The 66,092-nt window shown below is 41.9% G+C and overlaps 2 protein-coding genes across 2 annotated transcripts; both read right to left on the bottom strand.

The window, feature by feature from the left end:
* Window positions 1-6,381: 6,381 nt before the first annotated feature.
* LOC309568918 (zona pellucida-like domain-containing protein 1) lies at window positions 6,382-31,787 on the bottom strand (the record flags this gene model as incomplete). Its single annotated transcript, XM_082274691.1, has 10 exons — window positions 6,382-6,485; window positions 7,475-7,510; window positions 9,574-9,664; window positions 9,745-9,904; window positions 11,508-11,594; window positions 15,397-15,494; window positions 16,583-16,655; window positions 23,700-23,887; window positions 30,382-30,608; window positions 31,700-31,787. The coding sequence occupies 10 exons, from the start codon at window positions 31,785-31,787 to the stop codon at window positions 6,382-6,384; spliced, it is 1,152 nt and encodes a 383-aa protein (XP_082130817.1).
* A 13,794-nt stretch (window positions 31,788-45,581) lies between these two features.
* BTG4 (BTG anti-proliferation factor 4) lies at window positions 45,582-52,867 on the bottom strand (the record flags this gene model as incomplete). The annotated part of the gene is made up of 4 exons (XM_082274424.1): window positions 52,663-52,867; window positions 52,080-52,217; window positions 47,786-47,981; window positions 45,582-45,812 (listed from the first exon to the last, which is right to left on the bottom strand). Exons 1-4 carry the CDS (start codon window positions 52,833-52,835, stop codon window positions 45,582-45,584), a joined length of 738 nt encoding a protein of 245 aa, XP_082130550.1. The 5' UTR covers window positions 52,836-52,867.
* Between the last annotated feature and the right edge of the window lie 13,225 nt (window positions 52,868-66,092).

The following is a 66,092-nucleotide window of genomic DNA, read 5'->3' as shown; positions in this document are numbered from 1 at the left end:
ATCCAACCTCAAACACTAAATGGAGAGCCCAGTACTTGTGATGGAAACAGGCTCAAGGTTCAGCTCCCCGGTTTCTTTTATTTGACAAAGAAGTCAGGAGCTTTGAAACGAGTTATCTGATTGGTCCCTCCCCTTCCTTTGGCACAGGCCACCAGAGTGGCCCCATCATCTTCCTTGCCCTGCCGCATTATTTTCTCCATCCTGTGAGTGGCCATCTTCTTGGTGGGTTCTAGCCTTACTGCACACCACACTGAAGTGTGCCTTCTCTTTGGAACACCAACAACTGATCCCAGAGAGCCTTTGGGCTAGTATGTGAACCTTGAGCCTGTTTACATCAAAAGTGCTGGTCCCTTGTGAGGTATTTCTGGAGTTAAGAATACATAGTTGCATATAATTATTTTTTTAAAACAGAATTTTAGTGTCACTTTAACAACTGTATTTAAACCTTGTGATGTAAATGGGCCATATAACCTGATTAGACAACTGAGTTTTGAAGTTCTGAAAAAAGCCACAGTTAAAAGTTTGTACAAATGTTATACAGCAATTGTGTGCAGGACCACAAACAATTTGTAATAATATAAATGTAACCTGGACTATAGCTGATAAGTGCTGTGGAATTCATTCCTTTGTTTCTGCTGTATTATCCTTCTGCAGTGTGGACAGGGTTACTCTACATATTTATTAATACAGAAGTTCAGCCGATGTCTTTAAGGAGACCACTTTGCAATGCTTGTCTATGGAGTGTCTCCAGTGCAGGGGGCAGCCTTCTTGGCTGGGTCTAGAGGATGGTGATTGGTTGATGCAATAGACCATTGGAAAGGTGAATGGGGCTCCTGAAGAAAGGGAGATCTGTTGTGCCACCAGCTTGCAGAATGCTGGGAGGAAGTCTCTGCAGGGAGCAGGTGCTGCAGCAAACATTTCCCTGTGTTTAGCAGCTGAGAGAGAGAGAGCACCAAAAGGTTGCAGTGAAGGGGAAACAGTGGTGTGTGGCCAGAGTTTGCTGGAGCTATCCTATGCTGTGCTGCCCAGGAGAAGATGATCAGAGACTCCTACTGCCATCATACTCTGTGCAATGCTAATGTGAGCGGACAGTCCTAGAAGCGAGCAGGTGTGTTGGAAAGAGACTTGGTTGCTGCTGCTGCTGCTGATGGATGAATGGATCCTTGCCATAGCTGACCACAATTAGGTAAGAACTCAGAGAAGCAAGGAGAATGAGAACTTTCTCCCTGGGAGTGTGTGATTTGGGTGCCTAGTGAAATCAGACTGTGTTAGAGAGCACTCCCTCTACTTGTAACAATGGAGAAGAAGGACTGTCTTAGCAGAATTGAAAGAGAGAAAGAGATCATCAGCGCCTTCTATCCCTGTCTAACTCGAATTGGACTTTTACAGATTTAGAGCACGTGTCAGGAGACTCAGGAGGTACCCTGGGACTGGTAAGACCCTAAAATCATAGATGTTCATGTGTTGTCTGCTGGGAACTGATCATTCCTGCTACAACTCTTTTTTTTTTCTATACATAGTTACTTATAATAAGTCAGGTTGAAAAAAAGACACAAGTCCATCTAGTAAAAACCAAAGGAAAGAAAAAAGAATAAAATCACATATACACACTCTTATACCTACAATTGATCCAGAGGAAGGCAAAAAACTCCAGCACAGCATGATCCAATTTGCTCTAGCAGGGGAGAAAATCCTTCCTAAACCCCCAAAAGGCAATCGGATATTCACTGGATCAATTTTACTTATAAATGTTACTGTCCAACTATATTATGTACATTTAGGAAAGAAGCCTTTTTTAAAGCAAGCTAATAAGCTAACCAGTACCAGCCCTTGAGAGAGTCTATTCCACATTTTCACAGCTCTTACTGTGAAGAAACCTTTATGTATTTAGAGATTAAATCTCTTTTCCTCCAGACGTAAAGAATGCCCTACTTGTCCTCTGTGATGATCTTACAGTGAATAACTCAGGATCAAGTTCACTACTGTATATAGACCACCTATGTATTTGTACATGTTGATCATATATACATCAGTTCTTCTAATCTTTTCTCAAAGCTGATCTCCTCCATGTCTCATATCAGTTTGGTTGCCCTTCTCTGCACTTTCTTCAGTTCCTCAATATCCTTTTTGAGAACTGGTGCCCAAAACTGAACTGCATATTCCAGATGAAGTCTTACTAATGATTTGTACTGGGACAAAATTATATCTTTCTCCCTGGACTCTCTCTCTATACCTCTCTGAATGCAAGAAAGGATTTTGCTTGCTTTGGAAATGGCAGAGTGGCATTGCATGCTATTATTAAGCTTATGATCTACCAAAACACCCAGATCCTTCTCCACTATTGATTTCCCCAGTTGTACTCCCCCTAGTATGTATGATGCATGCATATTCTTAGCCCCAAAGTGCATCACTTTATATTTCTCAACATTAAACCTCATTTGCCACATAGTTGCCCAATGAAACAGTGCATTGAGATCAGCTTGTAAGTTGGAGACATCCTGTAAGGAAGTTATTCCACTGCAAAGCTTGATGTCATCTGCAAAGACTGAAATGGTACTTTTAATCCCAGACCCTATATCATTTATAAAGATATTAAAAAGTAAGGGTCCCAACACTGAACCTTGGGGTACACCACTGATAACTTTAGACCATTACCAGTAAGAATAATTAGCCACTACTCTCTGAATTCTATCTTTTAGCTAATTTTATATCCAATTACAAACCGATCTTTCCAAGCCAGTAGACTTTACCTTACACATTAGCCGTGTGTGGGGAACGCCATGTGTGTGTGTGTGTGTGTGTCAAACGCTTTTGCAAAATCCAAGTATACTACATCCACAGCCACCCCTCCGTCCAAGGTTTTACTTACCTCCTCATAAAAAGAAATCAGGTTTGTTTGACAACTTCTGTCTTTCATGAATCCATGCGGTCTGTTGCTTAAAATATTTTTTTTTAGCTATGTGGTCCAACAATAGAAGTTAAACTAACGGTTCTAAAGTTGCTTGGTAAATACTTTGATCCCTTTTTAAATATAGGCACCATATTGGCCTTATTCCAATTCAATGTTACTATGCCAGTCAATAAAGAGTCCCTAAAAATGAGAAACAATGCTTTGAAATGACAGAGCTCAATTCTTTCAGGGTCCGTGGGTGTATGCCATCTGGTCCAAGTGCTTTATCCACCTTTATTCTGTCTAAATATGTCTGGACCATATCATTTTGAGCCATTGTGCATCATTTGGGAATGTGTCAATACCATCCCCCTCATGGACATGTTCCTTTGTATATTATTTGTATAAGGTATTTAATAAATTTGCATTTGTCCCAAGTCACCCACTCTAGATTATTTTGTAAAGGGTCTACATGCTCAGACCTAACCTTTTTACTATTAATATATTTGAAGTATCTTTTGAGCTCCGTCCTGCTGTCTTTTGCAATCTGACAGACTACTAGATAATGTTTTTTCCACCTTCCTCCTGGAACAGTTGAAGGAATCTGATATGCTGAAATAGACACAAGAGCTATTAAAGACAGAGTAGTAAGCAGGAAAATTCAGGTTAACTATAAACTCCCTGGACTGCTATATCCTCTATCTTTACAACGAATATCCACAGCACTGGCCTTTAAAGAGGTTGTAAACTGAAATGTTATTATTTTTTTTTTCACCCTGAAAGAGAAAGACATAATGAGCTAGTATTCATCGCATACTAGCTCATTATCAAATACTTACCTTAGAACGAGCCCCCGCCATGCCGCCCGCTTACCTCTATGATGGGCGACATGTCCAGTCGCCCGTCTTCCGGGATCGCGGCATCCGGCCATGTGATTGGCCGGAGCCACGGTGACGTCACTCCAGCGCACGTGCGCGGGAGCCGGTGGTCACGGCACGGGGCTCTGAAGGAACGGCATGAGCGGCCGTTCCTTCAGAGCGCATGCGCCAGTGACGTCACTGGCTGCATGTAAGGTAAATATCTCCTAAACGGTATATGTTTAGGAGATATTTACAGTACCTATAGGTAAGCCTTATCATAGGCTTACCTATAGGTACAACTTGCAGAGGAGGGTTTACTTCCTCTTTAACCGCTTGCCGACCGCCGCAAGTAAATTTACTGCGGCGGTCAGCCCCTGCCAGGCAGAGTGACGTTAATTAACGTCACTAGCCTGGGAGGGTCTGGGGAGCGAGCGCGCGCCCGCGGAGGCGCGCTCCCGCGGAGGCGCGCTCCCGCGCGGTCACGGACCCCCCCGCGCGTGTGACCGGCGGACCCGATGTCCGCCGGCCACTCTGCGATCGGCGGGGGAGAGGGAGAAAGTCAGGCAGCTTGTGTAAACAAGCTGCCTGTCATTCTCCTCGGTGTAAAGACACTGATCACACGGATCTACTATGTAGATCCGTTGATCAGTGTCCTTACAGCTCAAGCCACAGCCAATCACAGTAGAAAGCACGCCCCTAGGGACACAAACAGCCCCTCCCTCCCAAATAAAGTTAACCCCTTCACTACCAGTGTATTTTTACAGTAACAGTGCATATGTATAGCACTGATTACTGTAGAAATGTCACTGGTAACCCCAAAAGTGTCAAAAATGTCAGTCAAGGGTCCGATCTGTCCGCCCCAATGTCGCAGTACCGCAAAAAAAATCGCAGATCGCCGCCATTACGCGTAAAAAAAAAAAAACAACAAAAATGACAAAAATCTTTTCCTTTGTTAGTAAACGCGATAACTTTTGCGCAAACCAATCAAAATACGCTTTTTGCGATTTTTTTTACCAAACATAGGTAGCATAAAACAAATTGGCCGAAAATGTTAAAAAATTTTGATTTTTACATTTTTTTGGGGGGGAATTTCATATAAAAAAATGTGAAAAATATTGCTATTTTTGCAAAATTAACGCTCTTTTTTTGTTTATAGCGCGTGATCAAAAAATCGCACAGGTGATCAAATACCACCAAAAGAAAGCTCTGTTTGTGGGAAAAAAAGGACGTCAAATTCGTTAAGGTACAGCGTCGCACGACCGCGCAATTGCCCGTTAAAGTCACGCAGTGCCGAATCGCAAAATACCCCCTGGTCTTTTAGCAGGAAAATCCTCAGGGGCTTAAGTGGTTAATGCCATAGTAGTGTAGTTACAATGCTGACAGCTCTCCTGCTGCCTGTCCATGATTTAGACACACCTTAAATTAAGATTAGAAATGGTATTGTCACAGTTGGCACTGCCAGGTGCCACAAACAATAGTCACTAAGGGGCTATCAAAGTTTTCCTATGGGTCTTCATTATCTGTAGTTAATGTAACACAAAACAATATTCCTAATCTCCAAAAATAATCTATATACAGTTACTATTCAATGGCCCTTAAATCTATTTTTCATGATATTATTTCTTACTGAGTTTTTCTGCCCATAGTCCATCTCAGGAATGAGCAAAAAAAGGTAGCTACATTCCTATATGCTGTATAATAGGACCATGAAGAATGACCAAACATAGCTACCCTCCAACAGGAATTCAGATCACAGCACCCAAAAAAAAAAGAGCAAAAGAAGGGAGTTAAGAAAATATATAGATACTTTTTTTTCCAGTTCAGATCAGGGTTAAAATATATAGACACAGTAAACCACAACATACAGCTAAATAGTTTTATTTACAAATGTAAGATTTTGCTAGATAAAGTAGAGTGTACATTAGTCGTAAGCAAAGGTGCAGCATTTTAAAGTGTATGTTAACCTAAATATTTTTTTTTCTGTGTTTGTGTATTTTATCAATCATACTCTCTATCATTTTCATGTATTTCTTCCATCTGAAGTACCAGGTTGATCCTGCCAGTCACCTTTCTTCCTTATTCAAAACTGACCACCTAAAGCACAGAAGCTGATTTTTCTTAGTGTGTTCAGTTGTCATCCTTTGGCTGGCCATTCAGAGTACAGGACACTGTGTAGCCACATGGCATGCCTGTATTGGGTCATTTGTTAAGTCACCATGTCTTTTGTTAAGTCATGTCTAACCACAGCCTGTCCCTAGCACACAACCCCTCCCAATCATAGCCTGTCTCTTAAACATGCCCCTTGCTCAAGAAAAGCCTTTATCCTGCTGAACAGACTATGGAATACAGGCAAACTAGGAGTCCTGGACTCCCCCGCCAGAACTTTCTTTTAACCTTGTAAAGTCATAAAGATTATTTCTGAAACTAAGCAAAAGCACCTATGGTGCCTGCATAGTTATAAATGTATTAGAAAGTGTCTATAGCAAAGTATGTTCACAACTACTTTGACCAGTAATATATATATATATAGTGTTTATGATCATTCTATACAAAGTACCCTTATAGGCGATAATCAATATAATTAAGTTTAATTATTGCACTGATTACAGTTAACCCGCTTCATGAGTAGATTTAAAAACTGTTTAGGGAGATAATGGCAGCATTGAGTCCCATAGCCATTGCGATGATGAGCGTCATAAAAAGACCTGTCTGAGATTCAGATCCCTGATGTGTCCCTGTGTACAATAGAAAGGAAACACTTGTTAATACATACAAAGATCATGAGATATATTGTTGTTTTACAACAAAAGAAATGTCATGCAGGATTGCATTTGTATTTTTTTTTTTGGATGTTAAAACAAATTATATAACAAAAGTGATAAAACACAAAAATTATTAGTCCTGAAAAGCCAACAGTGTCAGTAATGTCTTTGTTGCTAAACATACCAGTTGATTCTAGCAGTTTTAGGCCAATACACATAGGCCAAATGTCTGGCGACATTCGGGCCGTGTGTATGGCAGCCAATCCAACAGAAGCTGGCAGTTTGGTTGGCTTCTGTCAGACGAGTGAGCTGGAAAACCAGCCGCCAATGGCTGAGAGAGCTGACTGGAGTGTTCTGGCAGGGGGGCCGTCCCACTGTCAGAACACAAAAGAACAGCAGGGGAGATTGCTGCACTAACGTCGGATCGTTAGTACAGTGACTAGAGCCGCTGGATTGACCAAAAAAAAAACTAGTGATGTGTACTTTACTGGAATAGGATGACAACTTTGTCATCTGTCCTTTCAAATACCCTCAGCATTGTCACACTTTTTTAAGCCCTGCTGCCACCATTTAAGTGCAGAAACAGACTCCCCTCACATAACAGCATTATGGACCTAGAGAAAGAAGCCGATCATCCCCACATGTGTGTGTGTCACCTCCAGCACTGTCCCTTCTCCCACATGATTGACAGCAGCTCCCTCGGTAGGCTGGGAATAGGAAGTGTGACCAGGCCCAGAATGGCCATAGGGTGACCAGGCATTTGGTGTCCAAGGTAGACAATATGCTGATATTACTCTCCACCCGTAACCCTTGACTAGAAGGTAGCAGTGGAACATGGCCTCAAAAACTGACTAAGGTTTTAAGAAGTTTTTGACCATACATTACTAACTCAATATCAGTTGTATGTTATTAAATGCCAATTTCATTATTGTTGATTTACTTTACCATATGGAAGTTCTTACCTCCACTGGAAACACTGGAAACTTGGCTTGCCTTGTCTGCAAAAAATAAAAAATTCAACAATATGGAAACTTGTATACAAAGGTCATTTTAAAAAAAGTATCAGCTCAGAGATCCCTCACAATGCCTTGTTGTGATTACCAAAAGCACACCAGCCATCAAATTGTGGCCATTATGTCTTGCAGCATACAGCAATATATTAACAAAAGTGGCTGCTGCTACTGCTACCAGATTCATGACAATATTCTATTGTGCATTGATAAATTACAAGGATGGTGTTTTTTATTTTCTACTCTTTTACCATAGATAACAAAATTTGTAATGCGTCTTGATAGCAGCTATAGGAAGTGTTTTCAATTACAAAGAGTTATGAGTTGTGTGTTAAAGCATTTGATATTATAAATTGTAGGTAACTGTCAGGAGAAGATAATTCTTTTCTTTTTATAACGACAAACATCCTAATGGGCCATTTAAAGCATGGCTATTTTATTCACTTTTTTACTATTCGCCTGCTTGGGATGCCTTGTAGATTTTAATTTAGTAGACTTCAGAGAATTTTACAGTAATGCTTTGTAAAAAGGAAAGCATACATTTATTTCTTGAGTCTATGCCAGTGGTAAACTAGAGCTTTAGTCTAAAAATAAAAGCACTTCGCTGCAGCAATTAGGCTGCGTGATAATAATCAGTTATATTGCATGTAACAAAGAAGAATACCATCACGAAGTATCCTTGTCCAAAAACAATAATGCATTTATAGTACACTGATACAGTTAAATCTCAAGATGTTCTATTTTCTTCTGAATAGAAGAATAAAAGAAAAAGAGCCTCTGAGTTTTAATTGCCATCTGTGCCCTTATTGGAGAGATTTTCCCTTCTTGCCCTGGCAGGAAGTAATAGAACACCTCCCCAGCTGGGACATAGACAAGGACAAAAACACATTTTCGTAGAGTGGAGAAAAGGTTAGAATTAACAATGTTGATATTGCTTTCCATGCCTGTCTCAGGGACATATCTACACCACAACTCTTCTATGGGCATCACAGAGACAAGAGATAAGTGAAAAGTCTAGCCCAATTCAAGGCTTAACAGAAAATATGATTCTTTCCCACTCTTTGCAAATTTAACCACTTTAAGACCAGGCCTATTTTGTACACTTGGTGTTTACAAGCTAAAATCAGTTTTTTTTTTTTGCTAGAAAACTACTTAGAACCCCAAAACATTATATATTTTTTTAGCAGAGAACCTAGAGAATAAAATGGAGATCATTGCAATATTTTTTATCACACCATATTTGCGCAGCGGCCTTCCAAACACAATTTTTTGGGAAAAAAATCCCCTTTTTTAATTGTAGGAATGTAAACATCCCTTGTAATAGAAACAGGCATGACAGGTCCTCTTTATTGTGAGATCTGGAGTCAAAAAGACCTCAGACCTCACAACTACACTAAAAAAGGAAAAAAAAGAACTGTTGAAAAAAAAATCGGACCTTTAAACCGGTAACTAGGCAACGACGTTTGACTTCACTCTGGTCCTCCACTCGACTTCCTGTCTTAGAGGATCTGGGACCGGATCGTTTTACCCGCTGCTGGCGGGTCTGGTAAGCGGGGAAAACAGCTGGGACACGGCGGGAGGGGGGAGCACCTCTTACGCCGCACCGTAAGGGTGATCCCGCGGCAAATCTGCCGCTGGGACCACCGTTATTTGAAAGCCAATCGCCTGCTGTTTTTAATAATACCGGGGTTATGGCAGCTATCTGCTGCCAAAACCCTGGTATTTAACGTCAAAGGACTGACGTGAATAGGTGGTGGGCGGTCGGTAAGTGGTTAAAGAAGAATACTTATCTAGAATTAGGCTTGAAGTGCTTCTAGTTTTGGACTATGAGTCCCCTTTGAATCAAAGACTGTATTTCAACATCAATTGATTTTTTTTTTATTTTATTTTACTTTTTTCATGGAAAAATATCAAACCAATGGGTATGCTTTTTATTATACTGTACATTTTTTAAACAAAATGATTTCCAGCACTTATTTTTTAACTGACATTAGAGCAAAAGTGAAAACTGATACACATAAATGTTTCACGGTTTCCAAACAAATCCTTACCAGAAACAAGTAAAGGTCCAAATGAAATGACAACTGAATCTGTGGTACTGTCCGTATTAGTCGCTCTCTTTCTTCTTGAACCTGAACATCTCTTTAAAAAAAAAAAAATACAATTTACAACATATTTCAGTTATAGCTTCAATTAATCTGTTTTATTAAAAAATAACTTACAGGACACTGGTCAGGTAGACAAAGTTTAGTAAAGCAGTGCAAGTATATTGTTGATGCCAGCTGTCCACTGTGCTGCACAAAACGGAAAGACTTGAAGCTGAACCGGGCAACCTTATCCACTCCACTGGCAATAATAGAAGTCTGTTCTGCTGGAAAGCAACTAAGGCAAAAAATAGTTGCTGTTGATATTGTCAGTAAAATAAAGCAAACACAAATATGAACATTTTTTTTTAAGTATTACAGGTATATGAAAAATTATGTTTATTTTACATCCTAAGCAATAATATACAAAAAAAAAAAAGAAAAATCACCCTAATAGTCTGTTAAAATTAAACTTTAGTGTAAAAAATGCTAGCAGAAAGATTTTGATTGCACAGGAGACCCTGCTCTGTAGGTCTCTTCTGCAAAAAAATGCTTCTTTCCTTCTTCTTTAGATTTTACATTGAGCTACACATGTAAGATTAAGTATATAATCTTAGCATATCTTGGTGCCAGGATGAATTAGCTCCCATGCGCATGCACAGGAGTTAAGTCATCCTAGACCAAACAATTAAGATGGACGATGACACCAACCCAAAAGAAGAAGTGAAGATGTCGGCAGTCTTAGACATTGCTGGGCTGGAGCGTTAGGTGCAGCCCACTTTAGTTCCAATTTAAATGTAACATCATTATAAATAGAAATTGTAAGTCCATTAAAATATTGTGCATTTATGTCTTTGAGAAAAAGTGCTGTAGGTTCATTCACAAATATCTGAAACACCAAAAAGATGAAGATAACAAAAATGTTATTCTGTTTCTGGCTGGTGTCAAAAAGAAAGATCAATTTATGCACAAATGCTGTAGTTATTAAAATTAAGTGGACTGATCGAAAAATTGGTTTTGCAGTAAAATTACTGAAATTTTGTTTAAATTAGCCTTAAATGTTACCAGTCAAAAAATTAAAAAAAACACGGGGCGGGGGGATTTACTAAAGCTGGTGCACACAGAATCTGGTGCAGCTGTGCCTAGTAACCAATCATCTTTTAGGTTTTATTGTCAAAGCATAATTTAACAATCTGAGCTTAGAAGCTGATTGGCTACGATGCACAGCTGCACCAGATTCTGAGTGTTCCGGTTTTAGTAAATCATCTCACATTGTTTTATGTTCTAACAAACCATATGACCATCATGTCAAAGCTGCAATGGTGATCTGTGCCTTTGTTAATAAACAAAGCCAACTCTACTGGTAGTTCAAACACTAACCCTAAATCTAACACTAACCATAAGCCTGACCCCAGCCCTAATGCTAGCCCTTCATTGATCAGCAAACAAAGCATTAACAAAATCATTGACACCAACAGCAGTTGCATCTCAGGAGTAACAACAGAGTCTTTCAAGTATGACTGGTTTCTTTGGCTTACTAACATCTGATTTACAGGACAATCCACAAATCAGAAACATATGTATGAAAAGAAAATGAAAGGAAGTATTTTTGGCCCGTGGCTAGTATAGGAAACCAATACTTTTTACATATAACTGATGAAATTGACATTAAACCTATATAATATTCAATTTATATCAAAGACTACTACTCAAGTGCTACATCTGCAACGTCAACACATTAAAAAAGTAGAATTCTTACTTGCTTTCTGAAAAACAATAATATTTCATTTTATTATTTTTTTTTATAGCCATATACTGTAGATATATTCTCATAAGTCCATGTTTCAGTGAAACTAGATGTGTTGCCTCTTTCTTACATAAGATATAATATGGACAATTACCCGGTGAAGAAATTGTAGCTGTCATTTTGTGCAGGTGAAACCAAAGGCGAAGGAGTTGCAAAGCATCGATCCAGAAATACATTGTAGCTGTGGAAAAAGGAGAAAGACAATTCTATAATACTGTGTATGGGCAAATGCTTTATATCTATGTTTGCAATCTCAAAGGAGCTATTCATACTCACATTTAACCTGGAAACATGATTAAAGCCCCGTACACACGTACTGATCGTCGGCCGAATGATCGGCCGTCTTTTGTCCAGGGCTGTCGTGTCTGTTGAAAACTGCAAAAGACTGCACACGAATTTTGTCGGCCAACAACAGCCGACTGCAGAAGTGATGTCATGTGATGGTTAACTTTCCTTGTCTTTTTTCTTTTCTGAGCATGCCCAGTCTTGCTAATCTGCTGTCTGTCGGCCGAAATCTGTACTGACTGGCGAATAATCGGCCGTTCTGGTGTTGGCCAACAAAAATTTTAATGCCTGCATGACAGATTCTGTTCGGCCGAAAATGCGCTGTCGGCTGTCGGAAGCATCATACTAACAAGCCTACAATCGGCCGATCAGTCGTCGGCCAAATATTCGGCCGACAATCGGTACATGTGTTCGGGGCTTAACTCTAAATACAATATGTAAGAAACTTTTACTGGATAACAAATGTAGAATTTGCAAAAGAGATCTGTAGAAAACATTTACTATGTTATAACAGGACAAGGGTGTGTTTCCCTTCGCACCAATAGCCACTGGAATAAAATGTAACATTTATTAATGATTTTAAATAAAATGTATATAGAAGACTGTATGTGCTTATTTGCTTATAGGGGGGAGCTGTAAAAAGCTCAAAAAATGTACAGAGAGGTTGGTGATCATAAATCAATTACTGCTCCATAAACAAAGTCTACACTATTAATTCTACCTCAATAGTCTTCCTGCAGAGCAACGGGACACAAAAAACATCCCAAAGGTCAATTTTAGATCCCTTGGTTAAAGGACAGAAAATAGAAATCTTATTGGTCCCAGATAAAAGAAAATCACCTGCACTAGTGATAACTGTCCTTTTGCACAATATTATAATATTATAACCCATTGTATGAAGTCATAACTTGGAGGTGCCAAATAGTTCATCTAAAATTCTGTGACTTCAGGGACAAAGGTAAATACCCTTTTTGTATTTGGCTCTATGCCTCCTCCAAAAAACAAATCTGGGTTATTTAAAGGACTACTATCACCTCAGCAAGAAGATGACCAGCCCCCCCCCCCCCCACACCAAAAAACCATATGTACCCCCAAAAAAGTAATTCAAATTCAAAGAGTGTTCCCAAAAGACCCAACATGTTTCACTTCAATGAACTAGAGCTTATTCAAACATAGAGTTATATTCTAGAGTCATTTAAAGGTGGTCGCCACGCTCATTGCACGGTGATGTCATATTCTATATACATATTGCGCATGCACAGATGGCATGACGCCGCATGCTTGATGATGTCATCGTGTGGCAAGTGTGATGATGTCAATGTACAATGAGCATGACAGCCATCTTTGAATAACTCTAGAAATAAGGGGAAAACAAACAGAGCCCCATTTTTTTTAAACTATGTGGGTTTAGTTTGCACCTCTTCTTAATTTCATTTGGTTTGCTTCTTTTGATACTTTTTGATTTGATACAGCACAAGCCGATCAGTGGGAACTGGTCAATGATTGATCACCAGGACCCGCATATCAGCTCTGTCATTCACGGGAGAAAGCTCTCTGTTGTAAATAACACAGGGCTCCGAACACTGACAGTTGATCTTGCTGTTTTTTTTATTTCCTGCAGGGAAAAATAACAAGATCGCTTAGTAAATGCAGCACATAACACATACATTATACATTGTTAGGCACACAGTTAACCCCTTAATTGCCCCTAAATGTTAACCCCTTCCCAGACATTGTCATCAGTACAGTGACAGTGTATAGTATTAGCACTCATCACTGTATCAGTGACACTATTGATGTCAGTGTCAGTTAGTCGGTTAGTATACCCTCCAGCCAGCATCAGCTAGTGAAAGAATGCCCGATTCACTATCAAAGTCCCATTATAAGTAACTGATCACCAGCATTACTCGTATAAAAACAAAATTTCTAGTATCTATACCATAGTTTGTAGATGCTATAACTTTCCTGCAAACCAAATAATATACACTTATTAGTATTTATTTATTTATTTATTTTACCAAAGACATGTAGCAGAATACATATTAGCCCCCCCCCCTGATGACGCAGTTGCCTGCGGAACATGTAGGAGGAGCTTCAGCACGGTTCGACGTCACAAGCTGGAAGTGCTTTACTGCTACAGTGGTTTTATTGATTCAAGGCTGTTTCATGATGATGTATCTGGTGAGTGCATTTTACTTTCAATAAAAATACACCTGTGAAAACGTACTTCACCATGGTCTTCCCCCTGTTTTTTAACTTTTGGGAGTGACTGTGCCTGGCTACTTCTACTTTGGGATCCGACATTTGAATTGGGAGCACCTATTGGAAGGCTTTCAGGGTCGATTATCAAGCTTTATAACAACAAGCGTTGTGTGACCATTGTGAGAGCGGTGGTCATACCCATCTGGTAAGAGGCCAGCAGGCTACTTTGTGTGTGGTGGAGGTCTTCACTGTCCCTGTGATTTCATAGACGGATTGTCACACGTTAAGGGTGTTGTCGGTGGACTATACAACTCATTTCAACAGCTTGAAGTGGACTTTCATATATTCATTTACACCATATGTTATTCTATGAGCGCTGAATTTTTTGTCTATAGAATACATATTGGCCTAAACTCATGAAAAAGTTTGATTTTTTTACAGTTTTTTACTGGATGTGTTTTATAGCAGAAAGTAAAAAAGATTTTTTTTTTCTGAATTTTCGTTATTATTCTGTTTATATTGCAAAAAATAAAAAGGCCAGTGGTGATCAAATACCACCAAAAGAAAGCTCTATTTGTTTGAAATAAATTGTGTTTGGGCACAGTCTTGTATGTTCGCGTAATTGGCAGTTAAACTGGCACAATGACGAATAGCAAAAAATGGCCTGGTCATGAAGGGGGTAAAATCTTCCAGAGGGCAAGTGGTAATTATGATCACCAACCTCTCTGTACACTTATACATTTGGAGCTTTTACCAGTTCCCTCTATAAGTAAATAAGCACATACAGTCTTTGATTTGCATTTTATTAAAAATTCCTGATAAAGGTTAAGTTTCATTCCAGTGGCTATTGGTGCATAGTGAAACGCACCCTCATCCTTTTGTAACATGTAATTGTTACATTAGATCCCATGTGTGTTCAGAACAGCAAAGGCCTCATCATCAGGGACTTGTATTGATCAGTGGATGGTCTGAGTCACTGAACCTTTTTTACTCCAAGGCAAAAGTTCATTTTAAAAGCAGAATAAAAATATAAATTGATTAATTTAAGAAGTGTAGAAAGAATGGTAAAGGCATTCCCACAGAACCAATCAACTGTTGAATCAGGTTAGAGATGTTAGGACAATGATGGATGATAGGTTGCTAGAGGTGACTGCTTTCCTACATTGTATTTGTGCCTTATTAAAAGAAGGTAAATTGATGGAGCAAGAAACTAGCAACAAGTCATCTAAAATCAAGGATAAGTCAGGGAGATTCAGTTGAAATACCTATTTGTAAGACTGATTTCTTTATCTCTGGTAATTAAATAATGGTAGTTTTGTGTTATAGCTGTGCAGGACGAATGATGGGTAACCCATCTTAGCTACATACAAAACTGGTACCAGTGTAGAGATGGCAGGATTTATGTCTTTATTTATTTCTTTAAAAGAAATGCTATCTGGCAAAACACGAATCTGTTTTACATAATTACTACTTCTTATTACATAAAGCTGACATACCTTGTTGCTGTGTTATTACTGCTTACTTGAACATATATTGTTTGTTTCAGGCCATAAACTGTTGAGTTTAAAGCAACTGCAGTAGAAAAGCTTTGATCCTATTAAAAACAGGTAAGAAATTATTGCAACACTTTATAGCTACAATAATTGTCAATTAATCATAAGAGTAATATCAATCAGTAAACACGAAAAGTTACTATATATTGTTCTTTATATTAAACCTCTAAGGTAGAGATAGATAAACAAATTAGTAATTGTTCCACTGGCAATATGTGTGGATTGGACACAACGTTTGCATCACTGGTGTATATGGGCAGCCTGAATAGGTTTTGTGGGGGTTTAAAATATATTTTAAACCATTCTTTAATCCTTTTTTTATTTTGGAAGGTGTAGGGAAAGGGTAAAATCCTTCACTTCATAAGAAGTGAGAGGAAATCTCTCTAAAGTGAGAAAAAGCCCTTGTTAGACAATTGTCACCAGAACAAGTACTTATTTGGCACATACAGAAATACCTAACAGAGGTTTCCTACCTCTTTTCAGGATATTTTCCGTTTATTTTTTCTTGGTAATCTTGCAAATAACACATTGCATGTCCCTTTATTTCTACACTTATTTCTCCCCTGTATCTATGGGAGAGCCATTTGTTTGTAAACATTGTAAGGTGGATTAGGCTGCATTCACATGTCAGCGTTTGGATCGCGGGCAGAACCGCCGCGGTTCCGCCCGCAATCCGGAGATTATTGCAAATCGGGAGCTTCTTTGGAGCGTATTGCGTCCCGCGATTTTGTTTGCGCGATGTTGCCGCGATTCGGCAGGCGGAAATCGTGGCAACATCGCTCGGCGTTTGGGGGGCTATTGCAAATCAACAGGCAACGCTAGGCGTCCCGCGATTTGCAATAATCTCCGGATCGCGGGCGGAACCGCGGCGGTTCTGCCCGCGATCCAAACGCTGACATGTGAATGCAGCCTTAATGGGACTAATAATTCATAAAAGAAAGATAAGGATGTTGGTGCTTTCTTTTCTGATACACAGGAAGACAGTATCTGGCAAGATTTAAAGGTATTTTCTGTACTTGCTAAAAATGTTCTTAAACTTAAAAAACTAACACTAATGCAGCAACCACATCTAAGAATTGGTAATTATTTACAATACAAAAACATATGAGGGTTTCCCATTCAAACTTACTGTGAAAATCTCCATTCGCAAGGTACTGATAAAGCTACCATTGTTGCTGTTAACGGCTACCTCTCCAAATGACCTGGGTAAAAAAGAGAAAGAATACATCAAACGTGCCCCGGAAGACAAAATACTGAAAGTTCCAATCCCAGACAGGATTTTTTTGTTATGAGAATGGGCTAATACCTCTGCGAGTTTTATTACATTCTCTTTCTCCTGCAGAGAAGATTTTCCCCTCTTCCTGTCCTAATGTCACAAGGACTGGGGATAAAAGAAAATCTCCCCAAGGGGGGACCAAAACAGATTTAAAAAAAACATTTGTGGGGAAATGTTAGAGCCTTTGCCAGGTAACATTTGCTATCTACTTCTTTCTGTCCCATAGACATTTGTTCCCCTTATCTCTAGTCCTGGTGTCACATGGACCTAAAGTGAAGAGAAATGTCCTCAACAGAGATGCATACAACAATAAAAATTTGATAGAAAATTATACTTCACTATTAGTATCTAAAAATCAAAGGTATTTTAAGCAGATACCTGCATGAAATCAGATGCTAGCAATACAGCTTGAAGTTTAGGCATTTCAGATACTTTATCAACATGGCTTACTTAAAGAAAATGTATTTCTTTGTATCAATAATCAGGGCAGGCTGATCAAAACCAGCCAATTTTTTAGTAATCAGCGTCCAAACTCTTTTCTGTACTTACTTTAAAATACTTGGTAAATGGAAGTTGGGTCATCTCTGTGACAGTAGTGAAGTCAGATAAACCCCTAAATGAGTAAAGAGAATGGGGAAGCATACTAAACCCAGTGCCACCCTTATTTATCCAAAGTTTGCAAGTCGGACCATTAGATTCAAAACTTGTGTCCGTAGGCAATGCAGAAAGCTTACCATTCCATATTACCCACACTTGAACACAGCCCAGTTAAAGAGAAGCAGGCTGTAATAAATTCCAATAAACTTCAACAGTAGAAGATGGTTAAGATTTCAGCAGTATCATAAATCCTCTTTAGTCAGAATCCTCACAACCTGTCAATGAGCCTAGTGATAAATGGCTAATTTGATGCTGTAAAACCCATTAGCAGGATGTCTCTTAATCTAGGCCTGCTAATAGTAGTCTTAAAATATCCATGTGGTACATAATTCCATAATACACATCCATGTGTTTACATAAATGCAAAAAAAAGAATACCAATGATTTTAAAGGCTAATTTCACCTTTTTTTTCTAAATTCCAGCTCCCCTATATACCAATATAACATTAATGTACTTATTTTGCAAAAATAAAACAGCTTTCCATTGATTCTATAACAGCTCACCTAACTCTCTTCATAGCTGTTTAGACACACTGCTCGATTACTTCTGCCTTATTTCCTGGACAGACTTTACGTCATGACACAGGGAGGAGTTGACCAGCTGAGGGTAGATGATGCAGGGTGTGTGCTAATGAGATCAGCTGGTCAACCCCTTCCTGTGTCATGACGTAAAGTCTGACCAGGAAGTAAGGCAAAAGTAATCAAGCAATGTGTTTAAACAGCTATGAAGAGAGTGAGGTAAGCCTGTGTAGAACTAATTGAAAGCTGTTTTATTTTTGTAAAATAAGTACAATAATGCTATATTGGTACATAGGGAAGCTAGAATTTAGAAACAAAAACGATAAACAAAGGTGAACTTAGCCTTTAAAACCAAACTTGACAATGTTAAAAATATACAGAAGACAAACTGGTCACATTACGTCTGCTAGACGATGTATACCACTGGGTTATATAATATTTGGTCTCTATCAAGTCATGATTTCACTTTATGTTATAATGTGTTGGCTGTCAGACTGCAAAACAGATGCATCTGGAAATATTATTGCAATAGAAGAACTGCCACTGAGGGAGTGGCTGCTCGACTATCCTAAAAACACTTCAACACCACTCAACCTATTTTTGTGAATGCCCACCTAAGGGACCAGAAAAAAATGGCTGCATCTGCAGCCCAACAGCTCTCAATTTTCCATTGAAAGTATGTACAAATAATGAGAGCCATTTATCAGAGCTGTCAGAATTTGCTGAAACCAGAGACCAGGAAAAAATCTTCTTAAAGAGGAGCTTCAGTCTCCCTTGAAAAAAATAAAATTCAGTAGCTACAATAACTGTAGCAGCTGGCAGCTGTCTTTGAATCAAATGACACTTACCTGTTCAGAAATCTAGCTCTGTCCTCACCCGAGCTAATTCTTCAATGGGTTTTGGGTTCAGGTGTTGGCATCTTAATTAAGGGAAACCTGCAGTGAAGCCATGTGGCTTCACAGCCAGCTTCCCACTGCGCATGCACGAGCCGTGCTGCATTTTGTAAATGGCCCTGCCGTCTTCTGGGACCTGTGATGTGTTCCAGAAAGCTAACGGTGGAGAGGGGGGTGAACTTCTGCTCAGATCGCTGTGGCGATCTGAGCGAAAAAGGGAGCGGGAACCTGTCAAAACCAGGTACCTGCCCCCCCCCCCACCCAAAAAAAAAAAAATGCCAAATGTGGCAAAGGAGGGAGGAGGAGGCAAAAAAGCGGAACTTCCCCTTTTGGATGAAGTTCCACTTTAAGTATTTATCACTATTTTTCCTATTTATTTTAATGTTGCTATTGTCTGTACTTTGTAATATCTTTTCTGTAAACATTTTTTTGCACTGCTATTCTTTTACTTCCTTTACCCTTTATTTAAAAATCAAGCTTATCAAACTGGCTAATTACTCTATTCAGAAATTAAAGAATTCCTGCCTCTTTGAACCTGCCTGTCTGTCTGGCAGTGAGTGCCACACATTTCCCAAAGGTCAGAACTGCTACAGCAGATAAAGTGAATGGTGCATGTTTCTGCTAAAACATGTGATGGCAGATGTTGTTTGTGTTAAGGGATAAATGCACAGTTAAACATGTGTGGTGCTTGCAGTGCCACTTAACAATGGCACCCTAAATCCTCCAAGCAAGAGCCGTATTTTTGGTGCATGAAAACTTGGCAAAATATGCAGTTTTATACATGTGAAACTCAAAGCTCAAAAAGGTACATGAACTTCTTTGCCCCATTTAGGACAAGCCTCTAAATTGAATGAGCTGTACCATCCCAACACATTAAAAAAAGTGCAAAACCATGTAAAAAAAGGGGGAACTAGTTTGTCATAGGCCCTTGTATGAGTCAATAAAATGCGATCTTTTCAGTCATTCTCTTTTCTCTTGCCTATACTTTTATGCATTTTTTGTTTTTCTTTCACTGTGCAACAAAGGTACACTATTGGGTCTATTTATTTAAAAAAATCACTGTGTGAATGTCCTAAACACGCCCACACACACCCACACAGCTATTCAAAATAATTACCATAATTTGCCAAATACAGTATGTTTATTTTCTTTTATTCACAGCTCCTTCTATTAGCCATAATACACTATTTTCCTTATTGAGGTATTGGGAAATATTGAATTATATCCACTAGATCAGGGATCTTCAAACTATGGCCCTCCAGCTGTTGCAGAACTACATGCCCCATGAGGCATTGTAAAACTCTGACATTCACAGACATGACTAGGCATGATGGGAATTGTAGTTCCTGAACAACTGGAGGGCCAAAGTTTGAAGACCCCTGCATTAGATAGATCTGTCAATCATAGCAAATAAAAATATTAGGCAAATCATGAGGATTATTAATTAAAATGTTTGAGACATTTGCATAGCGACTTTTTTTTTATAAGTAGACTCAATATATATTGCCAAATGTTTATGGACACCTGGCCATCAATCCTATTGTATATAAGCTTGTTAGACATGCCATTCCAAAATCATGGGCATGAACATGCAGTTGCTCCCTCTCTCTCTACCTTGTGGCTATAACAGCTTCCACTCTGTGGAACTTCCACTTCTGTGGGAATTTGTGGCCAAGAATACATGCAATCAGGTACTAATGTTGGACAATAAGACCGGGCTCACAATCAACCCAGTCCAAGGAGTTTAATAGGGTTGAGGTCAGACTGCTCTTAGGCCAATCAAGTTCCTCCACAGTAAAACTCCACATCAAACCATGTCTTTTTTTAGATGCTTTGTGTAAACGAGCAGTCATAATGCCTTCACAAACTGTTGCCATATGGTTGTTACTGGGATGTAGATAAGGGGGGCAGAGGGGGGGACCACACCCCCTACCTGCAGAGCATCCATCAGTAGACACGACAGCTAAAGGGCCCTTTCATATGAGCATTCAGTCTAGATCTGTCTGTCAGTTTTTTAGTGGATCCAGACTAAGCCACAATGTATGTCTATGAGTGGGTGGAGATAAACTAATAATTATCCATTTACAGCCGCCAATACCCATGTCTATTCAGGTTTGTTTTTTTAAACACAACAAAGCTGCATCCTTTTCTGTTTAGATGGATCTAAATGGATATAAACAGATACCATCTGTTTACATCCGTTCGGTTTATTTCCATTTTTACGTAAGAAACATTTGTTTATACTTTTGGCAACTATGATTGGTTTCTGAAAAAACGAAAGAAAAGGATGCAAAAACAGATGTAGATTGACGTAAATGGAACTGAGCAGACGATAGATGTACAAACTGATGTGAACAGAATCAATATTTTCTTAGCAAAAACATGACTGAATGGATGATGTCCATGTGAAAGGACCCACAAAAAGCCTAGCCACCAGATCTGCTTTCTGTGAATGAGTTGGAGAAGGCTGCCTCATTCAAGTACCTATGCAAGGCTTAGCATGTTCATTATGAACAGAACAACCTGGGGATAGGTACAAAAAGATGCAAAGAGATTTCCAAGCTCAAACTTACCAAATAGCCAGCAACCAACCAAATTGACCTGTCTAACAATATGCATTAAGAACAGGGGTTTAGTCTGCACACATTTGCAAATACATGCGTAAGCTACAGGCCCCATCAAAGCGTGACAATCTCTTTGTATTTGTTTGACATACATCACCCATCCAGTGCTCCTTGCTGCAAAGACCAGTTATAGATGGGGGCAGTGGCCACTTGTTTGTATTTTGAATATATTGGTCAGGCAATGCACTGACACCTTTGTTACTATAGTGCTATGTGCTGGGTGTTCAGTGTGCCCCTGTACCTTTTAGAAGGGGTGGGCTCCTTTCAGGCTCACCTGCCCTCTGCCTATCCATTAAAATGCATGTGATTCCATTGTGGAGACTCTAAGAAGTTAGAGTTAGGACTACAAAAAACAGGATGCCTTGATGGGGCCTCTAGCTTATGCATGTATTTGCAAATGTGTGCAGACTAAACTGTTTTTAACGCATATTGTTAGACAGGTCCATTTGGATGGTCGCTGGCGGGTTAGTAAGTTTGAGCTTAGAACTCTCTTTGTATCTGTTTGACATATGTAGGCCCTTCCAGTGCTCCTTGCTGCAAAGACCAGTTATAGGTGGGGGCAGTGGCCACTTGTTTGCACTCATTTGGATTGACCTAGTTCCTATGTCTGACATGTAGACAACACAAATGGAAGTTGGTGCTCTGCAGCATGCAGCCACAGTCAAACAGGGTTCAGTGGGACTTTGCAGCTGGACCTGGTAGTTGACAGAGACCCTCTGACTGGAGGGGGACAGCTCTGCAGGGTGAATGCGGGGAGTGCTGGAGGCAGGCATTTTAATCCCTTCTCTTCCAGAAGCCTGCCTTGTCTCTTGGTTGGCTGTAAATTTTTTCTTTGTTTTTAAGGTGCTGTGTATGTGTTTTGCCATCAGTGACAGTACAGCTTGTATTTGCTTGATGGGACAGTATTTTAAATGTGATCTGATATAGATTGTTATTGCTCTCTACAAAGGGCATTATATGACTGGAATGATCCAGTCACGTAGGCTACTTTAAAGTAATACTAAAGGTTTGTTTTATATTTTGTTTTAAATAACAAATATGTTACGCTTACCTGCTCTGTGCAATGGTTTTGCACAGAGCAGCCCTGATCCTCTTCCGTTTGGGTCCTCCGTTGGCAGTCCTGGCTCCACCCCACTGCCGAGTGTCACACAAAGAGCGTAGCTTGGCACCACCCCCACTCCCTCCTCATTGGCTCACTTGCTGTGATTGAAAGCAGTAGGAGCCAATGACTCCCGCTACTGTGTAAGCCAATGAGGAGAGAGAGACCTGGGAGTGCCGCTGCTCTCATGCATTTTGCTGGAGCAAGATGGGGCTCAGGTAAGTATAAGGGGAGACCTTGGGAGGGGAGCTGCACCCAGAAGATGTTTTTACCTTAATGCATACAATGCATTAGGTAAAAAACTTTCTGCCTTTAAAACCACTTTAAAAAACAACAGCACTCTATACACTGTGCTATATTTAACGTGCTGCTGACCACAACACTCTGAACGCCGGATGGTATATGACACGTTCCTGAATACTTCACTCTGTATAACAGGCTGGGTATGAAATACTCTTGACCACTGCATTCTTTTTTTCTATATTGTACAATGGTTGCTCAGTAGTCAATGACTTTGTTAATGAACTTCTTCCTGCTCAAAGTCACTAAAATTGTTCTAAAGCCAAAAAGTTTTTTTTTACCTTAATGCATCCTCTACATTAGGGTAAAAAAACTCCCTACTACTTGTTCCCTCAAACCCCCATCCCTAAACTCTTACCTGTACCTCTCATGATCCAGTGCTGTCCTGGCTGCAGCACTGCTCTCTCCTTCTCCTAGTCTCACAGGAGATACAGGCAGCAGCCGGGTGCCCGCAGGAAGTAGGAGTGGCCAGCACCAGTGTGGACTCTAGAAGAGGACATAAGGGACACCTCTGTGCAATACTATTGTACAGAGCAGGCCTTTACAAGTACTTTAAAGCATATTGTGTGGGTACAAGTACTATATAATATGTTACTGTGTACATAGTAAGTAGGCTTGTTTTTTAAGCCCTTCTCACTGTTAGCTTAATTTTTCCACACCCACAATTTATACTCCTCTGGGCACATAATTGTCTGAAATGTCTTTATATCATATGCCATAGCAATAACAGAACCCTTCACTGGAAGCACCTGAACACAATCAATTACAGGATCGTCCACATACCTTTTGCCATATTTTCGATAACTAACTGAATAAGACTTCTTAGCAAAACAATTATAGGACCTTTAAGCAAATCCAGATGTTTTAAATACACTTACGTTAAAAGTTTAGTATTGTTCAAGAGGTACTGCATTGGATAGCGACAAGAAAAATCATAGTGTAAGTTTGTGCTGTAGGAGACAACTCCTGTTTCTGTTGATGGGAAGGAATCCACAAATCCAGAGATGACTACTGTTTGGATTTTTGAATATTGGCTGAATACTCCACTGCCAGCTTCATCCACAACCTGTGTACAAATAAAAAAATGCAACAAATGGTAACTAATTTCAAAATACTCCTAGCTTTTGATGTATTGGACTTTGTTTTTTTTAAAGATGCTTTTGATAAATTATTTTGTAACAAAAAAACACCATGACAGTTACAATAAAGCCAGATTACCAACAACAGTCTTGTGTCCTGCTTAATATATATATTGCAGAGTTGTTACACACTGAAACCTTTATATTGTATAAATAGTTGAAGAAAATTCAGATGGAATGTACAGCATAAACCATGGAACCAAGGTGGATCAGACAGTAAGAAGGGAATCAGTCCCTGGACTCCATATTTTATCAAATCGTTTAGGATAGCTCCTGATAGTGTAAGTTGCTATAATGGTTGGACCGCTTTAATCAAATTCTTCTATTCTGTAAGGGTTAGTGAAATGGATCTTTCCCAGGTGACCAGAATAATCTTCTTTGCATAGAAATATAATATTCATAGAAGTTTTTTGGCATGCGCACTCACCAGTACGTCCTTCACCAACCTACACAGACAAATCTTGAGACATTGGACATTTGGGAGACCTAAAGATGATTCAAGAAATCCACATACTTGTGACCAAAATGACTATCTGAAGGCATAGACAAAGGCCATGGTAAAAGTCTGCCTCTAGGCCACAAAGGCAAAAACAGAGTGAAGTTTGTCCGAAATAGGTTTCTATAAGCGGTGAGGTATATAATAGTTCTGATGATATAACTTAAGCTGTATAAGCCTATCCTTGAAAGAGATAACTGAGGTCATGTAGGTTTCTTCCACATTTTCCCAATCTGTCTCCGATAACTGGAGTATCATCTCTTGCCACTTAGACCTAGCTCAGGGGGGAGGCCACTTTATTACGAAGAACTTTTGAGTAATAATGAAAAATCTATTTGATCTCATTAGATGATAGTAGGAGCTTTTCAAGTGGTCTTTGGTGGAGCGTGAGAAAGGGACTGAAACTGGATCCTGAATTGCTCCCATATCATAACAAAATCCTTCATATCACCTTCATCGAAAACCTAGTGCAGAACCTTTAGACCCTTTGAGGCCCAGAATCCAACACCTTAAGGAACTCTGGGAGTAGGGCGTTACCCTGAATGGGATAAATTGAAGCAGCCCAGTCTGTAAAATATATAAATGAGTTAACATACCAGAAGTTTCTAAGAGAGGAGATTATGATGGCGGCGTCAGGCACCTAATATAAAACCTGTTAAGTAAAGATTCAAAATAAGGACATAACAGCTGCCTTGTTCACCATACAGGCGCTAACCGGGCCAAAGCCAATTGGGCTGTTAGATAGTATAGCTAGAAGTTGGGAAACACCAGTCCCACCTGTCCCACTTGTAATAAAAGTGTTGTGAGGAAGAATCTAAAAGGCTTAATATTCCATAAGAATAAAGAGCAAATATCATCAAATTGTTTGAAGTATTTAAGAGGATTGTGCACAGGGAATTTGCAAATATATGAAGAAATTTAGGCAGAAAATGCATTTTTAAATTAATGTAGCACCCTCCTAGGTAGGTGCAAGAAGAGAGAGTGTCATTTTTGGGTCTTTCTGCTTACCAGAGAGATTGCCAGGTAAATTTATATTACTATCTGCCTACCAGAGAGCAGGATACATTGGTAGGGTCTGCTTGTGGTGCTCAGGTGCAGCTCAGCTTGTCTGACTATGTTTCACACTGGTCCAATAGGGAGGCATATTGGACAGTGGGAGGAAATCTAACAAGTGAGGGCACATGCAATGTTACAGCCCTGGTAATTGGCAGATAACAATGCCTCAGTGCATGCTGGGATACTGTATAAATGCCAAGGGCACATATGCATGGGGTCTTTCAGGTGGAGAGCGGTGTCCAGGAGGGAGGGGGCAGCTGTCATGCGGCCTCAGATGGTCGACCTGAGGGCCTGAGTCAGAGAGGAGCTGAACACAGATGTCCTGTAGAGCTGACTGGAAGGGAGACACTGGAAACAATCTGAATCTGTGAGTACAGATCTGTGTCATGGGACCTGTCCTGAGAAGACCATCCCTTCAGCTAGAAGAGTCAGTAGATGGATGTCAGTCAAGGGGATGGTAGAAAGTGTCCTGAAGAGAAAGTAGTTTGCATCAAGTCTGCTGCTGAAGAGAGCAAGAAGACTTAATTCTTCCATACAAGTGGCAGTATGGTTAAAGCAGTGTGTCTACTTCCACAAAAAACCTGGTGAGGCCGAGTGAGAGTTATTCTCATCTTCTGTGAACAGTTCAGTTGGAGTATCCCACTATTCCCTTCTCCCATCCAAGTTCCTCAATAAATATAAAACCAAATCCCTTGGACTGTTTATTGAGTAACGAGCAACTGGGAGTAAGGATAGATGTGTCAAAAATCCCCCTAGTGATTGTCTGCAGGTAATCAGAGGGAGACCAAATAAGTCACCACACAGCAAGCCCTAAGGGGACAGTGCAACATTAATCCTGCCCATGATATCCAGGGGGGGTTAGACTTTGAAGCTCAGGTCAGTTCTGTGTAATCTGTATATATTTAAAACTGAACAGCAGAAAACTAAAAAGTGCTTTATTGCAGTGGGGCTGTGCGATGCCCTACAAGTGTTAACTTCTTCTTACTTACCTGATCCTCCACTGGTGCAGGCTACTCTATGCTGCTAGACCTAAGGTCTCTGATGTAATCAAGACTGATGAAGAACCCTGCATTGGACATGAGGACACAAAGGGACAATCCACTGCCAGAGTGTAGGGGAGTGAAGATGGGGGATAGGGTAAGTAAAAGTGCTTTTCAAATCTCCTAGATAAACTAGCTGGTACCCTTGCAGTGTGAGGGTAGCCTGACTGCAAGAGAGGAGTTTTTCCATTTTTTGGAGTTCAGCTTTAAACACGCCTGGAAGTTGCCTTCCTCCAATGAAGAAAATTTCAATATCAGAGCCAAATAGAAATTTGCTGCACACACACACTGTAACCACATAGCGGTGAGCTATGTATCAGCTTTAATAGCTGGTGAAGGGCTTTCCAAAAAAAAATTGATTTGGACAGCTCTAGAGCTGCCAAATCATTTTTTACGGGGCTTTCAAAGTGCACCCCCCCGTAGCAGCACATGTGGTGGTTCCCGGGCTCTCCCATCCCTCGGGGGAACCCAGGACCATAGCAAACAGCTTCAATAGTTAAAGAAGAAACTTGGAAAACATCTGTTCCCCGATCACTCCGGCGACTAATGACTAGTATAGCCGAGGACGCAGCTTTTTGAGCACAATATGTGCAGGGGAGATATTCGAGTCTAACAAAAGGGCACCTGCCTATGCTTTCACATAGGGGGTTGTTAGCCCCCTTGTGATAGCAATAAAGTAGCAAAAAATAAATAAATTCAAGTGTAAAAAAAAAAAAATTATATAAAGTAAAAAAAAAAAAAAAAGGAAAAAACCCCTATTGCCCATATTGCCCACATATACACCCCATAAAAAAGCACATAAGGCTTTACATGTGTATGTAATTTCTTTCTGTCTGTATATGAGCAGATCATTCATTCAATCTAGAGAAAGAGTATTTGCTGGTTTCCAAAGGTTAGTGAATTTACATATTTTAGCCCAAACTATTACTTGGTCTTTTTAAGGCAAATTGTGTTAAAGATTAGTTTGCTATTCATATTCTGCTCAAAAAATAGTAATGATAACACTAAAGGGTCTATTTATAAATGTTTTCACGTACAGATCACACAACTTAAACCCAGGATTCACAATTTTTTTCAAATAAATCCAATTAGAAAATGTGTGAATCTTTGGTGAAATTTCAAGGAAGTAGGGCCAATGTGCTATCACTGGAAAGATTGTGATTGACGTAAAGAATCAATATCAAATGAAGAATATGAGAATTACAAAAAATAAGAAAAAATGTGTCCCCAAATGCCTTGGCCGTCAAGTACTCTCCCTCCTGATTGGCTGAGACACAGCAGCAGTGCTATTGGCTCCCATTGCTGTCAATCAAACTCAGTTAGTCAATAAGGAGAAAGAGGGGGCGGGGCCAACCTGCGGCTCCATGTCTGAATGTATACACAGAGTTGTGACTTGGCTCAGGTGTCCCCATAGCAAGCTGCTTGCTGTGGGGACACTCAACAGGAGGGAGGGGCCAGGAGCTCCAGCCAGGGACCCGAGAAGAGGAGGATCCAGGCATCTCTGTGCAAAACCACTGCACAGAGCAGGTAAGTATGACATGTTGGTTATTTTACTAGAAAAAAAAAACGAGACTTTACAATCACTTAACCACTTCCTTCAAAATCACGTATATGTACGTCATTTTGAGGAAGTGGTTGTACAGGGGTAATGCCTGCAGCTAGAGGCATCACCTTGGTACCGTTCTTTAGAGTGGACTGTCAGCTTTCATGTGATAACAACTAATGTGGCTGAACAGCCGCCCAGCCGTTATCACAAGCAGCAGGAGGGGACGGCCTCCTGAAGCCTTTGATCGGGTCTCTGATGTAAAAACCCTGAAGAGACGCCACTTCCAGTTTACTCGGCAGCCAACGCGCCAAAAAAAATACATACGTAAGTCGAGCCCCCAACTGTAAACAGTGTTCAAATCACACATGTGAGGTATTGCCCTGATCGTTTGAGTGAAGCAATAATTCTAGCAAAGACCTTCTCTGTAACTCTAAACTGGTAACAGTTAACATTTTTTAAAGCGTCGCCTATGGAGATTTTGAAATACCGTAGTTTGTAGTCATTCCACGAGTCCGTGCAATTTTAAAGCGTAACATGTTAGGTATCTATTTACTCTGCATAACATCATAGACAAAACATTGGGTTAACGGTACTGTTTATTTTTTTTAAATTCAGTGAAGTGTATTTTTTCCCAAAAAATTGCGTTTTAAAGACCGCTGTGCAAATACTGTGTGACATAAAATATTGCAACAACCACCATTTTATACTCCAGAGTCTCTGCTAAAAATATATATATATATATATATATATATATATATATATATATATATATATATATAATGTTTGGGGGTTCTAAGTAATTTTCTAGCAAAAAATACTGATTTTAACTTGTAAGCAACAAATGTCAGAAATAGGCCTGGCCCTTTGAAGTACATGGTACTTCACCCCCACTTGCTTTTGAAGGGAATGGTTTATCCTCTACTTACCCCCTTCTATCCTGTTTAGGTATACATTGGTGATAATACTTACCATCTAACACCATTTATAGAACACCGATAAACCCTCTCTATATGTCCAATATTATCGTCACTATTAACAAACAATATATCCAAATATATCATGTGGACACTGTCTGCATCTCCATTTAGATGTACACGATTGAGCTATTTGCTCATCCATCTACATTATAATTTCTAGACAAATAGGCTGGGCACTCAGGCATATACCATTGACTGGTCTTACTTGCACCCCTGTGTCCGCCTCCCACACTGCTAAACTTGTGGATTTGAAAGACGCCGCCTTTAAGAGTATTGTTTGTACACCTACACCCATATGGTCCTGAAGAAGCTATTTGCGAAACGCATTGACCAGGGATCAGACGAGAATATATGTATCTATGCAACTACAATATGTATTATCTTAATTCTCTTGTTCAAATGTAAGGTGTACATAACACATACTTTAAGGGGATCCTGTTCTCCTGTTTGTTCTCTTGTTGTGTGAGCTGAACCCAAGTACAGGGCCTGCCTCCCCTTTTACTAGTCATGTTTTTAGATGATTATGCAATAAATTAAATTTTATGAAAATGTACTTGTGATACGTGCCCTATGTTGTGCCCTTAATATCCACATTATACACAGGTGTATCTTTTTGAACACCTGTTTATTCTCCTTTCAATGTAGTTGAGTCCTTCCTCTTTCTGATTTTAGTAAAAAGTTGCTCTTTCAGTGTTCTAATAAGGAAAGTTGCAGTGTTTGCATCCCTTTAGAAGTAATTATACCAAATATACAGTATAATGCCCATTGAAAAGGATGCCTATAATGTTACTTGTATGTTAGTGCAAACGTCTGGGAAAATCAGTAAGCCAGTCACACAAACAGGAAATGACATTTCTGGGGGAAGTTTTGTACACCATCTGTTTACAGAATGCCTCCAGTTTGCCTTACTGCATTTCATTATACAAAAAATTACAGCACCCGCAGATTGAAAAGGAAAGGTAATTTTGAATAGCATTCAATTACAATATTGCTTGTTAAGCAATTGTGTATGTTATATTATTGATTTGTATTTTTATTTATTTTTTCCTGAAAGTGGAGATACGGTTTCATATTCCATACAAACCAGTAATTTTTAAATTTACTGGTTTTTATTGGCTCAGTACATTTTCAATCAGTGAACACATTCATTACCAATTTATTTTTCATTTCCCTACAATCCAGATCACAACAACCCATGCACAAACATCAAGATTTATATCTATTGTGTTGGTTCTTTTAGTGCTAGAAATTATTAGGTATGTAAACATGGTCTAGCAATGCTTGTATTTATACCAGTGGTACTTACTTGAATCATGTTTCCACATACATTACTACTGGAGTCATCAAGAAGTAGTGTAAAATTCAACAATGGAGTATCGGTTGAGTTATCCCAGGTACCAATACATTCTGTATTGTTGTGTTTTCCATTAAGAGCAAGTTCAGATGGAATAAAATTGGCAAAGTAAACTGGGCATACTTTTATAGACAGGTGAATATCTCTTGGTCCACATATCACAGAAATGTCAGTGTTATCTAGGTAGAAAAAAAGAAAAATACAATATAGCAGCAGTTTTGGGCACCTGATATTAAAACTTAAAACTGGTATTTTGCCATTTTTCATAGAATATATACATTCTGATAGTTTCACAGTTTAAAATTTCTCTGGGCAATGGAGTTGATTTACTAAAGGCAAATAGACTTTGCACTTTGCAAAGTGCAGTTGCACCCTGCAAGTGCAGTTGCTCCAGAGCTTAGTAAATGAGCTTCAAGCTCAAAGCTTAACTTTGGAAAGAATACTCAATCACATGCAAGGAAAATTTAAAAAAAACAGCATTTTTGCTTGCACATGATTGGATGATGGAAGCCAACAGAACTTCTGCTCATTTACTAAGCTCTGAAGCAATTGCTCTTTGCAAAGTGCACAGTCTATTTGCCTTTAGTAAATCAACCCCTTTGTGTCTACATTTTTGGCCATTTTTGATATAATGTAAAAAAAAACGAATCTGTGAATACACACCAATTTAGAAATATGTTCTGCCTTTTTTTCACAGACAAATTGAAGAGAATTTACATGACCCTTAGCCTGCCTCTGTGTAGAGTGTTCATGAAGATTGAATGGAAAATAATTTTACTTAAAGCAGTAGTAAACTCTGCTTTTGAACTTGTACCCACAGGTAAGCTTATAATAAGGCTTACCTGTAGGTACAATGAATATCTTCTAAACCTACAGTGTTTAGGAGATATTCTGGAAACTGGAATCAGCCAGTGATGTAACCGGCTCAGGTGCACTGTGCTCTAAAGGGATGGCATACTGTCTCTTCAAAGCTCTGTGCCACAGCCGTGACAACAGTGTACATGTGTGGAAGTGATGTCATTGCGGCTCAGCCATTCAAAGGGACAGAGCCTGTAAACCCAGAAAGCAGACCGGGTGAGGACAGAAGCCATGTCAGCATTGACAGAGCACTGCTGAAGGGCTTCATTTTAAGGTTAGTCTGCCATAATGTGCTAGTATGTGGTGCATACTAGCACATTATGGCTTAAACCCCCCTGGGGCCAATTGATTTCAAGACGACACTGAATACAGGAAAAAGATTTTCTACACACGGGAGCCTCATTACCCATACCTGGAAGTCGGTCATAGATTGGTGAGCAGACTTGTCCAAATGATGGATGTGAAGAAACCACTAACAGCAGAATAAAGGCTAAATTCATTTTCAGATCCTATAACCAAAGGTACAAGAATAATACATAATGATAAGAATTATGAAACTAATTTATAAAAATGTTTGGTCCAGGTACACATGAAATATTACATATAAATACAATGGTGGAATTCAATAAAGCAGTTACAAAACTTTTCTGGTAGTATTATTTGTATTAATATTCAGAGGGAATTTAAAAGGTACAAACCATAAACACCTTGCAATAAGATTTACAATACAAGTAAGCCCATTAGCAGGTGATAAAAAGCAGTACAGTATGTAATGAAATAACTGTCTTTAATTAAGATAAAGTCTGAACCGGTGTACAAAGAGATGCCAGTGTCAGATCAGGATATGTAGGTGCTGGGAAGCTGTCAGGAACGTAACAGCTTTCTGCACAGGGCACTTTTATTGCTTTAAAGCTAGCAGCCACCAGTTTGCTAGCAACCAGTGACTCATCCCCAATCCCCTTTAGCTGTCAGCCAGGAAATTCCCCAGCCAACAGCTGAATGTAAACATACAGTATGGGGTAAGGATGCTGATGAGATATGAGTATATCCTGGGAATGTCAGGGGGGCTGATCCTACACTGAGGATAGAGTGTCCAGTATGGAGACTCCAGGATCAGTGTCACCCCCCTCATCATGCCTCCATGTATGCCTGTACCTGTTTCTCAAAGATGGCAGTCATCTGCAGCAATTTCAGATCCTTTGGCCATGTTTTTCTTGCTATACCCCCATAGTCAATCCACATAAATTACTATGGGGTCATCTCTTGAGTCTCCCCTGTATTGGGAAATGACCCCATACATGCCTCCATGTATGCATGTACCTGTTTCTCAAAGATGGCAGTCACCTGCAGCAATTTCAGATCATTTGGCCAAGTTTTTCTTGCTATACCCCCATAGTCAATCCATATAAATTACTATGGGGGCATCTCTTGAGTCTCCCCTGTATTGGGAAATGACCCCATAGAAGTTAATAGGTATTGACTGTGCAGCCATGGACAGTGGCAAAAGGGTTTTGGCCAAAGAATCTTAATATTGGCTGAGGCCTTTCGTTTCAGGTAGGTAGAGGTCTGGGGCAGGGGAGAGGTCATTGTTTTGTTAAGGGGGCTTGTCAAAAAGGGATAACTGTACTTTTTCTGGAATAACAGGTGTGTAGTGTTCCCTATAAATCAAAGGCAGAGTATTAAAAAATGTCTGTATAAATGAATATGGTAAAAAACAAAACGAAAAAAAAAACTGTGTACATGAACTTGTATGAAATATATTATCAAATTTACCAAAAAACAAAAAATTATCATTTCACTTTAGGATATTAACTCAGCAAATCTTTACTTTCCCAAAGCTGTAAAAATGTCTAAAATGGTGGTCAGAAATGGCCTGCTGACCATCAGAAATACTCATTATCATTCACATTATATTTCCATTATTCTAGAAGAAATCTCTATGACATCCCTATGGCTAATCCATAAGAAGAGTGTTGGAAGGTAATAACTGCAAGTGCACCACTTGTGTCAGCCAAGCGAGTCACACAAGGAGCAATGTTGGGTACCAGCATTGTATATAACAAGCAAATATCTTCCTACCCATAATTGTTTGGAAATATTTGCCTGTCCAAGGTTTAATGGTACAGATCTCTATCATTCTTAAAGGTTTAATTAAAAATAAAGTTATTCTCTTAGCTATAACCATGTTGAGTTGTTGACTGCTACATCAATGTTTTGTAATAGCATCAGTGTTGGAGTCCATACCTAAACCATAAATCCTTTATTCAATAAAATCCAAATAATCCAGTATTGCAACAAGACGCTAATGAATTTCGGCTAACAAAGCTTTACTCCTAGCTCTATGCTTGGTGCTAATGATGATATACAGGTATAATTAATATAGAAAATCATTGGAAAGAGCACTATATTTTTAAAAGTTTTTTTTAAAAAGCTGTAAAAATGCCTATATTGACAATGTCTAGGAAACTCACAATAAAGTTGACAAAGAAGTCTCCAAAAAGTGTAAAGGGCAATGATTATGTGTTAGGTACAGTAACACATTCCAATAGACAATAGTTTACTGTAATGAGCTGAGAGAAAGATGAAGCTTTACAGATTGCTTTTACTATACTTTGCAAATTCAGCAACCGGTACAGATTAATTAACTTGTTGCCTTCTTTCTAGTCACAGCTTTTAAAAAGGACTAAGTTCTGCCAAATGTTGTAGATTTCATTCTGTAGGTCAGATATATAATATATATTATAAACACATTTTACATTTTCATACATACAAGTATACTGTATAAAAGACAAGTTATATGTAATGAAAAATAATTCTGCATGTAGTTACTAAAAATTCTGAATGTAATTACTCACCTGATACAGAGGTGTTAATCAACACTGCTGATGGTAAGAAAATGCAGATAAAGCCTTCAAAAAGATTTATAAGAGCTGTTGAAAGACGGAAGTTAATTTTAGAAGTTTCAACCAATACCTAGCTAGTGGGCAAATTTTTTATTTGTAACATCAACTGGAATTTCATCTTTGTGGGTTTTTTTCAAGAACAAAAGATGATATCTCCAACAAAGAGTCATATTCCTAAGAGAAAAAAACAAATGTCAGAATTACAATCTATAGGTAACCTGAAAACAAAGCATCGTGTGGCTTGGTTTCTGCATAAACAGAAGCATAACAAGAGACACCCAAGTTGATAATCTATCTGTAGTGCTTGAGACTTAAAAGAGAAGTATGGTCAAAGCTTTTTGGCCATACAGTAAAACCTTGGATTGCGAGCACAGTCCGCAACCTGGTCCGCAACCAGTTACCAAGTCGCTAAAGTGGTCCTCACTCCTCAAAAGTTTGGGCACCCCTGCTTTATGGGTATTTATCCCGAGTGGAGAGGTGTGCTGTAGCAGCCTTCCGCCTTAGTTTTGCCATGGTGTGTGGTAGAGGGAAGGAGTCCCAGACAGAGAGGTGCGCTGTACTGTAGCGCATCAGGAGACCCGCGGGGAAATCATAAAGATCTCCTATGAAGTTGGTAAAAGTGTTAAGACTGCCGCCACTGTTGCGGCTGGCCTTAACACTTTCATCACTGTGGTTAGCAGGTCTCACTATTAGTGATGGACGAACATTGGCCGGGGCGGTTCGCGAACGTCAGCCGCAAATTTTCTCAAAAGTCCGCGAACCGCAAGTTCGCGGCGGGCCCCATTGACTTTAATGGGAGGCGAACTTTAAAAATCTTTATGTCATATTTGCAACCACAAAAGATGTACTAGCTGTGCACAAATAGTCCCAGCACATGGACGACGTCATAACAGAAGTATTGCAATTGGAAAAGTTGCCCTAAATTTTTTATTTTTTTTTTACAGCAAAAAGTTTTTTTTTTTCATAAATCAGCCAGAACTGACAGCAGCCAGTAAATACATGTCAAATACATATAGGGTCCATTCAAAAATCTGTAAAATGGGTCTGCATCCATTCCACAATTTGGCAGAACCTTTACAAACCCATTGATTTTCAATTCCAGTCTGAAAAATTAGGCATTCACAGGATAAAGAAGTAAGTGTCGGCCATTCCAGACCCCAAAAATTAGCCCACATGGGTTTACCTGACAGCTAACAATGTTGTATTCTGTGGCTGAAGGTACATTAGACAATATAGAAGATGTAAATTGCACATGTATGGCTAGGAAGAGAACTATCGACCGTGCGACTGACAGCGGGATATTACTCTTGCCAAGCAAGGAGGGACAGCTGGCTTCAGTGAAGGAAGGAGCAGTTGTGGCACTGGTGCAGTTGAGGAGAGTGGATGCATGTCTGGCAAGTGACATGATCCACTTAGCAGCCACTTCCCTGTGGGCTAAAGTAAGAGAGCATGGCAGGGGAAGAGTTACAGCACCACGCGGGAAAGCGCACTACATGCAGACCTGCCTAACAGGAGGTGTCATCGCCCAATATGGCGAAAGGGTGGAGACAGTGGGTACATCCAGCCATTAAAGAGTGACTAAGGGAGCCCTATTAATGCCCCCTCCTTCGGGTGTGGCTGTGAGGGAGACATGTAGGAGAGAGAAATATGGCGTTTGTGAGAGAGCCGAAGAGTGTGACTGCTATCGCTGCCACTGTGGGTGAAGACTCTGCTAGGCAAGCATCGGAGCAGATCCACCAGCCCAATCCATCCCTGGTATGGGACACAGGCAACCAGATGGTGCCTGAAGACGGACTCGCGCTGTGCACGGGAGGCGGTCGGGAGTTCCTAAGAGCGATATGTCCTCAGTGTGCCACTGTAACTTTAAAGGTGCAAGTGTGGGTCCAGTGTGGGTAGTGTGGCTACCTGCTGCTCTGGGCAGAGAAGAGCGAGGGCTGACCCAAAAAGTTGTAGGTTGCTTGGGAGTCAGGCCTCACTCACTCAGGAGGTGACTGGGACTGAATCCAAGTTCCTCCACAGAGGCGGACGGGGCATGTGGCGATTGATGATGCAACTGGAGGCCATGCCAGTGGGCCTTCAGTGGTTGTAAGGGGGACTCGGTCGCAGAGCTCCCTAGGGAGAGGATGCATGCCAGCACCGGTGGCCGGAGGGTGGCCAGAGGATGCATCACCCACAGCAGTAGTGGCAGGGTCAGCTCCTATTAGTATTCAGCAGCCTGTAAAGCCTGCAGTAATCCAAGCCTCACCCATCAGTACTAGTGGTGAGGAAGAAGCAGGCCTTGTGCCCATCGGATCCCCATCCTTCCAATACAAGTATGGTTCTATAGAAGAGGGGATCGATGATTGGGGGTCAGCTGACGAAACCGAGTGGGACTGGGGGTCAGAAGCTAGGAGCAGCTCCCCAGGTCCTGAAGTGGTAGTGACTATTGACAAGGAGGCCAAGGAAGCTATGGAGAGGGGGGATCTAGCAAAAAAGTTGGGATTCTGTGACACTTATGTTGAGAGGATCCCAGATCTCACCCCTCCAGGAAACATTGCTAGAGTGAGAGATCAAAATGCAGCGTATGAAAATATGATACAGCGAGTGTCCACTCCATTTTCTCCACCTGGGAATACAGGAAAACTCTTTCCCGGCTGTCCTGGATGCAGAGGTGGCTACATAAAAAAGTGGCACTTGAGTACGGGTACGATTACCCATATGCCCCCAGAGAAGTGATGTTACTTATAGAGAAACACAGGGATTTTTGGTGTGACGAGATCATATTGGATTCCTTTTTTATTCCCAAACCATACAGAGACTCACCAGAAGAAAAGTTAAAAGAGAGGTTCAATATTGTAAAAGCTCAGTGGGACTTTGGGCGCTCCATTTACATTGACAGAGTGGAGGTCCGTCGCCCAGATGGGTCAGGTCGGGCCTGGTCCATCAGAGTTAAGGATGAACAAGGCACTTATGTCTGGGCTCCCCACCCTGACTATTATATCTAAAAAGGAGCAAGTGGTTCATTTCAAAATTTCCAAACTGTGCATATCTGGCTAGCTGGCCATCACAACTGACTAAGGAACTGTTGAGAGGAAAGAAATGTTATGCTGAATTTACCAGTTTCTGTTGAAAATGTTCAAGTTTTAGTGCAGACCCCCTTGGGCCATCGGGCCAGGGTCTTTGGAAAATTGTTGCTATGTTAGATCCCTTGGTCCACCGGGCCAGGATCTTTGTGGATTACAAATAACTTTGTGGGAAGTGAAGTGAAGATACAGTTTGCTACAGCTTCACGTGTATCCAGGAACTTTTGGTGGGGGGTGCCCTGAAGGACCCCTTTTGCTACTTCCCTGACTCAGCAGGATGGCAGGTCACTCAGCACAGTGACTTGCCCTGTGTCCTTCAAGAAGTACTTTAAGAGACAGCGAGAGGGCGCTGTGTCTCACTTTATCCAAGGACTCTGCATAGTTAGCCAGTGTTAGGGTTCAGACTTCTTACCGCCAAGGAGTGGACCCGGCGAGACAAGACACTGGTCAGCAGAGCTAGTCAGGGAAGGGAGTGGATTGGTCACCCTAAAAGGAGGGTCTTCCCACTCAACTGTCTCGACAGTTAGTCTTGTGTTTTCTATAATGTATGCATTTGACTAACTTTTCCTTCCAGTTCTCTACAGGTGGGCTCATCTTAGAGACAGTCAGTTAGGGAATGTATACTTGTTTGCTTTGAAATCCCCACCAAGCGAGTTTGTTTGGTGGGGGGTGCATTGTCTCCATGCACCTTAAAGTGTTTGTAAATTTGTACAGCAGAGTATGTATAGCTATATTTTTCCACTGTAACTTATTTGTACATTCGTTCTTTCCCTTTTCCTCCTTTCCAGGTTTGTAGGATACTCCTGAATTTTTGACCAGAGTTTTTGATAGGATGCAGCTGCCTCGGAGTCATGGGGACCTGACTCAGTTTGGTGTGGGGTGGATGTAGCACTTTACAAGGTAGGGTCTAGGCAAAGTATAGTGGGCCTTAGCTGCCTAACAGCAGGGCCATGATTTTCAGCTGGGCTGTCATGTCTCCCAGGCTTAGCGCCTGGAAAACCTGCTATATATATATACTTATTTAGTTTTTTTTCAGTTTTGACTGTGGTATCTTATGTACCTCCTTATATATTGTTCCTAGAGTCGCCACTGTATCACAGGGACAGAAGGTGAGGGAAAGTCCCTCAATTGGGGGTCACTGACAAAAACTACCCAGATACAAAGCAATTGAGCTGCAAATTTGAAAATGATTTGCTAAGCTATTGCTAGACTTTCCAGGCTACACAAGTTTGTTGCACAATTGCAGCAAGCCCACATTGCATGATTCCAGATCAAGTTTCTTTTTCTTCTGCAAGTTCTGGTTCAGTTATGTTGTTCAATAGTCATCCCACCACAGGGGGGTCACTGTGGGGGAATTTGGAAAAATGTCAACTGGAACTTGTGCTTTATGTGTACAACTTACTAGTAAAAATGTGCAGCAAGTTAAAAAGACCTACAATTCAACACTGCCACTAATTTGTGGCAAGTTATCCTTGCTATCTGGGAAATCAAACAGAAATTTTAACTCTTCTCCACTTTATCTAAACCAAAAAAAAAAACCTTTGGCTGTAGTTAGCTTTTAGTTCAAAACTCAACTTTAAGACAGCTATACTTTGGAAAATCTTGCTATCCATTGGACCAAGACTTGTGCTTCATAGACTTAGAATTTAAGGGCCCTTTAAACCTTTATGGTCTATTGAGGTGTGTCACCATGCAGTATATTGTGCCTTAACTCATTATGAGTGGGCCGATGACAACCAGTAATGAACCAAAAGCTGGACCCATGGAATTTCTTTTAATGATGCGTACCAGAACGCATGGCTTGCACATCATGGTTCACTGCAGTGTAATTCTGGATAAATGGCAAGGCAATGTGCCACACAAAGTGCAATGCATTACAAAACACCTGGTAAAACATCAGTCTGAAAAGAGACTAACAATTTGCCTATTAAACCTTTTTGCTATGTCTAAAATGATCTAATCTGCCAATAATAATAATAGGGTTACAGGAGACCCTGCGATCCTAACATACAAGGGAATGTATAATTGATAGGACACTGTTTTTCAAAATTACACTCACTTTGAAATGTTAAAAGATTTTCTGCTCAGAGATAAATTTACTTGAATTTTTCAGGGAACATGTCTACATTTCAGAAAAATAAAAAAGAGTCACAGAAGCTGAATATATTGTGATATGTTTACAATAGTCACAGGAGCCAAATATTTTGTAATATCTTCATTGGTATCCATATTATTCTTTCCCTTCAATCTTAATCCAGTCACTTTCATTGCATTGTATGTTATGTAATGGTGGAACAATGCTGCCATCTACAAGCAACGACCAGACACTACAATAAACAAGGAGGAAACAAGAATGCGCTGGTGCAGAGAATGATGTGGATTTTACAAAATAAACTCTGGTCATTAAATGTGTCAATAATACCCAAACCCCTTGTCACTTTACCCATATAACATTTGAGAACGTGACCAAAGTTTGCTATTTGTCACAAGAAAACACGTGTCGCATATAGATCGCAGTCCAATCAACCAACCAGCAAATCTCACCACTGGATGTTCAAATCATCTATGATTTAAACCATCTATGGGCAGGCTGATTGTACCCAAGTTGATCCATCGATTGTACAATCAGAATGTCAAATTTTTACATGCGATTATTATAGCCGCTAGCAAGAATCACTGTGTTCTTCCGGCAAGGACAGCTTCTCGTGTCCCCCTCTGGTAGAACACAATAGCTCCCCAGGAGGGACTGTGTTGATGGGGAAATCGCATGATCTCTGGCCTGCGTTAGATATGAGAAAACTCTCTTGCTAGCTCACCAATATCACGCTCTGCTATTTTGTCTATGGGTTTAGGGCTGAGTTTAGGGCAGGCTGGCATACAGTATCTACACATCCATACCTCTAAAGACTATAGACACCTTAAGGCAAATTGCATACCAACAAAGGCAGTTTCCTTTTACCAAGAACAATGCTCCATTATGTTGGAGCTGTGGTTGAACCAGTTGTCTGTTAAAACAGAGTGTGCGCTTACAACAGACCTGATATACCCATGGGCAGCTAGGGAACAATGACCAGAACAAAGACAGTAACTTTTCTCTAGCATGTTTTTGTGTCAGGCATTAGTCTGGTGAATGTCACACTGTATCTTGTGACATGTAATATGCTTCAGACAAATATAACAAGCATAAGTCTACCCTAGGCCATCAATGTTCCCACAGTAGTGTTACTCATGAAATTCACAGAATTTAGTATTATGTTATTCCACTTTTTTTTTTATTCTATTAAATTGTTTTGTAACTGTACTTTCTCTCTTTATTTTGTAAAGTGCCATGCAAACTGTTACTACTAAAAAAAATTCTGTATAATAATAAACGCGGATTAAAGAATACAGTATCGTCAGGTGTAAACACAGAGGAAGATTTCCAAAAACTGGTGCATATAAAATCGGGCGCAGCTTTGCATAGTAACCAATTAGCGTTTAACTTCAGCTTGATCAATTTTGCTTTGACAATGAGCCCTGGTTCACCCTTCTGTGACCTGAGACACAAAGTCGCATGATAGTGAAAACCTATATACAGTGCCTTGCGAAAGTATTCGGCTCCCTTGAACTTTGCGACCTTTTCCCACATTTCAGGCTTCAAACATAAAGATATAAAACTGTAATTTTTTGTGAAGAATCAACAACAAGTGGGACACAATCATGAAGTGGAACAAAATTTATTGGATATTTCAAACTTTAACAAATAAAAAACTGAAAAATTGGGCATGCAAAATTATTCAGCCCCCTTAAGTTAATACTTTGTAGCGCCACCTTTTGCTGCGATTACAGCTGTAAGTCACTTGGGGTATGTCTCTTATCAGTTTTGCACATCGAGAGACTGACATTTTTGCCCATTCCTCCTTGCAAAACAGCTCAAGCTCAGTGAGGTTGGATGGAGAGCGTTTGTGAACAGCAGTTTCAGTTCTTTCCACAGATTCTTGATTGGATTCAGGTCTGGACTTTGACTTGGCCATTCTAACACCTGGATATGTTTATTTGTGAACCATTCCATTGTAGATTTTGCTTTATGTTTTGGATCATTGTCTTGTTGGAAGACAAATCTCCGTCCCAGTCTCAAGTCTTTTGCAGACTCCATCAGGTTTTCTTCCAGAATGGTCCTGTATTTAGCTCCATCCATCTTCCCATCAATTTTAACCATCTTCCCTGTCCCTGCTGAAGAAAAGCAGGCCCAAACCGTGATGCTGCCACCACCATGTTTGACAGTGGGGATGGTGTGCTCAGGGTGATGAGCTGTGTTGCTTTTATGCCAAACATAACGTTTTGCATTGTTGCCAAAAAGTTCGATTTTGGTTTCATCTGACCAGAGCACCTTCTTCCACATGTTTGGTGTGTCTCCCAGGTGGCTTGTGGCAAACTTTAAATTACACTTTTTATGGATATCTTTAAGAAATGGCTTTCTTCTTGCCACTCTTCCATAAAGGCCAGATTTGTGCAGTATACGATTGATTGTTGTCCTATGGACAGAGTCTCCCACCTCAGCTGTAGATCTCTGCAGTTCATCCAGAGTGATCATGGGCCTCTTGGCTGCATCTCTGATCAGTCTTCTCCTTGCATGAGCTGAAAGTTTAGAGGGACGGCCAGGTCTTTGTAGATTTGCAGTGGTCTGATACTCCTTCCATTTCAATATTATCGCTTGCACAGTGCTCCTTGGGATGTTTAAAGCTTGGGAAATATTTTTGTATCCAAATCCATTTTTAAACTTCTCCACAACAGTATCCCGGACGTGTCTGGTGTGTTCCTTGTTCTTCATGATGCTCTCTGCGCTTTAAACGGACCTCTGAGACTATCACAGTGCAGGTGCATTTATATGGAGACTAGATTACACACAGGTGGATTCTATTTATCATTATTAGTCATTTAGGTCAACATTGGATCATTCAGTGATCCTCACTGAACTCCTGGAGAGAGTTTGCTGCACTGAAAGTAAAGGGGCTGAATAATTTTGCACGCGCAATTTTTCAGTTTTTTATTTGTTGACAAAGTTTGAAATATCCAATAAATTTCGTTCCACTTCATGATTGTGTCCCACTTATTGTTGATTCTATACAAAAAATTTTGCTTTGCACTTAGATGCCTGATCATGCAGGTTGTGCTCAGGTTGAGAAGGTTTATGCCTCACTTCAGGCTCTGATTGCACAGGGTGCAAACCACTTGTGTCCTGTCATCAGCACATTTTCTGAAGAACTTCCACGCTAGAGAACTCTTGAGCTGGCTTTGGTGCGCTCGGTCCCTTGGTGCGTTGGGCAGTAGCAGGCGTAGTGTCTAGGGCACGGCCGCTCCAAAAATTTGGAAGGTGTATCTCACACGTACCGATACAGACTATGCCGTAATTTAATTCTTTTTACCCCAAAGGGTGTAGATTGAATAGCGGAATAGAAAATATGATATCAAAAGGTGTATCTATCTCACACGTACAGACCCAGACTAGGCCCCGATTACAATTTTTTGTACCCTAAAGGCAGGATGAGGAGTAGGAGGAGTTCGGAACAGGAGGCAAACTGAAGCACCCTGCAATCCTCGGCGGTGGAAAATGCGCCCCAAAAATTTGGAAGGCATCTCACACGTACCGATACAGACTATGCCGCAATTTAATTCTTTTTACCCCAAAGGGTGTAGATTGAATAGCAGAATAGAAAATATGATATAAAATTGGTGATTTTTCAATAGCACATGTGAACACAGCAGTGTCTTATGTCACGGTCAGCTCTTCAGCAGGCTATGAAGTGGGAAAAAAAAAAATTCCCCTTTAAGTTTGTAATTTTTAAACAGATTAGTACAGACTATGCCACAATTTAATTTTTTTTAACCCAAAAGGGTGTATATTGAATAGTGGAATAGAAAAAAAAAGTGTATAAAATTGAAAATCACTCAATAGCACATGTGAGCAGTGTCTTATGTCACGGTCAGCTCAGCAGCAAGCAGGCTATGAAGGGGGAAAAAAAAAAAAAAAATTCCCCTTTAACTTGATTTTTTAATAGCAGATTAAAACAGCAATCTGTAGTGAAATATAGCTGAACACTGCACACAACAGACTGATAGATTTTTTTCTCCCTCCTCCTCCGTGGGCTCAAGTGAGGGCAAAAAGATCGTTCACTGCACCACCCCCCACACAGCAAAATCGATGTAGACTGTCCCTGCCTAATCTCTCGGTTTTTTTTTTTTTACAGTAAGGGCTGCAAGATTGTGGAATTCTCTACCACAAGTGGTAGAACTGCAGGGAGTAGGGCTACTTTTAAAGGACTCTTGGAGGTACATCAAGGTTTAAAACATTCAGGGGTATGTGAAATAATTATGTCCACACACATCTACACAGGTTGAACTGGATGGACTATCGTCTTCATTCAACCTCAACTACTGTGTAATATGGGACCTTTCAACTTCTTCACTGGAATCCAGGATCATGTAGTAACCACTTGCACTTTGTTATCTTAACTTAAATGTTAACAAACTACTTTCACTTTACCTCTTGTCCTCTACCTACGAGTTATCTTACTTCTACCACCACTGTGCACTGTTTATACCTCTTGCTGGCTGCGTATGGGTTATCCCTTTCATATACCATCACTGCACTGTTCATACCACTGATGATATCTTGCTCCCTCTGTGCCATGAAGATTGTTCAAGGTTTGTGCACAATTCATTTTTTTTCTCTGGATGTGGCTTTTGTTTGGCCGCTGACAGGCTAAAGGCCCGGGGCGTCTTCCTAGGGGACACCGTGGGGCCTTTCTGTATCCACAAGGTGCACTCGCAGTCCATGACCACTGGATGGCATGGCCCACGCACTTTACCTCCTCGGTCATCAGCAGGTGCCATTTACTAAGCTTCAGCAGCCCTGTGGCAGACGCCACTAAAACTGCAGCCAGTATCTCCAATATGCAGTATTACATGGACATAACTGTCCATGTTCACCTAAAAGGTCAGGCTACTTCTCTTGTCTGGGAGGATGGAGGAGGGGGAACGGGGCTGTGAAGAGCTTTAAAGTTTCCACCCATCTTTTTTTCTTCCCTATTCCCCTCATCTAACTGCCATCTCAGAATTTATATGGGGACCTGGTGCAAGCTCCCATTAGGTAGTCTTATCTACTCCATACCTTACCACCTGCAAGTACTCCAACGATAGCAGGCCTTATGCGGGTGAGCTTTGCCACTAGCGGTATCTGGTCTGCCTTATTCACTTATCTATATTTTTTGCAATTCATAGAGGTCTTTTGGCAATCCTTGAGGGCATTTAACATAGTCGAGCTCTGGAGATTAGTTGCTTGATATCGAGGCCCCTGTCTTTCACATGACTTTTGTGGCTTACATCTCACCAGCCCCATATTGAGGGCCTTAACCAGTGCTTTATTCATGACGAAAAAGACATCTGGACCCCACAAATCCCCTTTATATACCTGTATAAATCCAGTGCGAGTATAAGCTTTCTGCCATTGTAAGCAGAGAGATACAAGGGAGATATTTACTGTATAATATTTGTACTGATATTATACATTTTGTACCCCATAGACCCAAGCATTATGTTCAGATTAATGCCCTTAAGAATTGTTTCTGCACCCTGGTGACACCCAGATCAGCCGCCAATTGGCGCTGCTGCCAAACACCACCTCCCCCCCCATTGGCAGTAATAGGACCAGAACCTTTAGTGGGCTTTAAATGGTCTTTTTTTCTTTTTAGATGCTGATTGGGGGCGGCACCCCTGCGCCCCCCTATAAACCGGCCGCCACTGCTGATCAGCGCTTCCATGCTGGTTTTCCAGCAAGAACATTCAAAAAAGCAGCCAGTCGTTAACTTGCTATTGTTGGACAGCAGTACACAAGTCCTGAAAGCTGGATGGTTCCTGCTGGCCACCTTTGATCATGCATATTAGGCTTTAGAACAAGCAGACCATTCTGTATCAAGTCATCATAATCTGTGCATCTGTTTTCATGGTTACCTGGTGACTGACCAATTCTCAGGTTTTTCAAACTTTAGGATTTTTCATGCGCAACAGTGAATACTGTTTTTTGAACCTCACAATGCTATTACATTAGACCTGTACAACACTACACTTGCGTTACAATATTTAAACATAGCATTTCCTGGTTCTTTACAAAAACCTAAATTAACATGCCTAGAAGTTATTCAACACAGAAGTTAAAAACGTCAGAGGTTAATTTATTCATTTTTTTTTTTTAAAAGACAAAAAACGTCAAGTGCATAGTTGTAGCCACATACATACAAATAAAATTATAAATAAAAAATCTTTTCATAAAATTTTAAAAAAGGCATTTTTTTTAAAGCGATTTTCTTTGTGTCAGCGTCTTGTTTACCCAGTGGTAACGGTCAATGCGAGGACCTCTGAATACAGCAGACTGCCTGTGGTGCTTGTAAGGTTTGTTTTGTGGATGATAGTTTTGAGGAAAATAGGAGGATGTAGATTGCTGCTGATGGTACCCATCATTTTGGTAGTTCTTTCTACGGGGAAACTGGGACCAAGGCTTGAGAGGTTGACTGTAGTCTGTACACTGCACAACAGAAAGAGCAAGTTTAAAAAGGCAAGACACAACTTGTGCAACTAGTGCCAATACATAAGCAAGCATATTCTGTAATGTCCAAAAGCTAGTTATTTTTCAATGCCCTAACCAAGTATCGATAACCCAGTGTTTTCTGAATACCTACTTCCATTTTTTTCTACTCAAATTTAGGATTTTGCTGTTCCTTGAAGATTAAATGCTTCATTCAGCAAGTTATTTAGTGGCATAGAACAGTGACCTCATAACCCCCCCCCCCCCCGGCTATGGCCCAGCAAACAGGGAGGTCTATACTGCAGGTACCATTTAGTTGCCCAGTTCTCTTGCTTAAAGAGCTTGCAAATTTTAACATTTGAGAAAAACAAGTGATAAAAACTCACATGATCACGCCTAGGAGATTACTTGTGATCAATATGTTAGTGGGGATGGTAGTGTGTTGGAAAAAAAAAAAATTAATGAGCGGCTTGTCCAAACTAGTTGAAAAGGTGGAGACAGCGCTCAAATATTAGTGCATGATAATACTCCCAATAAATGCAATGAAATCTATACAAGATATTTGTATAAATATCATGTAAATACAGTCCGGTCCATAAATATAGTCCGGTCCATAAATATTGGGACAGTGACACAATTCTAATCTTTTTGGCTCTATACATCCCCACAATGGATTTGAAATGAAACAAGATGTGCTTTAACTGCAGACTTTCAGCTTTAATTTTAGGGTATTTACATCCTAATCAGGTGAACGGTGTAGGAATTGAACGGTGTAGGAATTACAACAGTTTGTATATGTGCCTCCCACTTTTTAAGGGGCCAAAAGTAATGGGACAGATAAACAAGTTTGGAATGCATAGACCTCACCAGACGCTGGGTTTCATCCCTGGTGATGTTCTGACAGGCCTATACTGCAATTGTCTTCAGTTCCTGCTTGTTCTTGGGGCATTTTCAACTCCAACACCCCTCTAGGTGCCACGATGGAATCTAGGGCACTTTCAGAGGTCGGGGCGTCCACTGTGTTCCCTCGATAGAGAGCGTGGTATAGGGGCTGTATGGTATCCCACTGTAAAACCTCGTTGGTGGTGTGGTCTCAGCAATGAACCATAAAAGAAGTCTTTACAGTGGGATCCCATACAGCGCTCTATCAAGGGAACACAGCGGACCCCCACCTCAGTGAGAGGAACGTGCCCTAGATTCCATCGTGGCACCTAGAGGAACGTCTGGGAGTTATCTAAAGGGGACCACTTACCTACACTAGACCCCAAAGGGTCATCTGGTAAGTGGGCTGAAAGGTGAAGGATCCCCCACTTAAGTGTACACCTGGATGCCTATGGTCATTATACCATTTTGACCACCACCGAGCACAAAAGCACTTTTGGAAACTATAAAAGACTGTCACAATTGGGAACACTATACATAAATTATATAAAGTAATATGTTTATGCATCTGGATGTGTGTGAGCCCAATACTCACTTAGTGCACAGTCACCTTATCTACACTATACAATATGAGCACTATTGGTGTTGCATTTATATATTTACACGAATATCTTTATACATTTCATTGCATTTATTGGGGTATTATGCACTAATATTTGAGCACTGTCTCCACCTTTTTTGCACTAAATGTTTAACATTTGCATTTCATTTCTTCAGCTCCAAGCATAGGCATTCCTGTAGTACCATACAGCAGTTACATACCAATTACCTCACCACATAGGACTGCTAAGAGAAGGGCACAGTTATTTTGCCATGCATGTCAAGTTCATATTTTAAGCCTATAAATGGCCTCCAAAACCTTCAAGCTGAGATCTGGATGGAGCCTAGCACAGGTACACTGTTCTAAGGAGTTTATGGATCCAACTGGCAGATACAGTCCCAATAATCAAGCATGTTTAAATCCAAAGGCAATACAAGTAACTAGGCTTGTTCAGCACTTCCAGCTAAAAATATACAAACCCTCTATGTACCTGGTAGATGCTGTTGGGATTGCTTACTGTAGGAATAGTCTTTGGCTCTTTAACAGTTGTCTCTTCATCAGAAGATGAACCAGAATGGTAATCTGAAGTTGCTTTTTCAACAGCTGTGCTAATCCGTTTAGACACATTGCAATCACCTTTTCCCATGAAGCTGGCAATTGTAAAAGGGTTATTTTTCTCTCCATATCTGAAAGGAAAGGGCTGCATTAATTTTAATTAAAATCATGACGAGAGAAAAAAAAAACCACTAACACATTAAATATCAAATACGTACTCAAAGATCTTATGCCTGCACACAACCCAATTCCCCCCTGAAAAAGGCAAGATACTACAGTCAACCTAGTAAGAATAAGATTCCAGTCATAATGTGCCATTATGCACTGCAGACTTACCCTAAAATTAAGCCCTCTAGCGGCATGCTGTCACCACTTCCAGGCTCACACTTGCCAGCCATTTGAATGGATGGGCCACAATGATGTCACTACCACGTATATGCATGGGATCCATTGTTGCAGCAGTGCCATCATGGACATCATACTCCAGTGAAATCACTGGCCACTACAAATGTTAAACGTTTAGGAGATTGACCGCAACTACAGGCAAGCCTTATATATAGGCTTAGGTACAAGTCCTAATGCAGAGTTAACTACCGCTTTAAACAGCCTTCACCTATAATAGTCAAATTTAAAAATTGCAATGAAGAAATGCATTGCTCCACTTTTGGGGGGTGGGGAAAGTCCAGAGCTGTACTTATGAGCTAGGGACACCACTGAGATCTAGCTATCACACGTTTTGCCTTGTGCATCAGCACTTAAGGATCCTTTGACTGACCCCGGCCTAAAAATACAGAAGAGAATAGTTTTTCTAGGCTGTGTCATGCAAAGGTTACTCCTTAGGAATTACATGTTTTATAACAAAAGGGTATTCTTTAAAATTTATATATGCACACATTTTTACTAAACAAACCCCCCCCCCCCCCCCCCAACTACTTGGAAGAGGAACTAAACTCAATCCACCATTTTTAACCCTTAGTATTTAATTGCTAGAAACGTACATTGACTGGTTTAACACACTTTACATTACAGGTTTCTTCCTGGTTTCCAACATAGGCCAAAATTATGACATGCATTCCAGGAGCCTTCATGGGCACTGTCTGGAGTGGAGGAAATGTTGTGATTTTTTAAAGTAAAGCAAGGAGACAAAAAGGGATGCACAAGTTTGCTTTGAATATTTAAAATAGTGGTTTCAGTTTTTGGTGTTCTGATTAGTTGAGTTCGGCTGGCTTTTACAAAGACGTTTCATGGGACCTTATTCACCAAGTTTGGTTAATGCAGTTTTTTTTTTAACCTGCCGACCCGCTCATAGTACTTTTTACCGCAAGCAGGCGGCAGCTGCAGACACTGCAGTGTACTAGTTGCATTGCACATGCGCACTGGTGCTCCGAGGTGCGATACCATGACCGGTCTCACTAAACAGCAGATTAACAGTGCTTAATATCTGGCTGCTGTGCATGGCCAGGTTATCATGTGGTCTGACCAGTGTCAAGTCCCGAATGGCTTCTTCATTACTTTTGCGATGCTCCGATTTGCCCTTGTAACGGCTGTGAGCAATTCACAGCACTCTGTACCATGCGATTAGCTGTAGCCAAATCACAATAGTAAGCAAGCTGGCATGAATGAAAAACTAACTATTGCTTCTACTGGGGGGGGGGGGGGGGGGGAGGGAGGGAAAGAAAAGTTACAACTTACCAAAAACCCTCCCCATGCCTCCAATACCTTAGACCAGGGGTGTCAGACTGGCAACCCTGCAGCTGTTGTGGAACTACTTTAACTGTCAGCCTTGAAATGCCTCATGGGACTTGTAGTTCTGCAACAGCTGAGGGCTGCTGATTTGACACCTGTGCCTTAGATGTCTACTTTCCAAAAAGGGGGTCATGGGGGGGTATGCATTTTAACCACTTAATACTGGGTAAGTTTACCCCTTTCCTGCCCAGGCCAATTAGCTTTCCACCCTGTCACACATTGAATGACGATTGTGCCAAAACAAAATATTTAGCATTGAGACAGAGCGTTCTTTTGGTGGCATTTAATCTGTCAGTGAGGAAAGCCGAAAACCGCATTTCCTTGATTTTATGTGATCAGCTATGTTTGGACACAAAGGAGATGCGGGACTTTAAGGTGTACCCTAAATAATTTTACAATGCCATTAAAAATGTAGAGATTTATAAAAACAGACAAAATGTAGAACCCTCCTATAAAAAGGTGCTAGTTAGGCAGACAGAGCCAAAAACTATACTCTATCAGAGGAGCAGCAGGCAAATTCTATATTGCTTTCTGCCTACCAGAGAGCAGGATCCGGGTTAGGTCTGCTCATGGTGCTGTGTGCGCGCGATTCATCTGGTCTAGGGAGGCATATTGACAGTGCATTGTGGGGTGTGGTATAAAAGCTAGGAGCACATGTGCTGCAGGGGTCTTTGGCTGGTGAGCAGAGTCATGGAAGGAGGGTAGCGGCTGTCTACTCTGCAGTAGTGCCATGCGGTCTTAGGCAGTCAGCCTGGGGACCTGGAAGGAGCTGAACCCAGAGGTCCATGAGAGCTGACTGAGGGGGGTAGAGACACTGGAGACCCTCAAAACACAGTATCACAAGTGCAGGGGATTACTTCTAGGGGCCACCCCGGTGTAGGATAGTCAGAGGATGGGTGTCAGCAGGTCAAGTGTAAGGGGATACTAGGTGTGTGTCCCGAAGAGAATTCATCCTAGCAAGTAATCCTAAATCCATTCAAGTGGCCATGGTGTATTAGCAGCCTGGCTGCATCTTCAGACAGAAGTCCTCACCTATCGTAAGTATTTCAAGTTGGAGTATCCCACTCTTCCCCCATCCCCAATTTAAATAAAACCACAAACAACTATATCCCATAGACTGTTCATTGACTGTGCTGGAGAGTAAAGAAAAAGCACAACATTTTGCACAAAAAAAAAAAAAACCTAATACATCCAAGTGACTTGGGCGGGGTGGGGGGGGGTCATCCCCATGCACCAAGCCTCCCACAGGGGGGGGGGGGGGGTACTTGCAGAAGTTTGAATGACCCAAAACCCTACATAGATAAAAAGGCCAAAAAAATTATTAAGCCCAAGAGCTAGAAAATCTTCCTACAGTGATCCATAGTCACTTGTATTTGAGATAAAGCTACACATAGGGGGAGCAAAGATGTCCACTGGAGGAAGAAAAAAGAAAAAAAAAAAAAAAAAAGAAAAAGAAGATTCATGGAATTACACACAATGCCATTAATGAAGATAAGTACATACAGGTGACAATTCCAGGGAAATAAATGAGGAAAGTATGTAAATGCAACAAAAAGTTGCATACCTTAGATTCTCAGGCATAGTAAGCCCCTATTATCACAAATGCTACCCATTATACCTTTTAACGAGTCAGTACTGGGCTTAGTCTATCCTAAGCATCAAACTCCTCAGGATACCAGCTGCTCCTGATAGACCCAGTGGATTTTTTGATAATACAGGCCACACATTAACCAGTTTTGGACCAGGAGGATTTGCCCCCTTAATGACCAGGCCATTGTTTGCGATTCGGCACTGCAACTTTAACGAAAAATTGCATGGTCCTGCGGCACTGTACCAATATCAATGTCTTTTTTCTGAACCAAAAAGCTCTTTTGGTCATACATTCTGCTATAACAGTCGGGGGGGGAAGCAATAAGAGTGTTTTGATTGCTTTGCATGGCGGTGATCTGCGATTTTTAGCAGGACTGCGACATTGCAATGGACAGGTCAGACCCATGAGATTTGACATTTTTTTTGGGGGGGACCAGTGCCGAGATCAGGGATACGCCATCTCCTGGGAACATAGCACACCAAAGATCGCGCAAGCACGGTGAGTGTGGGGTGACATCCCACCCAGTTAGTATATGGGGGGGGTTGATTAATTTTAATTATACCATATGTAGACTCCCAATTGTCACACAAAAAAAAAAAACCCATGGTTTGGGTTATCAAAAATATAGCAGAATATATTTTGGCCTAAAGTTATGAAAAAGAAGATTGTGCAGCAAGACCATGTCTTTCAAAATGTGGGATTTTTTTGTTTATATAGCAAAAACAGGTAAAACCCAGAGACATTTAAATACCACCAAAAGAAAGCAGTTTCTGTAAAAAAAACCTCAATAAAATAAAAAGCAACTGCCAGCACATGCCTAGTTTGAGTATAGGTGGTTTCAAGCTAGCAAGTTACACTTGACTAAAAACTGAGGAACAGAAGTAACACCTACCGGCAGCAAACCTCAAATGGATCCACCCAGAGTGTCATTTCCTTTGGCAGTCCAAGGTCATCATATTCTACATTGCTTTCTGCACATGCTTGTGCCAAAACAGAGTCAACAGTCTGACACTGGTTTATTCTTATGCATCTTGGGAGAGAGAGGACATTAAGAGTTAGACTAATATCAAACCAATGTTCCCAAGTTAGTAGCAACAGACTTCTAAATCCTTAGTTAACTGCCTCTAATCGTTTGCTTTTATTATATGCCAGCCAGACTCAGGACCTTTGTGGTTAAGGCCTGCAAAAAAACCACTGGAGATCATGGACATTCAGGCATCATTAGAGGTGATAAACCCGTCTGAGATATGGCATTTATGCAAACACTGAAGGGTTGAGGGGACATAAACAGCAATTTCCTTTTCCACATTTTCCACATAACAGAATTCTTAAGGTGCCAGATAATTCCACGCAAGTGTAAACCACAAAGCTAGAGGACAGGGTCCCAGAACCTCCAACCCATGGAAGTGCAATCAAGGACTGGCTGCAATAGTGTATAGTCTGACAGTTTTACACAAAGCTAATGTACAACTTACCGAAAAGCTTGTCCTTTGGTTGGATTTTCTGCATACCAATGAGATTTATATCTTGCAAATAGTATGGTTGTCAGTTTAGCTGCAAATGTTTCAATTTTCTGCTTGCTCAGCTTTCTGTGCTTCTTCACAAGCATTGTGAGAAAGACTACTGTGGCAGCAATTTCTTCTTTCATGGTAGGATAGTCTTACTGTGGCACAGGATGTTTGAAAAGCTAAGAAAACAAAACCCATAAACCATTATGCAACAGAACTATAACCCAAGACTGGTTTACCCTAAAAAAAAAAAAAAAACAACCTCCTCTTGGTGCTTTACAACAGTGGTCCTCAACACTGGCCTACAGGGCCCACTAACACAGTGGTTCTCAACTCCGGTCCTCAGGACCCACTAACAGGCCAGATTTGCAAGAAAACTGAAATGCATCCCAGGTGATATCATTTGCTGCCCCGTGATTGCAGTACTCTAGTCTGCATCTCCCCAAGGTAATACTTAAAATCTGGCCTGTTAGTGGGCCCTGAGGACCGGAGTTGAGGACCACTGCTTTACAACATAGTATGAACATTTAGAGGTTTAAAACAGTTTGTTTATGATGGCTGGTCTAAAATAAAAATGACCCAACTAGGAGTCATATGTAAACAAATACAAATTAAAAATCTTGAAATAGGGTTTTAAGAAAGAATAGACTTTTTTGTGGGGCGTTCCACACACAATCTGTATATAGAACATCTCCATGCGGCCAGATGCTTTTTTACAGACATGTACAGCACTGCAGATTAAGGAAAGTTAATTTTAAACATTTAACATTGAGTTACAATAGGACTTGTGTAGCAATTGTATAAAAGGTTTTTTTTTTTTGCCATCCCCTTTAAATGCCCAAGATTGAACTTTAAAGGCTACAATCCATATTTACTCTACAACATACATTAGCATGCTAGAATTGTTCAAAACAGATAATGGTTTCATGAAAGCAGGTTTTGAACCACTGACATCCATGGAGACCAGTAGATCTCCCTACGTTAACAAAAAGTCAGGGACAACATTGGCTGTTCCAGGCGTATGAACCAGTATGAAAGTTCAGTAAAAGCACAAAAGAATAATGCCATCTGTTAGCTGCTGGCAACATATATTTATATACTATATACAATTCCAATGTCCCCCTAAGACATTTATCAACATTATATTATTCTTAGCAGCACAGCACACATTTTTAGATACATGTTGCCTTTTCAGCACCTGTCATATCACCACAAACTGCACATCAGCAGGGCACACAACCACACCATTTACCACCATTATACTGGGGGCAGCTTAAAGCTTTCACAAAGCAAAAATAGCTTTTCCCAACAAAAAATAGGCCAGTAATTTGAATAGCAGACTGCTATCATTCATGGCCAAAACCCACACACCCTGCTCACCTGAAAACAAGCTTGCACTCTTACAATTCCCATTTCTGGCCGGGGTTTAAATAGGCTGGGACATGGATTCAGCCTAATTCAGGTGTCCCTGATACACATGACATTAGTTAATTAACTCTAGCACAATTTCAGACTAGAAAACCAAAGCAAACCTTGTAACTGTTGTCTTCCTCTATCTGCAATGCACTAGGATCAGTATAATTTTGTGTACATTTATTTTGGTAGTAAGAATTAGTGATACAATTGAAAATCGGTTTACTTGTTATTGAAGTTCAATATATTTTATGTCTTTATGTTATATTTATATGTTGAATTTATTAGCTCGCACATAATGTTTTTCCACTTCTCTGGTTTCCAAGTACACCCTCCACTCATAAGGGCAGTATAGTTATTCACTGCCATATCTACATAAATATACATATGTCAGAAAGGGCAAAGTGAATTGACGGTGCAGCAAATTTGACATTTTTCTAAAGCAGAAACATTAAGTTTTGCTCAGGGTGCTGCTTAGGAGAAACTTGCTTTAACAAAAAATATATAATTAAATACATTTGCCACTATTTATTTATAGGGTGTTTTTTGTGAGGCATATTTAGGGTAGTTTAGTTTTTTCCAATCAGCATTTTTTGTATTTTTTTTTTCTTTTTATCTTGTGTGATCATTATTCGTGTTTTAAAATGTTAGTTTTTTTTTTTGTTAACAAATATGTAAAATAATGAGGCTAATAAGGAACATGTCCAGAATACAGATGGGCTCAGGCATGTTTGGGATCTGAGTCCCGACCCACCTTACCAATCCCACCAGGAAGCCGACATTGTACACCAATAATCACAAGAAGTGAGACATTTCCTGGTCCACAGCTGTACAGATCGGGAAATGTCTCACTGCCTGTAATTGGTTGTGTGCAGTGTCGGCTTTCTGGCGGGACTGGGCAGGAGGGTTGAGACTAAGTCCCGGTTCACACTACTGCGTGTGCGGGGTTCGCATGTCATGTCGGAGCGCACTGCTCCGACATGACATGCGATCAGCTGTGCGGTGCGAGTTTAGCCATACAGTTTGTATGGCTAAATTCGCATCGCACCCGCAGCAAACACGCACAGGAGGCATTTTTGCTGCCGCATCAGGATCGGATCGCACAGCGGTTCACACTTGTGCGATCCGATCCTGTGCGAACTGCACGATCGCACTGCGATATGCGATCAAACTGGGGGTGTCATTGAGATTACATTGACACCCCCAGCGGATCGCATATGGCAGTGTGAACTGCCGGGGGTGCGTGTGCGATGCGGGAACAGGCTGCGAATTCGCAGCCTTCCCGCATCGCATCAGTGTGAACTGAGCTTAAAGCCTCGTACACACGTACTGATCATTGGCCGAACGATCGGCTGTCTTTTGTCCAGGGCTGTCGTGTCTGTTGAAAACTGCAAAAGACTGCACACGAATTTTGTCGGCCAACAACAGCCGACTGCAGAAGTGATGTCATGTGATGGTTAACTTTCCGTGTGTTTTTTCTTTTCTGAGCATGCCCAGTCTTGCTAATCTGCTGTCTGTCGGCCGAAATCTGTACTGACTGGCGAACAATCGGCCGTTCTGGTGTTGGCCAACAAAAATTTTAATGCCTGCACACCAGATTCTGTTCGGCCGAAAATGCACTGTCGGCTGTCGGAAGCATCATACTAACAAGCCTACAATCGGCCGATTGGTCGTCGGACGAATATTTACGACCACCAATCGGTACGTGTGTACGGGGCTTAAGATCCTGTGCATGTCTGAGCCCATCTCTAGTTCATAATAGTTATAAGGAGCAGGGATAAGCTTAGGCTTAGTCGCAACTGGCCTGCACTATACCACCAGGAAGCTATCGAAGCCAGGGAATAACTCCACCATTTATGATTTGCTGTCAGCTTTGACAGTTTCCTGGCGGGATAGCTTAGGTGGGTTCAGACTCGTGTCCCGAGCTCACCCTTAGGCCTCATGCGCACAGGGCATTTTAAAAACGAGCTGCAAAGCCAGTACCGATGCCAGGAAAAAGCGGCTGTAAAAACGCAATTTTAGAAGCGTTTTGCATTGGCGTTAATGCACATTTAGCCGCGTTAGCATTAATTAAAGCGGAGTTCTGGCCTCAAAATCGATAAAATCGATTTTGGGCCATCCGCTTGCTAAGGGGAACCTGAAAAAGAAATGGATACTAACGATTTTTTTTTTGGTCACTTACCTTATTATAGAAGAAAATATACTCACCTTCCTTCCACTTCCTCCCTCTGCGGCCACGGGCCGCGCCGTCAATATCGGTTTGCGATGATTCCTGGGAGCTGAACGTCATCGCTCCCAGGGATCAATGCGCCTGCACCGGCCCTGCTCGTCACTTCCGGTCAGGCGCGGCATTCACTGCTAAACAGCTTCTGGGCATGTGCAGGGATGCCGCGTCTGCACCGGAAGCGAGGAGCGGGGCCGGTGCAGTGCATTGTGGAACTCCGACGTCACGAAGAGGACGCGAAGAGGGACGCTGCGGCTTCAGCTGCCCACACCAGAGATGGCAGCGCTGGAGAAGAAATTTTCAAGGTAAGTATTTCTTCTTACAGGTAAGTGCGACCCGGGACAGTTCAGAGGCTATCAATTATGGAATGTACTAGCCCTGACTGTCCCGGGGGTATTTTTAGCTCAAATTGACCCCCGAGGCCGGAACTCCGCTTAAGCAGCATTTCTCTGCCCTCTTCTATTTTCCAAATCCCCTTAATACAGCTTAAAAACGCTTGACGTGGCTTAACGCTTTATACAGCGTGTTAACACGAGCTTAGCCACATTTAGGAGTTTTTACAGCTATAACGCTGCTGGCCCTGGGTTTTTTTTTTGCAGCTTGAAAAAGCCTATGCAACTTACAGCTCCAAAAGCCTGTGTGTGCATGGACACAGAATAACATGGAGAGGCGTTTTTAAGCTGTAAAAATGTCCAGTGTGCATGAGTCCTAATAGGGAGATTCTGTAATCTTCAGAAGATATTTAAAGCCAACTGCACCATTAAAAACCATAAAAAGCTACATCACCTCATGAAAAATGTTATACTTTGGCTGTCATCGGCAAACATTTAGGCTGGGTTCACACTTGTGCGAATTGCATGGGGGTTTCCCTGCATCCAATTCGCATTTCAAGAGACTGTTTACACAGCTCCGGGACGGCTGGGAGCGGTTTGCAGAATGATCCTGTGCTTCCTCTGGTCCATTTGAAGTCCGAATTCAGCCAAAAATTCAGCAAGAATTCGGACCTGAAATGTTGAACAAGGACCCACCGGACCCCTGCTGCGAGTCGCTCCGCACACAGTGTGAACCCAGCCTTACACTTGATGCCAAGCAGATGGCTGTGGTTTTATCGCCTGCCTTAATCTTTAAAGGCAGCTGGGTTAAAACAGGCATGACAAGGAGATATATCATCTCTCAGTTGCCTGTCAAACGCCTCTGAAAAGCTATCCACCACAAGTTACTTTTCAGAGTGGTGGCAAAGACTGCGCATGTGTAAACTAAGCTTAAGGGCTCTTTCACACGGGCGGTCCGATCAGATCCGCCTGTCAGTTTTTTAGGCGGATCTGATCGGATCCTCCATGCAGCTCTATGGGGCAGCGGGTGTCAGCGGAGGTCACCTCCGCTGACACCCGCTGCCATCCGCATCCGATCCTGTGCTGAAATCTGGACGGATGGAAACCCTATTTTTCCATCCGTTCAGTAATCGGAGCGGAGCGGATCTGATGAGAGCGGACAAGCGGTCCGCTCTCCTCCGATCCCCCATAGAGGGCAGCGGGTGCTGAGACACCTCCCTCTCCGCTCTGCAAGCGGAGACGGAGCTGTCATCCGCCCGGCTCAGCGGGGATCGCGGATCGATCCCCGCTGAGCAACACGGATCCGCCTGCGGAGGCGGACCGTGTGAAAGAAGCCTTAGTGTGCTACTCGGCTGAAAACAAGTCCATTCATCTGCTGTGGCAGAACTACAAAACCTGCCCTCACAACATAATGTGAAACAGATTTTCCTTTGTAGTTGTCAGGTACAACATTGAAAGCACCATCTGCATATTTGTATAATCTTTACATCTTCATGCAGAAAAACTAGTGACAAACTAGTGAACAAAAGACGTTTATCCCTGTAGAGCCTTTTCCTATTAGTGCAGCATAGTCCTTGAGCCTGGGTTCACACATATACCATGCGGGAACCAGTGCGATTCTAGTGCGGTTTCCTGCATCGCATCTCCCCCACAGGCAGTTCACACTGCCCTCTACGAACCGCTGCGGCTGTCAATACAAAGTTAATGACATCTCAGATCGGTTCGCAGATCACATGGGTGTGAACATCCGTGCGATCCGATTCCAGTGCGGGAAAAAAGGTTCCTGCACCTTTTTCATGCAAATCCAATGTGAGTTCAGCCATACAACTGTATTGGTGAATTTGCATTTGCACAGACATTGCATGTGATCTGCACAGCAATGCGGTGCAAATCACATGTGATGTCTGACATTGCATATATTTGAACCCAGGCTTAATGTAAAATACTGTGTCCAGAGATTTGGTGGACTAACCCTTCTCTTCTGGCTCCCAGAAATCCATGATCTCACAAAGAAGTAGCATGATCAATGGGAAGGAGGGGGTCCCATTTATTTTGAGTGGCACCTCAATGTGCCAGTGCACCTCAATGCAAGTGCATTTCAATGCACCACAAAGCACAGATGTGAACTATCCTTGCACTGTGGTGCACTGCATACCAATAAAAGATTAATGTTTGGTTTTATGGGCTTGTGAAACATTGACAGCCTGTCTAAAGGAATGGGCTGCGGTAATGCAGACAGGTGTAAAGGGGTCCTTAAAATGTATATATAGCCAAAAATATAAAAAATTACACTAGCATTAACACAGCAGTGTTTGCTTTTCAGAGCCCCCCCTTATAGTATAGTTTTATTACCTGTTCAGCCCAGCAGGTTTTCCAGCTCTGTCTGATCAGTTATCAGTTATCAACTGTAACAGGCAAAGCTGTCCAGCAAAAGTGGCAGTTACATTGAGGGCCGTTGATACTTGTGCGTTGCAGCAATGGGAGCAAAGCATGTAACACATATTTCAACAATACATGGCAATGCGCCTGCTCTATGGGCGTTGTGGTGACACTCATTGTGAAAGGCTTTTGAACACATTGGTCTCAATTCGCTGAAGCATATCACATGTGGTATTAGGGTCACCTGACACATTTTTCCAAAATATCACATGCAATACTGAAAATGTTCAGTATCACTATCCCTTTATGTGGTATTTGTTGCAGAGTGCGATCACTGGGTGCAGCGGAGTCTATTCAGATCAGACATTGTGGAGTAACAAGAACTGGCTTCTTTATTGGAACATAACCACAGATAGCAAAGATGTCACCTTCTCATGGTAAGAAAAACACAGAAAGGAAAAGGTAACCAACGAGTACAGTACAATGTACAGGAAATTACAACACATCATAGAAAATGCATAGCATATCACTGAGCATTAGTGACATCTACTGTCCAATTTGTGAACTGCAGTTAATAGGCTAAGCTTAAAGTTGTTGAATCTCCAACAGTATTTACCTCAAACGCTCACAGACATCTCAAATCTCCCGCATTCCACCCTGAGCTCACGGACAACAGCAAGCTCAAGGCAATATCCCGGCAAGACAGTGAGTGAGAGCAGCTGTCACACACACAGTGAGTGTGAGTCATCATTGAGCCCTGCAGTGTGTGAGAAAGGAGCCTCTACTTCCTTTGTAGGTCCGCTCACAGGCGCAGTGATAGCAAATGCACTCCACCTGTGAGAGGAGGAGGCATACAGAGGAAGCAGCTTTGCTCTCTACTTCAGCCGTGTGCCCCCTTCCTCCAGGAGCAGTTTGGCGCGCCATCGGCCACACAGACCTCACCATCGGCCACCAGTATGTAACCTTCTCTGAAACTGTGACCAATTTATAACCCAGAGACCAGCACCAGAGAGTCACCAGCACATACAGTAAATATACCCCCTGAGCCCAGCACATAAATATACCCGCACTGAGACCAGCACATAAATATACCAGCACTGAGACCAGCACATAAATATACCCACGCTGAGACCAGCATTACTGCCAGCAGTACCCACAAGCAGTAGTACCAGCCAGCAGTACCCGCCAGCATACCCGCCAGCAGTACCCACGGTCAGTACCCGCCAGCAGTACCTGCCAACAGTAAATGCCGTCAGTACCAGTCAGCAGTGACCACCAGCAGTACCCGCCAGCAGTCTGCAAAATAAGTAGAAAAGGTACCACTGTATACTGATTCCATTTCATTTGATCATCCCCTAGTTGTGTTAGATTTGTGCGGCAGCGTGGGAGCGAGAGGGGCGTCGTTGCGGAGTGCCACCTCCCTGAAATGAGTTTTTGCAGTCTGGGATGTCTGCGCTCAGTATATACCACATAAAACAGCATTAAAGTTAATTTACCAGGAAATAAATAAATAAAGGCACGTGTTAAATAAGTAGTGGTCCAGGCTTGCAAAATGTAAATTACCAAAAAGCTGCTTATGCAGATGAGGGGGCCTCTATAGATAAAAACAAACTGGGCACCTCTGACTCAGCTGAGATTCAATCTGAATGTACCAAGTTGAGCGATTGATCAACTGGACTACAACCAGCCTGTGGGATCCTCTTGCGATTATCGCTAGTGGCTCGTATAGCCGCTAGCAATAATCACTATCTTCTCCAAACAGGGACAGCTTCCCCCTTCCCTCCACCATCCCCCCGCTGGGAGAAGACAACGGAGGAAGGAGGGATTTCGGCATCAACACTGTCTGTGTTGATAGGGGAATTAAGGAAATTTCTTTCCTGCAACCCATAGTTACAGGAAAGAATTTTGCTCCATGTATGGCCAGCCTACAGTTGAATATTACCCTTGCTATAGGTGTAGGCTAATTAAATACCTCATGAAGCCTTACTGAAATACTCCCAGAATATTGCTAAGTGAGGCCTAGTCATTACTGCTCACCTACACCATCACATGAGTGAGCTTCCAAATGCTGAGCTCAGAACTACTACATCAGGGGAGAAAAAAGTATGAGGGGATTTAAATCAGAAAAAGAGCTTACTCCTGTGATTGTGGAGGTGAGCAGTAACAAGTAGGCCTAACTAATGCCTCGTACACAGGCATCGATTATTGGCCGGGAATTTTTCGTCAACGTCCGATCGGCCGATTTTCGGCTTGTTAGTATGATGCTTCCAACAACCGACTCCGACTTTTCAGCCAAATAAAATCTGGTGTTCAGGCTATAAAATTTTTGTTGGCCGTTAACACAACGGCCGATTTTCCATCAGTCAGTACAGATTTCGGCAGACAAAAATCTGATGAGCAAGACTGGGCATGCTCAGAGAAGAAAAAACACACGGAAAGTAAACCAGCACATGACATCACTTCTGAAGTAGATTTTTATTGGCCGAGAAAATTCGTGTGCAGTCTAGGCACATTCCAACCAACAAAACCCATCTCTGGACAAAAGTTGGACGATCGGTCGGCCGATAATCGTTGCGTGTGTACGAGGCATTAGCAACATCTTAGCAACATCCTGGGAGTCTTTCAGTTAGGCTTAATGAGGTATGTAAATGGCCTACACCTGTAGCAAGAACATCATCCATCTTTAGTCACAGCTGGATGGTTTGTTTTTATCTACAAACACTCCTTACCTGCATAGGAAGTATTTTTGTAAAGGTGAACTAATCCTTTAAGGAATGTTTCCTGGTTGTTAAGAAGACAGCACCCACCGGTGTCCATAAAAACTATATAGATTACATTAGAAGGGTGGAACCATTTGTAAAACATTGAAGCACCAACATCCCAAACTAATATAAAAATATGGAGTATGGGCACTAGGGACTTTGTAGGTGCATAAGATAAACCAAGTAGGTTATATTGAAACCCAAAGAGATTCAAATAAACACAAAAATGAAAAGAAAAGAAATACAAAAATCTATATAAATGTATTTATTACAAATATGTTTAAAAACCACATCAAGATAAAGTAAATATGTAAATAACTACGCTTAAGTGTCGGTTCACACTATGGCGATTCGACTTAGGGGGCGACCTGTGAAGTCGCGTGCACCGCGACTTCGGCGCGACTTGCACGGACTTCATAAAATGAATGTCTATGCAAGTCGCTCCAGGTCACCCCGAAGTAGTACAGGACGCTTTTTCTAAGTCGGAGCAACTTGTGTCGCTCCTATTAGAACCGTTCCTGTACCACACAATGGACCGCAACGGTGCACGACTTGTCAGGCTGACCAAGTCGCCTGACAAGTCGTACTAGTGTGAACCGGAGTTCTAAAATTTCATCGGACCCGTGAAAATTCCGGACCCTCGTCACTTCCGGTGATGCTACGTCACCAGCAGCTGGTGCGACAGAGGAGGAGCGGCTGAGGTGGGACTCACACACCGCCGCGGGAAAATTTTACAACACCGCCGCATCATCGAGCAAGGAACATGTTGCAGAGCTGACTTAGAGGAAGCGGGAAGGAAGTGAATATATATATATATATATATATATATATATATATATATATATATATAATTTTAGAACACTGCCTGAGGTCCCTAGACTTTCGCCCTCACATAGAGCCACTTCCGCCTGTTCTCCCAATACTTCCGCCCTTACTGACACATACCTCCGCCTGAGGTCCCTAGACTTCCGCCCTCACATAGAAGTGAATTCCGCCTTCTCTATGGAAACGTCCACCCTTACGTAGAGCCACTTCCGTACTCATTAACATTATTTTCTGTCCCCGACATCCACATTTCCACCATTAATTTCCAACTGACAGTCCCCTCTAAGTCAGCTCTGCAACATGTTCCTTGCTCGATGATGCGGTAAAATTTGCCTGCGGCGGTGTGTGCGTCCCACCTCAGCCCCTCCTCCTCTCAGTCAGCTGTTCGCAAAGTCTTAAAATTTCATCGGACCTGGAAAATGTCTTGTGCGCATGCGCACCGGGGCTCGCAACAGCTGTCGCACCAGCTGGTGGTGACGTAGCGTCACCGGCAGTGACGAGGGTCCGGAATTTTCACGGGTCCGATGAAATTTTAGAACACCGGCACTTAAATTGACTGGTTTAGCCTAAGTGATTTGGCAATTGGTGCTTGTCCCGAATGGTTTTCTGGGTTGAATCTGTACCATCTTGTCTTTGCCGTGTCACTTGTTTTTTCCTTTTTGCAGTGACACCGCCCTCATATTTGCTTCTTGCAGGAGACCCACCTGGTGGGCAGTAGGGTGCTGGCGCTCAAAATAGCCTGGGTAGGGTCTTATTACCATGCTCCTCCTATTCCAGGGGGGTGAGCATCCTGATCCACAAATCAGTCCGTTTTAGCCTCCTGGACCTTCACCTGGACCCTGAGGGGCGGTATGTTTTGCTTCATGCTTTCTGTGAGGGGCTGGAAATGTGTATTGCTGGAATATATGTGCCTCCGCCGGGCCAGCTTACCCTCCTGCAGTGGTTGACTCCGCTCTTGGCCCTGTATCCGGCGGCCTGTCTGTTGGTGGCGGGGGACTTTAATATGCCCCCCAACCCATCGCTGGACAGGTTTGCTGGGGGGGGGCCCTGTGGATTCTCCCCTTTCTCGGTGGGCGGACGCCCTGGGATTGGTGGATGTGTGGAGGTGGAAGAACCCCGGGCTGAGACAATATACATGCCACTTGGCCAGTTATGCCACCTACTCGAGGATCGACCTTGTTTACCTCTCGGGTTCCCTGCTTGCAGGTACCCGGGAGGTATCTATTTTACCTCTGGGGATCTCGGACCATGCCCCTGTCTTTGTCACGTTGGGGATTGGGGCGGCCCCGGGGGAGGGTGTTTGGTGATTGTCTAGGTTTTGGGTTGATGATGAGAGGGTTGCCCCGGTTGTGTCTTCCGAACTGCTGGAGTATTGGGTCCACAATGCTGACACCGCCTCTCCTTCGCTGGTTTGGGACGCTTTCAAGGCTTGTACCAGGGGAGCATACCAGCGGGCGATAGGACGGGCTAGGAAAGAATCTGTTTTAGCATTGGTCGAGGCTGAGACCAGGGCCACGGCCCTGGAACTGCGTAATGGGGCAGACGGAGATTAGAGCACGTATGCGCTGCTGCAAGCGGTACATCGCGAACTAGCATTGTTGCGGGCTACGGCATGTCGGAAGCGCCTATTGTCACAATCGCAACGTGTCTTTGAACAGGGGGAACGAGCGGGTCGTATGTTGGCATGGTTGTCTCTGGAACGTTCCCCTGCGACGCTGATTGCCAACATCAGGGATGACGCAGGGTGCTGTCACTCGGACCCTTCTGCCATTAATGCCTATTTTTCTAGTTACTATGAGGAACTTTATCGCTCTCGGGTGATTTATCCCTTGGAGCGCCTCACGGCTTATCTCGATGATGTGGAACTGTCGGAGGAGGGTAGGAATAAATTGGATAGCCCGATTTCCCTTAAGGAACTGTCCACGGCTATTGCGGCTCTACAATCTGATAAGGCCCCGGGCCCGGATTGGCTACCGGTGGAATTTTACAAATCCAACTTAGATTTAGTGGCCCCGCGCCTTCATTCCCTGCTGCAGGGTGCCCTGGATATGAATTGCTTACCCGGTTCTATGGCGGAGGCGGTCATTGTCGTCATACTTAAACCTGGGAAAGATCCGGAACGCTGCGCGTCGTATAGAGCAATTTCCCTCCTTAATGTGGACGCCAAGATACTGGCGAAGGTCCTGGCGCAACGTTTGAACTCAGTTATCTTATCACTGATCCATGGGGACCAAACGGGATTTATGCCGGGCAAGGGGACGGACAACATACGTCGCCTTTATACCCACGTTTCTCATGCAGCAGTGTCGGGCTCGGCTGGGGTGGTGGTCTCTCTGGACGTGGAGAAGGCCTTCGAATCGGTCGAGTGGGGGTATCTTTGGGAAGTCCTGCGTCACTTTGGCATCGGCCCGAAATTCATCTCCTGGTTGAGACTGCTCTATGCGGCCCCGCGTGCTAGGGTCCGTACCAATAGTTCCCTCTCCCCCCCCCCCCCGTTTTCACTGCATAGGGGGACTAGGCAGGGCTGTCCGCTATCTCCGGGTCTTTTTGCGCTGGCGGTGGAACCTCTGGCTATCCTCTTGCGGGTGAATCCCGAGTTGGGGGAGCTGCGGATGGGCCCATTGTCTGAACGGATCTCGCTGTACGTGGACGATGCCCTTCTCTATCTACCGGACGCGGCGGGATCCCTGAACTTGGCAATGCAGATTTTTGAGCTGTTTGGCTCATTCTCGGGGATTCGCATCAACTGGGATAAATCCCTACTGTTTTCCTTATCGGCTGCTCTCCCACCCCCTCCTCCCCCGCTCTGCCCTTACGGTGGGTCACAAAATTTCGTTACTTGGGCATTAAAATACAGCGGGATGTGGCTAAATACCTGGATGACAATGTCGCTCCTATTTTGCAGCAATTACAGCTTCGCTGCCAGACCTGGCGATCGTTGCCTTTGAAGGATTAACTTACTCAAAATTATTTTTCTCCCTAAATTTCTTTATGCCTTCCGCAATACCCCGGTCCCTATACCGTGCGCCTTTTTCCAGCAGTTGGACAAAGTGGTGATGGACTTTGTTTGGGCGGGGGCTGTCCCCAGGGTTGCGAAGGCTGCCCTGCAGCTCCCGTTGTCCTCGGGTGGGCTGGCATTACCCAACTTTCGCTATTATTACTGGGCGGCGGTACTGGTCACGGTGAGATGGTGGTTCACACAACCCCGGGACAATCCGGCGGTGGTTCTGGAGGCAGCGATTATGGGCTCTTACACTGCTCTTGGTCACTTGGTATACCGTGGCCCTGGGGTACATCAACAGCTGACTGTCCCTATGCGGACAACAGTCAGGGTGTGGGGGCAGATGTCGGCTGTGGTCGGTGACCCCGACACTGTCTCCCCGCATACCCCGCTTTGGGGGAACCCCAGGATGCGGCACCTCCAGTCCATTCCAGACCCGGGTCTGTGGCACCGGTTCGGGA

Source organism: Pelophylax lessonae, assembly GCF_965119305.1.
Source record: "Pelophylax lessonae genome assembly, chromosome: 12".
NCBI classification, from domain to species: domain Eukaryota; kingdom Metazoa; phylum Chordata; class Amphibia; order Anura; family Ranidae; genus Pelophylax; species Pelophylax lessonae.
This window is presented reverse-complemented; position numbering and strand designations above follow the sequence as displayed.